General features: G+C 37.8%; 2 protein-coding genes, 1 long non-coding RNA gene and 1 pseudogene across 4 annotated transcripts; 2 read left to right on the top strand and 2 right to left on the bottom strand.

The window, feature by feature from the left end:
- The first annotated feature begins 25589 nt into the window (after nucleotides 1-25589).
- On the top strand, nucleotides 25590-26411 carry LOC140179714 (uncharacterized). Its single transcript, XR_011873524.1, has 2 exons — nucleotides 25590-25729; nucleotides 25991-26411. It is a non-coding gene; the product is annotated as an uncharacterized lncRNA (long non-coding RNA).
- A 2610-nt stretch (nucleotides 26412-29021) lies between these two features.
- Nucleotides 29022-32852, top strand: LOC112758541 (heterogeneous nuclear ribonucleoprotein Q). 2 transcript variants are annotated; one of them, XM_025807246.3, is made up of 10 exons: nucleotides 29022-29062; nucleotides 29211-29303; nucleotides 29652-30063; nucleotides 30157-30273; nucleotides 30586-30726; nucleotides 30805-30981; nucleotides 31548-31752; nucleotides 32013-32191; nucleotides 32296-32381; nucleotides 32463-32852. In XM_025807246.3, the coding sequence occupies exons 3-10, from the start codon at nucleotides 29677-29679 to the stop codon at nucleotides 32599-32601; spliced, it is 1431 nt and encodes a 476-aa protein (XP_025663031.1). In that variant the 5' UTR covers nucleotides 29022-29062; nucleotides 29211-29303; nucleotides 29652-29676; the 3' UTR covers nucleotides 32602-32852. The 2 variants fall into 2 exon arrangements, with proteins under 2 accessions (XP_025663031.1, XP_072076160.1); XM_072220059.1 differs by having other exon boundaries at nucleotides 29045-29071.
- A 568-nt stretch (nucleotides 32853-33420) lies between these two features.
- LOC112758540 (3-ketoacyl-CoA synthase 1) lies at nucleotides 33421-36885 on the bottom strand. The gene has a single exon (XM_025807245.3). The coding sequence runs from the start codon at nucleotides 36600-36602 to the stop codon at nucleotides 35037-35039; it is 1566 nt and encodes a 521-aa protein (XP_025663030.1). The 5' UTR covers nucleotides 36603-36885; the 3' UTR covers nucleotides 33421-35036.
- Nucleotides 36886-37246: 361 nt separating this feature from the next.
- On the bottom strand, nucleotides 37247-39074 carry LOC112756876 (kinesin-like protein KIN-12F; annotated as a pseudogene).
- Between the last annotated feature and the right edge of the window lie 33015 nt (nucleotides 39075-72089).

The following is a 72089-nucleotide window of genomic DNA, read 5'->3' as shown; positions in this document are numbered from 1 at the left end:
AGACACCCCTTATTTGCATATGATCCATACCTTTATCCTCGGTAAAACAGAATTTCAAAACCTGAGTATATGTCGGAAGAAACAATATAGAATTGTCACATCTTTAATTTGCAGATGACACTATTTTGTTTTGTCCACTAAAGACAGAGATAATTTTGAACTATAAGAGGCTCCTATGATGTTTTAAACTCATGTCTGGCTTGAGTATTAACTTTGACAAGTCAAATTTGATTTCGGTTAATTGTGAGCCAGAGTGGGTGACAAATATGTGTGAGTTACTAGAATGTACGGAAGTTGTTCTACCTGTGAAATACCTTGGAATTTCCTTAGGAGCAAATCCTTAGCTGGTGAAGACCTAAAAACTGATTATAGATAATGTGGAAGAGAAGCTCAGTCTTTGGAAAGCAATGGTACTTAACAAAGCCAGAAAGTTAGTTCTTATCAAGTCTATGCTTAATAGCTTGCCAGTCTACTATCTTAGCTTATATAAGATGCTAAAGGGGTTGCAGAGAAGTTGATTACATTGTAAAGGAGATTTTTATGCAGTAAAGAGGATGGAAAATAATGGTATGCCTCTTGTAAAATAGGAAGTGGTGTAGGCGCCAAAACTGCTAGGTGGATTAGGGGTGGGGGATGCGGTGATTAAGAATACAACGCTTCTGTTTAACTGGTAGTGGCATTTTTCAAAGGAGGATTGTCTATTGTGGAAGAAAATTGTATGTTCTTGTAATAATTTAAATCCCAATATATTGTTATCAAATCAGCTACTACCTTCAAGAGGTAGTTTGTGGAATGATATCTATTAGTTAAATTTGAAGGAGCAACAGGTGAAAGACAAGATGATTAGTGGGCTGTCTATGGAAATAGGCGATGGGAGAAGAACTCGATTTTGGAAAGATAATTGGTTACAAGGTGGGCCCTTGAAAGGAAATTTTTTGAGACTTTTCTCTGTTTCAAACCAACAAGGATCTGTTATAAGAGATTGTGAGTTTTGGGATGTGTTAAAGTAGATATAGAATTTCTATTGGAGGATAGAGTTGTTCCAATGGGAGTTGGCACTTGTCCACCAACTTCATGAAAGGTTAAGGCCAATTAAATTATCAACTAGTAGAGAGGACAGAGTGGTGTAAAAATTAAAAAAAAGTATTTTTCTCTACTAACTATTTTGTGTAGGTGTTATAGACAGAGACTATTTTGGAGGAAGTCACAAGTTATACCTTCACTAGTTCAATTTGGAGAGGCTTGATCCCGCCAAGAATTGAGAATTTTATATGGTTTATTTTAATGAGAATGGTGAATACCAAAAAGAGATTGAGTAAATTAGGAGTCATTTATCAAAATGATAATACTTGTATTCTGTGTAAAAATGATGTAGAATTTGTTCATCATTTGTTTCTTTGCTATGAGTTAACTTGGCAGGTGTGATGCGCATGGTTGACATACTTTGATAGAGCTTGGGTTATTCCAGCTACGATCAAAGAACTGTTTGAGAGTTGGACAAGAGTGTCTGACAGAAAAGATGAGCAGAAAAAGTGGCTAATTGGATTCTTTGCAGTAATTTGGAATATCTGGTTACGAGAATATTTAAGAATAAAGAGGGTAGCATTGAGGAAAATAAAATGAGGTCATTGTTGAACTATAAGGAGTGGTGTGGTGCTGATCCATTTGGTTGTTGATGGCAATGCCGGAGATGACAATGGATTGGTCGTATTTGTGTTCCTTTTACTTTTGTTGTATGTGTCTTTTTCTTTGAGTCGCTCCACTTTAGTGTGTTGAGCTTTCTTTGTTAAAAAAATAACATACACACATTCTATATAACAATCACTTAAACTACCAATTTTAAAAGGAAGAATACATGAAACGATAAAAGGAGACCAAAGTCAAAAAGATACCTAACTTAACATCAATAGCAAGATTCTATCAGCTTGAATATGTGCAATATATTAGGGAATAGATACAAATAAGCATTATCGCCTATAAAGATAGGATCGAAAAATAGAATGACACATTGAAAAAAGGAGAAAACTCTAATAACATAATATTATTTGAAATTTGAATTACTCACTGGCTTGAGTGTCAGAGTACTTTTTGAAGGTACCATTCGCGTTCTGTGTTCTGAAAAAGTCAACGTGTATTATTGACGCCGAGAAATCGACAGATCATCCAAACCTCAGCTATACATCGGAAGCATTCCTCAATAGCTAGAACAGTATATAAATACATTTAACTCATTTTCAATACATAATGAAATAAATTAAAGAAACAATCATATTAGATGTACACTAAAATCAATCATCAAAATCAATTACTAGTATAAAATATACGTTAGAATACAAAATATACATTGAATTGAGTTAAACAGTATATGTATTTATATATAAATACATGGTGGCTTATTTTAGTCACTAATTTGATTGTATACATAATATTTTTGTTAAGCAATATATGTATTTATACATAAATATATTGTAGCTGATTTGTTGTAGTATATACATAATATTTTTAAAAATTTAAATATTACATTTAGAATTTAAAGTTTATTAAATGTCATTTAATTTTTTTTACTTTTCCTTTTTCTTCTTCATTTGGACCCATATATGAATTTTTTAAAAAAAATTCTATAATACCTAAAGAATTGGTGTTTAATTTGTCTAAAAAGTGAAAGAGAAAAAATGTAGACCTTACTTTTTGTATTTATATTGAGTTATGCTACGTGTACACCAAATTCAGCTACCAGTATAAAATACATGTTGGAATACAAATACATATTGAAAATAAATTAAATCACACATGTATTTATACACAAATACATTGGTGGTTGCCAAGAAGCAATAGCTCAAATGGCATAGTCTCCCCATACTCAACTAAGAGGTTGCGGGTTCGAGTCTCCATATCTTCGGTAAAAAAAAAATACAGTGGTGGTTGATTTTAATGGCTGATTTTAGTGTACAAATAGCATTTTTTTATTTATATTATATAGTATAAAAATTAAACACAATAAAGATACCTTAAAAAATTGTATAAATAGGCCTTATGTATGTCTATAAACTAAATGAAAACGTAAAAGGTCTAATATAAGCACCACAATATGCTAAATGAAATAATGAATTATCCTAAGAATAGTCTAGGCAAAGACAAGGTATGCAAAGGCAAAGTCATTGATGCAGTCATGCATACAAACATGCGTTAATTATTTTTAATAAGATTATAAAATGAGTGAAATATTGTAATATTGAGATACACTGATGTAATACTAAAATATGACTACGTAATCAGGATTTAGTAGAAATCACAAGTGATGATTTGTGAAGTCAAATAAACAAAAGTTCGTATTTTACAATTTCATTGTGCAGAGGATATTATTATTGTAATGGTGAAAGAAAGGTGAAGTAAAGGAAAAAACTATTATTATTGTTATAATGATGAAGGTGAGGGGGAAGTTATTATTATTTTGTTTATGTGTGTGACGGCATCATTATTATTGTTATTATTATTATTATTGTTGTTGTTGTTGATTCGTCCGTTATACTTTATAAGTCACACCCTATCAATCGGTCGCTTAGTTGATTTTAGTGTAAGAGTTCCAAATACAAACGTGTATAACTTGGTTATCAATAAGAGATAATGGAAGACCTTTTTGGATAACAACTATAGCAAACTTACAAAGATTATGTCAAAGAAATAACTGAACACAAGGGCACGTTCGGAATCCTAGCTTCCTATTTAAGTAAGAACCTGAATAAAGAAAAGAGGTACGTGACTTATTTTGAGATTCGATTACTCAATATAGACTCTTTTTTACTTGAGTATTAGGGTGCCTGTGCAAGTACCCACCGCCACCTGGTCACCTAAAGTTGACGTATACCTCACCCTTCAAGAAGGTTTCAGACCTACTTTATCAGGACGAGCTATATGATCTCAGAAAACTTATTGTGCAAAAACATTGGCACACACCGTGGGCAGAAGTTTCTTCGAATTGTACTACCATCCTTCCTTTACATTTTTTGTGTCTTACTCTCTTTTGTGGATTTTGACTGATGGTGAAAGAGCAAAATCCTTCTTCTCCTCTGAATCAGGCCAAACTATTGTCTATAAATGAGTCATTGCGAGCCGAGATCCAGAGAGTGACTGTGCTTTTGAACCAAAAGAAGAACGGTAGAAGCGACGAAGAGGAACAAAAGAATCCCAATGACAAAGACAATCGTGATGATCATGCTTCGGAAGCTAATACCACGGTGAAAGTCACTTCAACAAAAGTGACAGAGACCTAATCCCTTCTCAGCTGAGATCATGAACTTTAAAATGTCCAAAAAACTTCACTCTTCCAATAACTTTAAAACTCTATGATGGACTGGGAGATCCCAATGTCCATATTTCCAAAATTTCACTTTATGATGTTATTGAATGGTGCTTCTAATCCAATATTTTGTCAATCTTTTCCTACATTTTCAGATGGTACTGCTTTGAATTGGTTCTCTTCTTTGCCAGCAAGTTCCATATCTAATTTTAATGAATTTGCTGATCGTTTCATCAACAATTCTGCTGCTTCCAAAATATATGTGCACGACACAAATTACTTGAGCACTATCAAGCAAAGACGACTCGAGAGTCTTAACGACTACATGACGAGGTTCGCTAAGGTAGTCATAGAAATACTGAACCTCACTCAAGATGTACACCTACACAATCTCAAAAGTGGATTGTGCCTTAGCAAATTTCAGAAAATGATAGCAAATTTCAGAATTCAGGAAGAAAGCGGTTGGTCAGATGGAGATAGAGGAGCTTCAACAAGCTCGAAAGTCAGAGAGACAAGCCTCAAACCGGGAGGAGGACAAATATAATAAACATTATGAACTTCACGACAATAAGAAGCCTTTCAAGCCAACATGTTTTGATATCTACACTCGATTTAACACCAAACAAGAAGATATTATCAAAGAAATCCTCCATGCAAAGATCATCAAACCTCCCCGGAAAGCTGGCACATACCAGGATTAGAAACATGCGGAAAAATCTAAGTATTACACATTTCATCAGAAGTTCGATCTTACTATGGACGACTGTGCAATGGCTAAAGACCTTTTGGAAAAAGTAGCTCAACAAGGACTATTGGACAAGTATATTGCATATCAAACGTATCTAGCGTATAATAATCACCCTTCATCTCTATGTTAAGTTTTCTATGTAGGGTAATGTCATAGAAACTGTGCACACTAACCAATATGAAGCAACGCAATATTATAATGCAAGTCTAAAGATGGTCCCATCCTGAACTCGCCCTTCACTAATCCCTTATCTCAATGCTATTTATAACTTAGAGAATATGCCATTATTATCCGAGCTTGACCCTCGTGCGGACATCCAAGAAAGATCGACCCCTATGAAAGCTTTAGAAAAGGTACCATTATATGATTATTCTAACAAATTTACATACATTGGCAATACTATGAGTGCAGGTTAGAAACAACAACTTGCGAACTTACTTTAGAGAAATGTGGATCTATTCTCCTGGATGCCTGCTAACATGCCAAGTATATACCTAAATGTTATCAACCACAAGCTAGAAATCAACCCCCTGACGTGGCCTATAGCCCACAAAAAAGAATCTAGAAACCGAGAAAAAGGTGGTAGCTCAGTAAGAAATGAGGAAATTACTGGACGCAAGGCTTGTGAGAGAGATCAGATTCACCATCTGGTTAGCAAATGTAGTTTTGGTGAAGAAAAATTCAGGAAAATGGTACATGTGCATCTATTTTATCGATCTCAACAAGGCATGCCCAAAGGATGCATATCATATGCCATGCATCGATAAACTGGTGACAACATATCAGGTTTTGTTACTTTAAGTTTATGGATGCCTATTCCGGTTATAACCAAATACTAATGTACCCTGATGACCAAGATAAAACATATTTTATAACTGAACAAGGTAATTTTTCCTATAAGGTTATGACTTTTGGTCTTAAGAATGCAGATGTCACATATCAACGCCTCATGGATAAGGTTTTTTAGCATCAATTAGGCAGAAACATAGAAGTGTACGTAGACAATATGGTCACCAAACCCTCACATGGAGGATCTCACTATGATGAATTACCTAAAATTCCATCAACTCTGCCAATATAACATGAGGTTAAATTCAGAGAAACATGCTTTTGGAGTGCAAAGCGAGAATTTTTTAGGATTCATGCTCACGTCCAAAGGTATTGAGGCAGATTTGGATAAATGCTAAGTTGTTCTAGCCATACAAAGCCAGGCAATTATGACTTTATTTTTAGAGTCATACAATAATCGTCCGAAGAGATAACCCGCTAAGACAAATTCTAACAAAACTAGAGGTCGCTCGCCGACTAATTAAATGGTCCATAGAACTTTCCGAATTTGACATCAGATATCAAACACGTCGTGCCTTGAAGTCACAAATTTTAGCTAACTTCATAGTTGAGTTTACATCCCTGACTAACGAGCCTGATATCCCTAGATGGACACTACATGTTGACGGTGCTTCCAATACTGAAGGTTCTCGAGCAGGTATCGTCTTGCAAAATGATGATGGACTAGTTGTGGAGCAATCACTGCAATTTTCCTTCTCAGCTAGTAATAACCAAGCTGAGTACGAGGTATTACTCGCTGAGTTAAGATTGGCCAAAAAACTCAACATTGACAATATCACATTACGTTGTGACTCACTACTAGAAGTCCAGAAAGTAATAGGTAACTATCAAATACGAGACAATCTCCTAGAACAATAATATCTCCAATTGGTTAAAATTTTTATTTCCTTTTTAGTCATTTTGAAATTACACAGATACCTCATGAACATGACAGCCGAGTTGATGGATTGTCTAAGTTGGTCACAACTAGGAAACATGATATGACACCAATTTTATCACAACTAACATTAGCTGAATCCAGTATAAATATTGTATCTGTAGTGGATATATCATAGGTACCAGACTAGAGAATACCATATATCATATGCTTGCGTACAGGTTCAATTCCACCAATGGGTCATAGATAACCGATCTTTTAAAATACATGCAAGTTTTTTCACCATAATAGGTGAAAAATTATATAGAAGATGATTTTCTCAATCGTTACTCCTATGCTTGATTCCGACTGAGGCTGAACAATTAATGGATGAAGTTCATTGATGAGCGGATGCGGATATTTTATACGCTTTTTGACATCATTTTCATATAGTTTTTAGTATGTTTTATTTAAGTTTTATTAAGTTTTATAGGTTTTAGTGCAAAATTTACATTTTTGGATTCTACTTTGAGTTTGTGTATTTTTATGCAATTTCAGGTCTTTTCTGGTTGAAATTGAGGAGTTGAAGCAAAAGTCTGATTCAGAGACAGAGAAAGTGCTGCAGATGATGTCCGGATCTGACCTCTTTGCACTCGAAAGAGCTTTTCTAGAGTTACAGAAGTTCAAATGGAGCGTTCTCAACGGCTATGAAAAGCTAACATCCAGGGATTTCCAGAAATATATAATCGTTCAAACTTTGCTTCAGAATTGAAGGCCTAAAACTAGCGTTCAACGTCAGCCTCTTGCCCTATTTTGGCGTCCAATGCCCAAGGGAGAAGAGACCAGTGTCCAACACCCAAAAAGGACCCTCAAGCAGGCGTTCAACACCCAAAGAGCTTCCTAGCATGTGGATCTCAATCAAGCTCAGCCCAAATACTCAGCAAGTGGGCCCTGGAAGTGAATTTTAGCACTAAAAGACTGTTTTACCCTTCTTATGTAATCCTTAGTCATTAGTCTAGTATTTATTTGAGAACTTTTACATCTTTTAAGGACCTCTTCAGCCATATTTCATTTTTCACATTGTAATTTCTATCAGTATGAGTTTCTAAACCTCCTAGGTTGAGGGGAGGAGCTCTGCTGAGTTTTATGGATTAATAAAAGTATTACTGTTCTATTTCAATCCGTGTTTGATTCTCTATTCTAAGATGTATCTTCATTCTTCATCAATATGAATGCGTTGAACCGGCACAAGGTTATCTCATTCTACATGGGTTCAAAGTGAGTCTTTCATCGGACAATGATGAACCACTAGCTTGATTATACATCTCTTAGACAGCTAATCCACGACTTCGTTGGAGACTTCTCGAAACACTAGTTCAGCCGAAGTATGGGGAGATTAGAGTCTTTGTGGTAGAGGCTAGAACCAAAGGCACAACATCCTTTGATCCGGAAGATTTGACATTGTCTGTGGTGTTTTGAGTAGGATTACCAAAGAGAATGAACTGTAGGAGCTTCACCCTCAATCAGAATGGATCCGCACTAACCCTGGGGTTCAAATCTGGAGGAGCATTGGCTACCTCTCAACCGGCGTTGATCACATACAGCCTGCCATAGAAGAAATCATTCACAGTTGATGAAGACAGTAAGACCGGAATTAATCCAGACGAGCAAAGCATCTCCAAGCCTTAACAATCTTCTTATCACTGGTTATAATCAAACATAGTAATTCCATCTTATTCCAATTTTATGCGTTTAAACAAATCCAACAACTCTTCTATCCACCTGACTAAGATCTATAAGATAACCATAGCTTACTTCAAATCACAATCGTAGTGGGATCGACCCTGACAGACTCAGGTATTACTTAGCTTGGATGACACAGTGCACTTGCTGGTTCAGTTGTGCGAAGTGTGGAAATTCGATCTACCATTCATCAAAGAGTCTGCAGGACACACATAGGTGGACAAAGCCTAGCAGCTAAATAATTGAGGGTTGGCTACTACTAGCCAACCATGAAACATGATTGCTTATTAAAAGTGAAGCACTGTGACAATTGTCAGAAACATTCACCGATCGTACATAACCCTGGCAAGGTATTGCACATTGTAAAGGTAAGTTGGCCTTTCCAAAGGTGGGGGTTCAATATCCTCAAACCATTCCCCACAACTCCTTGGCAGCTAAAATATCTCCTAGTAGCTATAGATTATTTCTCCAAATAGATACAGGCCTAACCATTGGCCAGAATAGCATAGAAAAAAGTGCAATATTTCATGTGAAAAAAATATTATATGTAGATATGGATTATCACAAGAAATAATAGTAGATAACGGTTGCCAATTCATAGACAAAAACTTTAAAGCCTTTTTACAGCAGTATTATATTGTGCAATATTATTTCTCTGTCGAACACCCACAAAACAAATAGGTTGGCAAAAGCCACTAATAAAGTTCTTTTGCAAGCCCTAAAGAAAAAACTTAATGAAGCCAAAGGAAGATGTGTCGAGATAATACTTGAGGTCTTGTGGAGTTATGTTACCACAACACATTCAACAACAAATGAAACTCCTTTCAGACTAGTGTATGGTGCTGAAGCAATGTTACCGGTAGAAGTGTCAAATACGTCCCTACAAACCAAACTATACAATAATACAACAAAATCTGTAGTTTGACTAGCAGAGCTCCATATGATCGAGGAAGATCGGGACACCGCATTGCTCCAATAAAGATCCATGCAATTATTCATGAAGAGGAAGTACAACAAGAAGGTTGTTCTTTGCTCTTTCAATGTCAATAATTTAGTGCTGAGGAAGATTAAGGACATGAGAAAGCCACATGGTCACAACAAATTAAGCGCGGATTAGGAAGGACCATTAAGCATCTCTAAAGTGATCAGCAAAGGCGCTTACATACTACAAAACCTAGAAGGGAAGGAGCTACCAAGTACATGGAACATATCTTCTCTCAAGATGTACTACAAGTAAGTTATAAGCTAGGACAATGTGATGTACTCTTTTTTCTACTACCAGGATTTTATCCCAACTTGAGTTTTTCCAGGAGAGGTTTTAACGAGGCAAAATCTATCATCAATATCTAACCTATTTGTTAATTCTAAAATAATTATTTTTTCCATATTGTTGTTAGTTATCTTTAGTTTGATATTTTGAATGGTTATAGTTCCGAAGTATAGCTCAATGCTAATCTTCATATACTTAGATGCTACAATAACGTGCACTAAGAGCAAAACCTATTACTTTGGCTCACTTAAGCAAACTGACATATAAGTCGGTACAATCAATAATCTACCGACCAAATTTTGCTTATATGATGGCAAATCACTACTCAAATCATACTCAAACAAACCTAACAAATTGGACACATGCCTTTGTTAGCAAATATTGTTCAATACAAATAGCAAATTTTTAATTTGATTCGACCTAAACAATCGATTTCAACCATAAGCAACATAATATCAAAATACCAAAACAAGTTCAACAACTGATCATAAAATATGTCAAACATAACATTACAAAGACCTCATGGCATAGCCATATTGTCATCACCACCCTCTTGGGCTTGGTCATCATCAACTAACTTTTCGTTGATAACTACATTACAAGGGTCCAATATAGCCAAAATCCTCGCTTAGTCCACATCCCTATCAAATCTCGCTGGAAACATCTCTAGCCCTTGTGATCCTTTATCACTCTCCAACACATTCTTCTTTATACCTAGCTCAGCGATTCTCATTTCAAGATCCATCTTATCATTTTCTAATTTCCTCTCTGTCTTTTCATCTGTAGCTAGTTTTTCCTTTAAACCCTTAATCTCTTCATCCTTACCAGTAAGCTTTTTAGCACATCTCGTAGCTTCTCTCTTTTTTCAGCATTCTCTCGCATAAGTTTTTCTATGCTCTCCCTGTCAAATCATTCCTTAGAGTACTTCAATTCCTAGGTTTGGCCTATTGAAATGAGCCGAGCTCCCATCATTTATTCCAGAAAATAACAATTATAGTTTAGCGAATCACTCTACTTGCAATAAGTACCACTTTAAAAATCAAAATTACTTCACTTTTTGCTTGAAGGTATTGGCTTATGCCAACATCACCAATACTCTCCACCAACTTCACATTAGTAGGACACTGGGCATGTTCATCGATCATTAACATGAATAGGAAGTATTCACTCCACATTGAGGTAAGATCCTCATTACCTTTGTAAAGTTAATTCTTTCGGATTCCTAGTAAAACCTTCCACTTCAGCAAGATCCACTTCACTCTCAGCAAATTTGGCCTCTATTAAGTCTACTACCTTTCTCTTACCCTATTTAATCTCCACTTTTCTCCTTTTAATCCTAATGAACTTTTTTCGACCTCCTAGTTGATAAACCCCAGCTCTTTGGCTTCAACTTTCGTATTAGACAGTGAAACCTCCTTTTTGGCATTCTTTCCCTTGAAGTGTGATCTTAACCCTGTAGTAGTGATCCTCGGGGATCTTTGATAAACCACAATTTTATAGTTTATTTTGTATTGAATTGAGTGGATTTTATCAATTATTTTCACTCTTATCATGTAAATTGCATGTTTTTAAGTTTCCTTCCTAATTTTATGCTATGATTGAAAACATGCTTTTTTGCCTTAAAATCGCTAATTTTTAATCCTCTCTTATTACCATTCGATGCCATGATATATGTGTTAAGTGTTTTCAGAATTTATAGGGTAGGAAGGAACACAAGAAATTGAAGTTTTGAGAAGCTGGTGTCCACGCTTATGCATGGCTGACGCGTACGCGTGACCAAGCCATAACTAAATGATGCGCACGCGTGGCTGTCACCTACACGTGGTCAGTGCAGTGTCCCAGTGACACGTACGCGTGACGAGCGTCACGTGCTGCAATTAACAGAATTCGCTGGGGGCGATTTCTGGGATGTTTTTGACCAGTTTCAGGCCTGACAATACAGATTAGAGGCTGGCGAGTGGAGCAGATTCAATTCAGACGATTCACTTTTCATTCATTCACACACTTTAGGTTTTAGATGTAGAATTCTAGAGAGAGAGGCTGTCTCCTCTTTCTAGATTTAGGGTTTCTTCTTTCAATTTCTCCTTAGACTTAGGTTTCAGTTTTATTTTAATTTAGCTTTCTTCTACTTTTATTTGTTCTAACACTTGAGTTATCTACTTCTCTTATTGATTCTTTTATTTTGTCCATTTAGTTTATGAACTCTTGTGTTACTTTCAATTCCTTTTTTAATGCAATTTTATGTTTTAATTCCCTTGGTTATTAATTCCATGGCAACAACCCTCTCCAATGTACTACGAGAAAGAGCCATTCCATGATGCATACCAAGACAATAATGGATATAGTGGACCTCCTTGTGACTACCAACAACTACCATCATATGCCTATGAACCCTCTCTTCAACATAGTTTTGAACTACCATACTCACAAGCCCTTTACAATCAAATACTTCTGTATGACCCTAACCTATATCCACTATACCAACCACCTTATGAGCCATATGAACCATACATAGAACCTCCCCAATTCCAACACAATTACTCCCAAGAACCACCACATCCATATACACCATCTCCATATCCTTATCAAGATGAACCACCTTCCTATTATGAGCTCTTTCTCCCAACCAATGAACCCTCCTATCCACCCCAATCCCCAATAGATGATTCTCTCGCTTCATTACTTCATGAGCAACGTGAAACTCAAAGGAAGACACTAGAATTCATGGCTACCTTGACTGAGGTAGTAAATAATTTAGTAACCCTATGCTTCGACACTAAAAGTACCCCCATGGCCACATGTGGAGAATCTAATGAGGAGCGTAGCATGAAGGAGAGACTAGAGACTCCAGTGGAAAATAAGGCATGTGACTTTGTACTAGAGCAAGTGGAAGAAGCCAAAATTATTGAAGAGGAAGAAGTGGTTGAAGACTTGGGAGATGCGAAACCTCCATGGGAATCGTAAGTCATAGAGCCTCCTTCCAAGAAGTTTGAATTTGATGTTGAGGAGGGTGTACAACCTCCAAAGCATGTCATGGTGGAAGACTTTGAGGAGGTTGATCAAGAGATGCATTCAATAATTGATGAATTTCTATTTACAATTGAATCCTTCCCCATTAGACTTAAAAAAGAGGTTAAGAAAGAAGGTGCACGACTTCCAAGGCATGTTTCCTATGAAGAATTGGACAGAATAGATCAAGAGGCAAGTTCCCTTGGTGGTGATGATCATGAATCAAGTCCTCCTAGTGATGAATTTGCATCCACAAATGAACTCCTTGAGTTTGAAGAACCTTCTCTGATTGAGTTAGAAAATGATGTGGAGATGGAAGTCCTTCAAAAAAGATGGACGGGAGTTGAATATGCTTTGTTAAGATCATTGGAGACTTCTCTACCTAGATTGCCATCTAATCCTTCATTTGAGTGGGTAAAACTTATCTCTCTTAGCTTTATTGTCCCACTTGAGTATGGTAAGCTTGAAATGGATGGCCAACTTAGGAGGCTTTGTGGAATGAAGCGTAAGAGAAGGATGTTTAGTGGTTAGAGTTGCAAATCAAGACTCATTAAGGTTGAGATTTCAAGAGCTAGATGCAAGGGTTAGACTAGTGATCATTTGGTTGGATCTAAGAGAAAAGTTTGGTATTTCAAAGAGAATTTGGATTGCTTGCCACCCCATTGGAACAATGATGATCAACTTAAAGACGGGTGTAGAAATCAGATTTGGGATCCGGGAATATATGAGGATCAATTTTGGGAGCCCTTAGCTTGTGTGGAACTTCATCAAGGCTTGGATCTATTAACGTTGAACTTTGGAGATTATTGCAAGTCCAAGCATTGGTGGAAGTTTCAAGATGAGTTCAAGCACAAGCCACCATGACAAGGAGCTCACTAAATGTCAAACTTAAGGACTTTAACTAAAAGTGCTAGGTGGGAGACACCTCCACCATGGTAAACTCTTCCCATTTTTCCTTTTAGTTTTTATTGGTAATAAGATGAATTTTCATTTTTAGTTAGGTTTATTTAGTTTAAGTTGTGATTTAGCTTGTTTAATAATATTTGGCATTACTTCGGTAGTTTTTCTAAAAAAAAAAATTTGCTGCTGCTGCTCTCTGGTACAAGAACCAGAGAGTTATGCTAAAACTATGCGGGTGGGGTGCTAGGCGCACAACCCAACCCACGCAAAAACCTCGCTGACGCGTACGCATCGTACCTAAATGCTGCCTCTGGTACAAAAACTAGAGAGTTGTGATGGAACTGTGCTGGTTTCGTGCGTCTAGCACAAATTTCCCCCACGCGTGCACGTCGTCCACGCATATGCATCATACCCTCTTCTCTCCTCTCACGCCCACGCATGATTGACGCATATGCGTCGAGGCCCCGTTTGCTCCACCGACGCTCACGCGTCAGCCACGCCTACGTGTGGATTCAAATATGATAACCCCTGACGCGAGTGCCCTAGCTCATTCGTGTAGCCTCCTTTACCCTCCCTCTAACGTCTCTTTCTCTTTTCCTCTTCCCCAAACTGAACTTCCATACCTACCACCCAGTCTCCAACATAGCCTCAGTTTCGGCGACCCCTAACCGCCGCCGGCCACCCCTCTCGTTTCCCTTTTCTTTCTCTCTCTCTCTCTCTCTCTCTCTCTCTCTCTCTCTCTCTCTCCCTCTTTGCCCATTCCATTCACCTTCTCCCATGCCACCAAGCACCACTGCGGCCTCCTATTGCCGCCGGTGACCTCCAACCACAACCACAACCACTCCCCTTCTTTTTCTTCTTCTACATTCAGTTCTTTTCCCCTTTCCTTCTTCTCAATTCATCACTACCGTAACCCCGGAGCTCAGCCCCTATCTTAGCTTCTGGTGCCGGTTCTGCCTCAGCCACCGCTGGGCTGACCTTGTGCTGCATTCCATTCCCTTCTATCTCCCTATCCAGAGTCTGTTTCTGTTTCCACCCTTCCCAGTTTCAGTTCTTTTACTGTTTCCACCTCTGTTCTTCAATTTTTTGTTGGCCAGTTTTACTTTTACTTTTAGCAATTAGTTTAATTTTTTGTTAATTCGTTAGTTAGAATTGCATGTTAGTTATTAGGTGGTTAGCGAATCTGGCTGGATAGTGGATATAGGTTTGCTTGATTATTATGCTGCTTGATCATGTTTTTATGCATGTTGCTGAGTTGTTTTGTTTGATGTTGTTTAATGCTATTTTCTTGTATATCTGTTATTGATGCTGCTGCCTGGTTTTCATTTGTTTACTGCTGGCTACTGCATGCCATTATGCTTGCTGCTGTTTGGTGCTATTTTGCTTGATAATGGCAGAATCATATGAGTTATAATTTCTGTTCTGGTTTACATTTGTCTTACACTTATATGATTTGAGTTTGCTGCTTGTTTGTATTCTGGGAACACTCAATTTACTGTCAGAATGCTGCCAATTTTTCTGAAATCTTTATGCTATTAATTTCCAATTCGTGATTTGAGTTTGGTATATTTTGACTTTGGGTTCATTGGTTATTACCAAACTCAATTCATGATTTGGTCGGCTAGCATCTCCGCTCTCTTTGCTTCCCGTATGTTTTATTACATAATTGAGGACATCAAGGAACTATCTGATGGATTTCTATGTCAAATAGAACCTTGATTGACTAAGTCATTTTGAACCTCTTTGGTGTTTTTAATTTTTCAAGTTAGGTCAAAAATTTTTCTTCTTCATTGGTCCTTTTCAATTCAAATTTTTTTCTTGACCATTGAAGTGACTTTCATAAATTTCCTATTTGACCTAATCTTGTTCATCTTTGTTTGAGGTTCTTTTGTAGTTGTAAATATTGGTGCGGTTTCACTTTTGTAACCGTTTGATAAAGTTTCAGTTTTCAATCAACTTTAGGTTACATTAAGTGCATGCTCAATATTTTTCACACCAATTTTTACAATTTTGTGAACTTTGTGTGCTTATGTTGCATTACATATTTCATCATCAATGACTTGTATTACAATTCATGAATGTGAGTATGATTGTTTCCTAAACTTTTGAACTTCTCTTGGTTAAGTTCAATACTTGTCATGCCGCTAATTTTTGACCTGCTTTTCTAACTTTTGATTTAATTAACTTTCTAACTTTTCTTCTTAGTTTTTCCCTTTTCTAGTTTAACTCTTTTGAATTCTTTTACGGCATGATAATTTTGGTTTCTTCACGAACAAGTATTCTAGGCATTATTGTATAAATTCTTGGATTGTGATTTCTGATTGATTTTTGACTTCCATTTTTCTTTCATTCCAAGAATTTACATCTTTATACTCACTTCATGATTTTGTTTCAATGCCCTTCTGTTTTCTGATTTCTATTTGTTTGATTATATGCGGTTTTCTTTTCTTTCCTCGGCTTTGTTTAATATTCTGTATCCTGTGAATTCTGTTTTTCATGATGTCTGAAAGAGGGAAAGGCAAAGCCAAGGCCACCTCCAGTAAGAGGAAAAGGTCGCAACCATTCACTGAGCCGGTGACCTTAGGCTTATCTGAGCAAAAGCTTAATGAGAAGGAGAAGGCTGACCAAGCTACGCCTTCTACCAACTCAGTTAAGTTTGCCAACCTATACTGTGAGCTTAGATTTTTGCACTTTGATAAGTGGAACCTCATTGTGGAGAAGAAACTAGCTGTACCCTCTGATCTGAAGTAGTATACTGAGCATCAGATTGAGGAGCGGGGTTGGGTCTTTTTGGACAGAGAGCTAGTGAAGGTGAATGAGTCTTGGGTCCGAGAGTTCTACTGAAATTTCTACAGAGCAACCCTTGACGCAGTTCACCTCCGAGACAAACAGGTTATGATCACAGAGGCAGATATTGAGGACATCGTCCACTTTTAGCCTAAGATCAATGATAAGGATGCCTTCCACAAGGCTGAGAAGGAGATGCACTACATGAGCTTTGATTGGGATGCACTGCATAGTATAGTTGCCCAGCCAGGTGCACCTTGGGAGATGGGTTCCTCTAAAGTGACTCCCAAGGGCATGAAGTTTGACTACCTGACGAAGGAGGCTAAGGTGTGGCAGCTGATTCTGTCCACATATGTCATGCCTAGCACTCACTTCACAGAGGTCTCGGTAGATATGCTAGTGTTGATCTGGTGTGTCCTAGAGGGGAAGGAGTTGTACCTTTCGTGACTCATCAGACAATTCATGTATCGGGCCCACATCAGGGGTAACCTGCCATTCCCTTGTTTGGTTACATAGCTAGCTCACCGGGCTGAGGTACCTTGGGAGTAGGGCGATGAGGCACCAGCAGTTCACGGTAAGGAGATGGTTACCCCTTAGGGTGACTGGTTTAGTGACCGCCCAGTAGCTCGGCGCCGAGACCGAGCGGCCATAGCAGCAGCTACTGAGCCGGCTACTTCTTCAGCTGCAGCAGGACCATCCGTACCATCTGCACCATCTCGATCAGCACCATCATCTACATCACAGCTGGTCTACCGTCTTGTGTAGCGCCTCTTTGAGCGCATGGATTGAATGGAGCGGCATTTGTTGCAACGTTATGAGCAGTCTGAGCGTCGCAACAAGCGACGTTATGCACACTTGAAGTTGATTGTGACTTCTGGCCGCACGGATATTCCCTCTGAGTCTGACACTCCATCCAACCAGTCTGAGGAGGAGGAGGATGCCCAGCAGGAGGATGCCCAGTAGGAAGAGACTCAACATGAGATCCCTACAGAGCCACAGGCACCTGCACAGCCACAGCCGACAGAGCCAGAGCCGTATCCACCCATAGGCAACGGCAGAGATGCAAGTGTTGACCCCTCTCACCCGACTTGACCTGAGAAGCATCGAGGACGATGTTGTCATTTAAGTGTGGGGAGGCCGCTGTCATCGACAGAGTTATATTTTGGTGAACCATTCCAGACACTTCTGCTTTTATTTTGTTTTACTTTTCAGTATTTGCATTTTTACTTTATTGCACTTTTGGATTCTTGTATATATTAGTTGTTTTGAATACCTTTTAGTTTTTTGCATTTTGCACTTTTGCTTGTATATACCTTAGATTTTTAGTTTGATTTGCACTTTTTAGTTTGATATATATATAGTATTTTAGTTTATTAGTTGTGATTGGAAAAATGCGCATAATTGAGCTTAGTTTATTCCGTTGCATATGAGAAATTGATTTGGTTGAAAATAGGATTAAACTAGGAATTTTTAACTTTTCACAATCACATCATATCATTTAGTATATATATAATAAATGTTGGTCAATTTGATAAAATTTTCAAGGAATGTTTCTTTTTCTTAAAAAGGGCATGAAGATTCAAATTGATTTGAGTTGTAACTTTTTGAAACTTGCATGATGTATATATATAGCTTGGAATATGGTTTTTGAGCTAAGAACATATAGCCCGTGAGTTTTTTAGCCTAATTATATGGTTACATTATTTAACCATGATTTTGATTCTTGTGTATTTTCTTCTCTATGATTGCAATCTTTGGTTTGTTCCATTCTATATGTACATTATTTAGTGTATATTCATGCAATTATGTGATTCATGCCATCATTTGATTATAGCTTACTTATTCCAAATAGCCTACCATTTTATTTGCCCTTGTTTGCCACTTTGAGCCTGTTTAATTCCCTTTTGTTCCTTATATTACTACATCACTAGCCTTAAACGGAAAAATAATTAATTGTCCTATTTGAATCTTTGGCTAGCTTAAGATAGTGAGTGTGTGTCAACTAAGTGTGGGAAAATGTGAGAACTTTGGTTGATGAGAATGTATTTTTTTATTGACAAATATTGAGAATTTGAGTGTGTACTCGTGTGAAATTATAGAAACCGTATGCATTGATGTCCTTTGTATATATTATGTTTTCATATATAAAAAAAAAAGAAAAAAAGAAGAAATAAATGAATAGGGGATAAAATTACTCCAATGTTAAGTTCAATAAAAAGATTAATGCATATGTGATGGAATTGGAATTGATACATGAGTGTATGTATATGTGTAAAAGTGATATCGTGGGTGGCTAGGCTTGATTTTAGAATTGTATAGAGAGTGTGCATGTGTTAGGTGAGAACTCAGGTTAGTCAAAGATTCAAATGATAGCTCACTTGGCCATACATATATCTTTACCCTTACTTTAGCCCCATTACAACCTTGAAAAGCCTTCATGATATTTGCATTTGTACACTAAATATTTGTTGATTGGTTAGATGAAGAACAAAGTTTTAGAAAGCATGATTAGAGGAGATTTAAGTGGATTAACCCTAAATACTTGAGCGATTAGAGTGCATATACACATCCGGTGAGGGTTCAATTGTTCAATTCCATATGTCCATCTTTGATCATTGCTTATCTTGCAAGTTGTGAACTCTTTTGAATAACTCAATTCAATTGTGAATGTGCTTTGATATGATTGATTTAGCCCTTGATTGTGCATATATAATTTCTTGGAACTTTGACTCACTTTGAACACACATATGCTTATATATATATATAGATAGATAGTAATTAGAATAACTAGACACATGTAGGTAGCTTGCATTTATATAGGTTGTATTTGAATAAATTCATTACCCCTTTTTGTCTTTCTTGAATTTAGCATGAGGACATGCTACTGTTTAAGTGCGGGGAGATTGATAAACTACAATTTTATGGTTTATTTTGTATTGAATTGAGTGGATTTTATCAATTATTCTTACACTTATTCATGTAAATTGCATGTTTTTAAGTTTCCTTCCTAATTTTGCTTCTTTGGCCTTAAAATCACTAATTTTTAATCCTCTCTTATTATCATTCGATGCCGTGATATGTGTGTTACATGTTTTCAGAGTTTATAGGGCAGGAATAGCTTAGAGGATGGAAAGGAAGCATGCAAAAATGGAAGGAACACAAAAATTAAAGTTTTGAGAAGCTGGTGTCCACGCGTACGCATAGCTGACGCGTACGCGTGACCAAGTCATAACTAAATGACGCGCACACATGGCTGACGCCTACGCGTGGTCAGTGCAGAGTCCCAGCGACGTGTACGCGTGGCTGACGCATACGCATAATGAGCGTCATGTGCTGCAATTAACAAAATTCGTTGGGGGCGATTTCTAGGCTGCTTTTGACCCAGTTTCAGGCTCGAAAATACAGGTTAGAGGCTGGGGAGTGGAGCAGATTCAATTCAGACGATTCACTTTTCATTTATTCACACACTTTAGGTTTTAGATGTAGAATTTTAGAGAGAGAGGCTCTCTAGATTTAGGGTTTCTTCTTTCAATTTCTCCTTAGGCTTAGGTTTCAATTTTATTTTAATTTAGCTTTCTTCTACTTTTATTTGTTCTAGCACTTGAGTTATCTACTTCTTTTATTGATTCTTTTATTTTGCCCATTTAGTTTATGAACTCTTGTGTTACTTTCAATTTCCTTTTTAATGCAATTTTATGTTTCATGTTTATGGCTTCTTTCTTTAATTGTTGGTTATTAATCTCTTGCAATTGTTAGTCTTAGGTTTTATTATTCCTTGTTAATTTTCTATGTTTTTATTTTTGCCTTCCAAGTATTTGATAAAATGCTTGGTTAGATTTTGAATTAGATTTTTGTGTTCTTGGCTTGGGTTGATGATTTGGAGACTCTTGAATTGTCAAAGTCTCTTGTTGATTGGTAATTGAAGATTGTCGGTTAGCTTGAAGTTCACTAAATCTAGTCTCTCACTATGAGTTGACTAGGACTTGTGAACTCAAGTTGATTGTATGCACTTGACTTTCCTTCATTGGTTAGAGGTTAACTAAGTGAAGGCAATTTACATTTACTATCACAATTGACGACGATAATGAGGATAAGAATTCCAATTCTCAACCCTTGCTAGGACCTTTCTTAGTTATTATTTTATTTTCTTCGCGCTATTTACATTTCTTGTTCCCTATTTCAAAACCCAAAAAGAAGTACATCATAACCAATAATTTACACACTTCCCTGCAATTCCTTGAGAGACGACCCGAGGTTTAAATACTTCGGTTAATTTTATTGGGTTTGCTTAAGTGACAAACAAATTAAACATTGACCAAGGATAATTTGTTGGCTTAGAACTATACTTACAACGAAGTTATTTTGAGAAATTCTTTACCGATAATTTTTCTCCGTCAATCTTTCACCTGCCACAATACAAAAACACATTAGTCATATACAAAAACAAGTTGTAATATCCTCGGCCAAATATATTATTCATTAAAAATTCAACAATAGCAACCTCTTGCTCAGCCAGAACAAAACAATATTCTCAGTAACAAACCCGTCTAAGTAAAACGGGTACTCATCTTTACATTATCTTACCTTACAAACATTTCTTTGAAACCTTTAAATGAAGATTTATGTAGACTAAAAATACCTCAGCTCGGAGTGCTACTTAAGTTGATCCACCTACTTTTGTTCACTCATTTAGCTTGGAATAACGCAAAGAACACCTCAAGAAAAAGCTCTTGCTCTAGAAACTCCATTAAAACTTCAAAACCAATGCCCAAGAGTTTGGAATTAGTTGAGTTGGAGCACACCTTAACTACGCTAATACCTCATACTCAAAACGGGTAAAAGAAAATCTCACCCTTAGTTCTACAAACACACATGACTACATATAAAAGTATTCAAATCCCTCTCTCTTATAACACACCCGATCTGAAGAACTACATGGAAGGAACTCCATATTCAAACTCTCACCTTCCTTGACCCAACTTGAAGTCCCTAATTGCTCTATACTCTATTTATCTTTAAAAAGAGATACCCGAGAAGGACACTCTTATCAACCCACGAGTATGGATTCACTATGTCTATAATAAACTCTATTTCCTCCTATAATTCACCTCCCTTCCCCTTCATCTTTCTTTTCACCATTTTTTGCAAAAATTCAAAAGCATCAAGTAGAAGAAAAATGTAGCAAAAACAAAAAATCATTAACCTCTGTTACTCATTATTTTTCCTTCTTTGAAAACTTGATATACACTTACGAAGAATACACTAAAGAGCAAAACTTCCAACTCTTTTTTTGCCAATAAAAGAAGATATCTCAATGAGTTCTCAAACCAATGCCCTAGATTGTGAGACTTTATGGTTACCAGATGACAATCATCGTCAATTAGTAAAGCCTATTACGTGAAATCCACTATGCCTATAAGTGCGTCAAGCATGATCTTGGTAACTGCAAAAAGTAATTGTTGTTTATTACTAAAATTCTCTCTCTTTCACATCACCCTGGACAAAAAATTTTCTTTTTATTTTTTTTATTTATTTACATACTATTTTCTAACAGTTAGTTGAATTTTTGCTTAATTATGTCAGATTGAGCTTAGGAAGCTAACCTCTATTCTAGCAAGCGCCGATTTATACAACAACATATAAGTTCAACCTATCTTATTGAAAAACAGTCAAGGTCAAGCTTGGGAGGATGTGATCCATCCATTATACTTTATAAGTCACACGCTATAAATCAGCCACTTAGTTGATTTCACTAGAAGAGTTCAAAATACAAACATATATGATTCGGTTAGCAAAAAGAGGTAATAGGCGACCTTTTTGAATAACAACTATAGCAAACTTACAAAGATCAAGTCAAACAAATAACTAAACACAAGGGCACGTTTGGAACCCTTGCTTCCTATTCTAGTAGGAACCTGGATAAAGAAAAGATGTACGTGACTTATTTTGAGATTCAATTACTCAATATAGACTCTTTCTTACTTGAGCGTCGAAGTACCTTTGCAGGTATCTACTGCCGCTTGGTCTCCCAAAGTATACGTATACTAATAAATCCATATTTTACTATAGTTTTTGGATTGAAAATAGTGAAATTTATCAATTTAACTTGTACTTATTCCTTCTAATTGCATGCATTTGTGAATTTTCTCTTGTTGAGCTTAATGGATGAAAACATGTTTTTTCAACTTCTAAGATTGTCAAATTAATTTCACTTTTATTCTATTTGTTGCCTTGAAATACTTATTCAAGTTATTTAGGGTCTAGGAAGCAAGAATAGTTTGGGAAGATGGAAGAAAAGCATGTGAAAGTGGAGATTTTGCGAAAAAATGAACGAGAAAGCAATTATGTGCAGTGCGCACACGCCACTAGTGCACACACACGCACTCGTCTGATTGTGTGCCTCATTTAAAATGGCACGTGACTCGTGATTTGGGGCCATTTGGCCCATTTTAGACCGCTTTGGAGCCAATATGAAGCAAGACTTAAAGGGGGTGCAGACACAACTTATCATACACTCATTTTTTTTAGGGCTTTTAGTTCTTGAATTCTAGATAGAGAAACTCCAACTTCTTTCTACAATTTAAGAATTTCTTATGAATATTTCTCTAGTAATAGATTTTAGTTTTGTTTAATTATAGTTTTTAGTTTGAAACAAGAAATTCTAAGAAACTTAGAGTAGCCAAACAAAAAAAATATAAACTAAAAATTATAATTAAACAAAACTAAAATCTAGAAGTAGAGAAAAGTTCATAAGAAGCTCTTGAAATCTAGAGAGAAGTTAGAAAAGAAAGAAAAAAAATGAGTATATGATAGGTTGTGTCTCCACCTCCTTCAAGTCTTGCTTCATATTGGCTCCAAAGTGGTATGAAATGAGCTAAAATGGCCCCAAATCACGAGTCACATACCATTTTAAATGAGGTACGCGATCAGATAGATGCGTGCGCACACACCCAAGCAGAAATTTCCAACCATGTGTGTGTGCACCGGTGGGTGCGTGGGGTACAGGTGGGTGCGTGCGCATCGCACAAAATTGTTTCATCTTTTGTTTCTTTGCGAAATCTCCCCTTCTGCATACTTTTTTTTCATCTTCCCAAACTATTCTTGCCTCCTAATCTCTAAATAAATTGAACAAACATTTCAAGACATCAAATGGAATAAAAGTGAAATTAATTTGACGGTTTTAGAGGTCGGAAAAACATGTTTTCATCCATTAAGCTCAACAAAGAAAAAATTTACAAAAGTATACACTTAGAAAAAATAAGTGTAAGTTAAATTGATAAATTTCACTCATTTCAATCCAAAATTTATAATAAAATATGAATTTATCATATACTTCGCTCCTTAAAAAAGTTTTAGACCTACTCTATAAGGATGAACTATATGATCTTAGAAGATTTATTGGGCCAAGAACAATTATTATTATTATTGTTGTTGTTATTGTTTATGGGTGTGATGGTATTGTTATTATTATTAAAAATTATTTTAATTGTTATTATTTTTATTATTATTATTTGCATATTTTAGATATTATTATTAGTAATTATTATAGAATATGATATATCTTATTTTAGAATAATATGATATATATTTTTGTTATCATACTAATATTTTTATTGTTCTTAATGTTAGGCAATAGGCATCACGAAGGGCTATTACTATTAGCACTTATAAATCGTGATCAACGCTTTTATAATATTTAAAATTTTCTATTTACAAATCGTTTAGTAACAATTTTTTATTTAATTTTCATCAAAATTAAAAAAAAAATCGCTAGTTACAGGTTTTAAATAACGTTATGAAATTGTTACTAATAATTTCTTCTGACCCTAAGTATCTTATATCAATATATTACACAAAATATTATAATATTAAATAAATCACTCTTAAAAGTACAATATAAAAAAAAAGTCTACAAACATGCATTAGTCAACATATAAAAAAAATTACTCAATAAAAAAAAAATTGAATATGTTCACACCCAAGAAAGAAATATTGCCTCATTTTGATATGAACCTTTCACTAGACTAATAGGATATTTTGATTCAATATTGTATCAAGAGATATAGAGATGAGAGATAATAAAAGAGAATTAGATAGAAATCTCTAAAACTAGAACCAAAGAAAAAAAATTAAAGTTTTTAATTACTTCATGTATATCCACACTATTACATTATATTCTTATAGTCCTATTAATAACATAATTCTCTAAGTGAGCCATAGGCTCAATATTAATTAACATTATCCTCCCTTTTAAAACAACTTGTCTTCAAGGTAGCAAATAAAAAAAATATATATAAATCCTAATTAAAATTGTAAACATAAATTATAATTAATAAAAAAAAATTATTCGTAAATAATATTTTCTATGCTACAGCTTAGAATAAAAAAAAAATTACCACTTGAATTCCATTGTTTTAAAAAAAAATAGGCCCATTAAAATATCAAAATAATTCTCTTTAGACATTGGCCTAATGGTTAACTAACCATGTAAAAATTGAAGTTAGGCTGAGCACACCAAATGAGAGGCCCAACCTGTGAGGAAGGGACAATACGTTCCCCTCCTTTTTCGTTCTTGAAGGTGAAGATAGGGCAGGAATAGCCACTGCAGCTCCAAGTAGTACTTCGCGGGTCATTGCAAGCTCACAAGGATGAATTGGTGATCCACGCCGCTTTCAGTCCTCCTTCGGTCGCTTGGTACCGCCGTCCTGCTCCCGTCCCTCCTTCTTTGTCTTCTTTCTCTGCTGTTCTCTATGGCGTTCGCTCAACCTCCTGCTGAAGCCGCCGCTCGCCACTGGCAGCCGTCGTTGTTTCGTCCTCCACCGCGATCCTATGAGAAGATAGCCACTATGAGTGGTAGTGGCTTGGCTACTAATAGAGGGATAAAACAGAATGAATCTCCACTGTACTGTTCATCTTCGTTGTTTTTCCTTCCATTGTAATTGACGTTGTTCTGCCTTTTGCCATCGTAATTGCCCGCCTTCCTATCGTGGAAGCATCAACCTCGGCGTTGTTCCTAGCTTTGCTACCGTCGCAGAATCGCCTTAAATCTCGGTCATACTCATCCCTCTCTGTCACAGAGGCACTGTCCTTAATTCTGATGGAAACTCTGTCATTCTGCTTCTCTCCCTCCTTTCTTTCATTGCGATCTGTCTTTAAATCTCCTCTGTTCTTTATCACAGATGCGGGCCACTGTCAATCTCCTTCAGTCCGCCATTACAGATGCAGGCCACTGTCGATCTCCTTTGGTCTGCATGGTATCGCTATCACCAGGTTTGTTTATAACTTTCTCATCGTTCTTGTTCGTAATTTTTGGAACTTCACTATCATCGCTTGCTTCTGAAAGTGCTCTATTTGTTGTGGTTGAAATCTCTAAAATTGAAGCTTCAAATCTACATCCTGCTGTTGTTGAATGACTGTGTAGTTGATATCTGAATTTGGACATTGCTTTTTCTAAATTTATTTCTCAATTTGAAATGTTGTTTGAGAAATTTTTGATAATATTGATTGAAAATCTGGTTGGTAACGATGCAGGAATGCTATCTCGAAGGTTGGCCAATCTGCCATCGGATTGTGCTGTCGTCAGAGCTGCAACCACGTCAGATCGCGGCCGACTAGTCTTCCAACAACCTCCCGAAAATGTTGTGCCTCCAATATTCTTTTAGTGCTCCACAGCTTCCAAGCTCAAAGGATCCACCAATAGCCTTTCTCACCATCGAACATTGGAAAATCATGCAAAGAAATGTGACTGAAATCCGAACTACCATGAAAGCAGTGATCATTACTGGCATAGTGTTTAATGAAATCGTCATTTGATACGATATTGTATCAAGAGATACAGAGAATGAGAGATAATAAGAGAGACTTAAGACTAGAGCAAAAAAAAAAATCAGAATTTCTAATTATATCATACTCCTATTTATAACATAATTCTCAAAGTGAGTTATAGGCCTAATACTAACCCTAATATATTCTTACTACTTATCCTTTTTCATATATTTTATGAATATAATTTTGAAAAAATGACATTTTCGAGATGTTCAAATTATATTTTTTATTTATAAAATATATATTTTTACTTTTATAAGAGTAAAATAACATATTATTAGTCAATTTGACTAAAATATTTATCGATAATAATTATTTGGTTAATTTAAATAATAATAAATTTATTCATTTTTATATTTATTACATAATATAGAATATTTTAATTTGTTACAAAAATATTTGATTTAAAACTTTTTATATATATATATATAGTTTTGATTAATAATAAAATATTAGTAATAAATAAAATTTATTATATTAGTAATAAATAAAATTATTACATTAATAATCAAGAAATATAACAAATTTTTAATTAAATATTTTTAATGAGATAAAATATTTTATATTATGTTATACAATATTAAAAATGAATAATATTTATCATAGTAATAAATGTATAATTATATTATTATTATTTGAATCAACCAAATAATTATTATTTATTTTTATATGTAATTATAAGGGTTAAGTACTGAAATCGTCCCTAAGGTCTGGGGTGAAAATCAAAATCGTCTCCGACCTTTTTTTGTTATTAAAATCATCCCCAACGTTACAAAACGTTATAAAATCGTCCTTTTGTCCATAAATAAAATTTTTTGGACAATTTTGTCCTTAAACAAAAATTAAAAAGTCTCTCCACCTTCACCACTACCCTATGCATTATCATCACCATCACCATCGCTACACCATAACCACCAACAATCCAGCAACACCAACAGCAACAATAAAAAATAAATCAACAAAAATTTCAAATTAAACAATTCAGCAATCATCAACTATAATTTCAGATCCAAAATTAGCAACAACATAAATTAAAAAATTTTAAAAAGAAGAACTCATATGTTCTTCAAAAAAAAAAAAAAAGAAGAAGAGAGAAAGAGAACAACGCGAAGAAACTGGGAACAAGAACTCAAAATTGCAATATCTCACATCACAAAATAGAAGCAACGGATTAATTTTGAGTTAACCAACATGATCTCACTAACGAAGCTATTATCCACTGCCACCAAAAATAACCTTGAGCTTCTTCACTTCAGAAAGATCAAGTAATGTAGTCTTGGTGATCAAATCAGAATTCAAGTTGCTACCAAACAACGCAACATCAAGAACAGACATCATCACCATTCATATATAACAGAAGCCTCATCATTCTCCTCTTCACCTTCCTCACCCCACCACCAGCCCCACCATCATCATCAACACCAGAACCCACCACCACCCCCACCTCAGAAAATCATAACTCAGAATAATCAACAAATTCACTTTGAACAATAATCAACAAATTCAGCAACAACAATATTCCAAATTTAAGCCAAATCACAAAAAATTAAATTATAGATATTCCATAACAAATTTCACTAAAAATTCATAAATTCTACAACAGTGGCAGATCACAGACGGCAGGACGGCGGTGCGGCGGTGCGACGGAGTGGCGGTATAGCGGTGCGGCAGTGCGGCTTCCCTTTCCTCCCCCTCCCCCACCCCCCTCAACGGCGGCCTTAGCGGTGGTGACGCTCCCCTCGGTGGCTCACTCCTTCTCTCGCGCTGTCTCTCTTCTCGGCTCAACTCTGATTCGCGACGGCACTCTCTCTCCCTCTTCCCTTTTGATGGCGACGATGACAAGCAAGGCAGCTGGGCATGTCGGCAGCGGCGCTGGACACGGCCTCCCTCTCTTCCCTTCTTAGCTCTCTGTCACTCTCTCCCTCAAGCCCTCACCGTTTCTTTCTTTCTTTCTTTTTGTTTCCTGAAGCCGTTTCTCTCTATATCCCTTTCTTTCCTTTCTTTTTTATTTATTTTATTTTATAATTATTTTAATGAGAGGGTAGTTTGATAATAAAAAAATTAAAATTGGTAAAAAAAATGATTTTAAAGCGTTTTTGAACATTGAGGATGATTTTAATAAAGAAAAAAGGTTGGGGACGATTTTGATTTTCGCCCCTTACCTTAGGAACGATTTTAGTACTTAACCCTAATTATAATGAATATTGATAAGTATTTTGGTCAAATAAACTAAAATACATGTTATTTTAATTTTTCAAAAAAGTGAATGCACATTTTATTAATAAAGAGAAGAAATTATCATTTAAAATCTGAAAATGTCATTTTCTCTATATTTTTAATTATTTGATAAAATAAAGACATAAATAGATTAAGTTTTACTTTTGAATTCTTAATGTCTTATTATTGTAGTACGGTTTAATTACTGTTTTTAACAAAAGATAAATTTCAATAAGACAAAAAAAAAGAAATTTTAATAAATGTTTAAAGAGTTTGTTTGAATGAACATTTATATTTAATTTTTTAAAATAAATATATTTTAAAAATTGATAAATATAATTTTTTAAAAGATATTATTTTTTTTAATATTTTTATTTTTAATTAAAAAATTTTATCACATTAAATATTAATTTTTTTCTGACAACTTAATAACAAAAATATTTACGAGCAAAGTTTCTGTGACCATTGCTAATTAGTACGATTTTAATAAATGTGCGGTGAAAAGCGAAAGAGAAGAGAAAAGTGAGAGTGAGAGTCGCTCATCTGGAAAGAAATGAGGAGGTAGTAAATGTAATATTATTCCTTGCTCCCTCCCTTCTTACCTTCCTTCCTTCCTTCCGTCCTTCCTCACTCTGGCGGATACATAGATAGTCACCACCGCTACACATTTCACGTAAAACTCACTGCCTCTGTGTTTCTATGTATCTAGGGTTACAAATTAGAACAACAACCAAAGAGACCAACTCACTCAGAAGCGAATCTGAAAACTCATCAATATCGTCATGTATTTTTATGGCTAATGGTATGCACTGCCATTACATGTCTCTCGTATTGATATTATTATGTCAATTTCCCCCTCCCTCCATTTTTTGTGGTATAAACAATTGAGTTTCCTCTGTTTCGGTAATGCCTTAGGGTTCCCATTCACTTGCCCAGTTTTTATTTATCAATGTAGCCTCAATCTCTTTTACTTGCAAGCAACATGCATCGCCACCTTAAACCCTACGCCTTTTCTTTGGGAAAAGTAATTATCTTAAATTACCCATGGCCTTAAAACTCTTCTAACTGCTCCTAATGTTTGTGCCTCAGCAATGCAGTCACCTACTGTTCCATACACTTTTTTTCTTTTTATGATTGTCTCAATCTGCAGGTGCGGCTATTCTGCTGTGAATGCAATGTCCGAGGGTGCGGAGGTCAATGAGCGTGTCGACATTGATGAGGAGAATTATATGGAAGAGATTGATGATGATGTTGAAGAACAGATAGATGACCATGGACAAGAAGCACCTGAACCTCCACATGAACACAAGGGGTCACCTGCTGAGGCTGCTGCTAAAGATCAGTTGCCTGAACAAGAACAAGAAAGAAGTGACACTGCTGCTGAAATTCTCCAAGATGGGCAGAAACCATCTTCTGTCAATGAAGATGAGGAGAAGGAAAAGCATGATGAACTTCTTGCCCTTCCTCCTCATGGTTCTGAAGTCTTCATTGGTGGGCTTCCTCGCGATGCGCATGAAGATGATTTGAAGGCACTGTGCGAGCCAATGGGTGACGTTCTAGAGGTTAGACAGAGGATTGCAAATGTTGTATTTGAAACTAATCGCTTTATAACTGACTGGGACCAGCAAAGAATTTAATTTCTCTTTACTTTTCAGGTGCGACTAATGAAAGACAAGGACACCGGCGAAAACAGGGGTTATGCTTTTGTGGCTTTTAAAACAAAGGAGGTAGCACAAAAGGCCATTGAAGACATACACAACAAGGAATTTAAGGTATTGATGCTTTCTCAAACTCTCAGACTTTGCCTATACTTTTTCTTGGTCTCCCTCCATATTATTCTACTATTTTTTTTTGCACAATGGGTGGTAAACCAACTCTTTTATCTAATGCATTCTTTCCCAATAGTCCAGTGTATTTACTCAATTCATCCAATGCAACATCGTCATCTTTGCAACATTGAGCCCCTTTTTCAATTTCTCAGGGAAAAACCTTGAGACCTTTGGTATTGGTGTAGTAATATTATTATAAGAAAATCTTCTTTTGTAGATTAGTTTTAACTAATTAAACATTCTTCATGTTCTCAGGGCAAAACCTTGAGGTGTTCACTGTCTGAAACAAAACACAGATTGTTCATTAGTAACATTCCAAAGACTTGGACGGAGGATGAGTTCAGGAAACATGTCGAGGCTGTTGGTCCGGGTGTTGAAAACATCGAGCTCATCAAGGTGCAATGCACTACAAGGTCACAGTAAACTGTTAAAAGCCCTATCTTGCTCTTACCACTCTATTTCTTTTTATTATAGGACCCCCAAAACCCCACTAGGAATCGTGGGTTTGCTTTTGTTTTGTATTACAATAATGCATGTGCTGACTATTCGCGGCAAAAGATGTCAATTGCAAGTTTTAAGCTGGGTGGTAATACCCCAAATGTCACATGGGCAGATCCAAAGATCTCACCTGATCATTCTTCATCTTCACAGGTAAGTGAACTTAGATGCGAAAAGTGATTTTAAATTGCTTTTTACCTATCATTACATCAAGTGATTAATTAGATACTTATGGTCGTAATTGTTTCTTCTCTTTTACTGCAATGTTTCTCTTTCTGTATAGCCTTTTTCTTCTCTCAGCAGAGCCACCCAAGAGTGTGGGTATATATGATTTTCTTTCTGCCTTTGATATGGAGCTCAGTAAATATGAAAACTCGCTCGTGTATGAGAAATTTATTGCAATTTAGGCGGCATGATTTCTTGAGCCACTTACAAGCTGTCAGTTTGAACAAATTGATTTTTCCGCTGAGCTCAAACGATAGATAATTTTGTAAATGTAATTTTATCCTACTACCTGAGCCAACCCTCAATGGTAGCTCTTGTTGGCCCAACCATGCCATAAAGATTATTAGTTTTGCTTAAGAAAGGGATTGCTGTTGATTGTTGTTGAATTTAAAAGTGTTATGGACGTGTAGATGTGATGTTCTTACCTATGTATTCTGTATAAGGAATAATTACTTTACTGATGGTTTGGTTTTGAACTTTTTTGGTGTTCACAGGTTAAAGCTCTATATGTTAAAAACATACCTGAGAATGTTACTACTGAACAACTAAAAGAACTATTCCGGCGACATGGAGAAGTGACAAAAGTGGTCATGCCACCTGGTAAAGCTGGAGGGAAACGTGATTTTGGTTTCATTCATTATGCAGAGCGGTCAAGTGTATTGAAAGCTGTCAAAGATACAGAAAAATATGAAATTAATGGTACATTTCCAATGAAATATGAATTAAAGATGTATTGTGTTTTGCTTCGTACTTACTTGATTCGTGGAATTCTATGCAAAACAATAACAATAGGTTGAAACTTTCCTTACATAAATGTTTAAGAAGTCTCATCTGTTAAAAATACTTCTCATTGGATGCTTTATTTTAAGATAAAACAGAATTCTGATCCAAATAATGGAGAGAACTTTGAGTGCATTCTGAATGTTTACCTGACTATGTTTAACGGACTTGAACTACAGGCCAAGTGCTTGAAGTTGTTCTTGCCAAGCCTCAAACTGATAGAAAAGCTGAAGTTAGTTATGCCTACAATCCTGTACTTCATCCAAGCCATCTTATACATCCCGGATATGGTAGTTTTTCTGGAAACCTTTACGGCTCTTTAGCTGCAGGATATGGTGTTGCTACAGGTTATCAACAGGTATTTAATTTCTTATAACATTATCTATTTCCGTGCTTTTTCGCTTTTTGTCATTAGCTCTAATACGTTTGCACAATGTGGGTTTCCTATGGACATTCAAACAGCCAATGATTTATGGGAGAGGTCCAATGCCGGCAGGAATGCAGATGGTTCCAATGGTATTACCAGACGGTCAAATCGGCTATGTCCTGTAAGTTGTTACAGCCTATTTACAATTTCTTTTTGAGTTATCTAATATGATACCTTAATTTCATATTGGGACATGCTGCAGTCAACAGCCTGGTGTACAGGCACCACCGGCCCGACCTCGCAGAACTGATCGGAACAATGGTCCAAGTGGTCAACCGGGCCGAGCAGGAGGTGGTGGCAGCGAAGAAAGCAACCGTAATAGAAGGTACCGACCCTATTAGTGGTAGAATGCAGATAGATGCAATGGTTTTTTTATTTTTTTTTTTGTTTTTTTTGTGTGTTTTTGGGGGGTGGGGGGAGATCAAAGAAAAGGTTTAGGGTTAGGACCAGAGAAATTATATTAACTATGAAAGCTATTGTTTATTGTTGGGTGAGCCACAGCCGAGTAACTGTTCATGTTTTCTGCTTGGTAATGCCTTGCATCTTTATTGATAATCAGCAAAAATGATGTCTGATTTGGTTTTACCTACAATAGCGTCATTCTTTTTACTCATTTTCCATTTTCTTCTCAATGGCTCTTATTAGCGATTTGTGGAGCAATTATCGATTGAGAACACCAAATGAATAATTTGTTGCTATATTTATAGCACTGGTTTCATGCGCTTGTGATTATTTACCTCACTCCAATTTATGTTTCTGTTTTTCCATATTATTTTTTGTCTAAAATGACTATATAGTAGTAGTCTATTATATGATTTAACCTACAGTGGTTGAGGTTACAGTGAACAAATTAGAGTAAGAAAATAATAATGAATATTGGGTGTATCCGAGTTGAACCTCCCTCATCTGCAAGAGTGCTTCCTTAGGATCTTACACAGTGTGATGTGAAGTGGTTAACATGTTTGGAATTCTGTGACCCACCATATCTTGCAACAGATTGCATAACATAATTGTGACCCCGCTGCATTAAGTGTTAATAAAATCCTTGTGCAGGGGTCGTTGACTCGTTGCTTTCTAAGCAGAAATAAGTTTTGGTTAGGTAAATCCTAGTTCAAAATCACTAGAGTATAATGGGAACACCGAACATGGCATGCATAAGATTTGAAAATGAAACCACTATAATAAATTAATAACATGTTTAACTCAACATAGAAATCCCTGACCGGACTCTGTGATAGTCCTGCAAAGCACGATTTCCTCGTTTCCTTGAAATCAGTATTACTAAAACACAAAGATATATAAAATGATATACTAATAAAATAATTAAATAATACTAGCTCTTGTTTCAAAACTGAAAGCAAAATCCATTTCAACTCCAATTTTAGCGATGGCAAAAGCACGAGTCGACAAGACACAAAGAAAGAAAAAATAAATAATTTAGCATTGAGGAGTGGCAGAAATTAAATGGTTTCAGAAAGCTCACGAAGACGTTTATCCAAGTCATCTAATTTGGCAGGCCAGTGAGGTTTTATGCAGAGTGGGCGAACACTGGTGCAGTCCGCAGCAGTTTGTGTTTGTTCCGTGGGAGGCTCCACAGAGGAAGAGGATGAGACCCTCTTCTTGTTCCTATTTTTACTCTTACTCTTACTGGCACTTGCTCTCTGCAGTGCCCGCAGTATATCTGATCCACTGATCTCCACGTCCTTCTTTGGCCCTTGTTTTGTTTGAGCTATTGCACGGCAGCGCTGCCGTGGCTGAGGGGCGGAGGAAGGAACACCAACACTGTAGCTTGGCGTGGCGTGTTTGGGGATTGCTGGAGCCGGAGCTAGCCAGAAACACCGCATCTTTGTTTCCCACTTTCCTCTTCTACACTCTTCCTCACATTTTCAATTTCTACTCTCTTTTTTTCTTTCAATTATTCTAGCTTGGTGGGCTTTTGTAGAATGGATTTTAATTTCTCCCCGTTTATTTGATTTTTTAGTCCAAATGATATCCACAGAGCAGTGCAATACAAAACGTCACGTGCCCTATGTCGTTTGTGGACTCGCTCTCTTAACTCTTTTGGGTCTCAATGAATGATTTGTCAATTTCTATCTTCATTCTTCACTGTCTTGTCTTGGCACTTGCCCATCGAAATTCTGTGGTCTACATTCGTTCCAATAATAATATCACTATTCCAATAGTATGTGTGACTTTTAAAATAAAATTATGATTTTTGTTTATTAATGAATAAAAATGTGTTATTGTATGGTAAAAATATGTGGTAATATAACAAAAAATGAATTATTAAATAATAAAAATTTGTATTATTAGGAAAAATATTTTTGAATAAATTTTCCTTGAATGACTACCTCCATTATCTCACATGCCATCATTTTATCACGACATATGAGACGATACTGTTCTATTTTTGTAGTGAAATTGATCGAAAATTCTGTTTCATACTGTAGTAGGAAAGATCAACTTATGAGGTAATATTAAACAAGTATTAGAATTGTGCACCGCCTTGAAATGTATACAGAGGACTCTGATTTTTTACTTTGTTTTAGGGTAAAAAATAAATTTTTCTTATGAATGTCTGTTTGAGCGTTTCCATGCATGGTATAGAATATTAATGCACGCGTTCCCGGTTTCTAGCAAAAGAAGAGACGAGGGAGGGAGCTAAATTAGGTAACGGTTTGGTAAATTAAGCTGAAGAGATGCAAATATGCAACGACGTTGGGCCCGCAGTAGAGAATTAAATTAAAATAAGCAATTAAAGAGAGGTAGAAGGTAACTATGGGGATGGGTGACGAGGATAGGTGTGAATGGAATCGTCCCAGGGGTTGCCACGCCAGTCATGGAGTACGGGGAGTCCACGGAGGGCCTTCCAGACTGCGCTGTTGCACTTGAAGCCGGAGCCGAATCCAATCTGCCAAACCCTGTCGCCTTTCTTGACCCTCCCCTTCGCCTCTGTGTATGCCAGCTCGTACCAGAGGGAACTACTCGAAGTGTTCCCGAAGCGGTGCAGCGTCATTCTGGAAGGTTCCATGTGCCACTCGCTCAGCCCCAGGTTCTTCTGCAACGCATCAAGAACCGCCCTCCCACCCGCGTGGATGCAGAAGTGCTCGAACGCCAGCTTGAAGTCCGGTATGTAAGGCTTCACCCTGTTCCTCCCCTTCATCACTTTCCTCCTCACCAACGACACGAAGAACATCAACTGCTCCGAAAGCGGCAGCACCAACGGCCCCAAAGTCGTTATGTTTGTTTTCAGTGCGTCTCCGGCCACCTCCATCAGCTCCCTCGCTAGGCACACTCCAATTTTCCCCGTCTCGTCTTCTCTCTGGTACACGCAGTTGTAGTTCTTGTCGTCCGCGCCCTTGTGCGTCCTCACCGTGTGAACCAGCTCGTACTTGGATCGCGCCCTGTCCCGCCGCTTGTTCGACAGAAGCACGGCGGCGCCGCCCATCCTGAAAATGCAGTTGCAGAGGAGCATGGACCGCTCGTTCCCGAAGTACCAGTTCAGAGTTATGTTCTCCGTGCTCACCACCACCGCGTAGGAGTTGGGGTTCGCTTTGAGGAGATCCTTGGCGAGGTCGATGGAGATTAATCCGGCGCTGCATCCCATGCCGCTCAGGTTGTAGCTCTTGATGTTGGTCCTGAGCTTGTAGTGGTTGACGATCATGGCGGAGAGAGAAGGGGTAGGGTTGAAGAGGCTGCAATTCACGATCAAGATGTCAATGTCTCTGGGATTCAACCCTGTTTTGGCGAACAGAGCGTCCAGTGCTCCGAACATAACGGCTTCTGCTTCGAGGCGCGCTTCTTCCATGGACAGGTTCGGAGGGCGGGAAGTGATCCCGCTCGGCAGGTAGGTCTCGTCGCCGAGGCCGGATTTGGTGGAGATCCGCCGCTGGAACTGGATGGCGTTTTCGTCGAACGCGCCGTTCTCCTCCGTCATCTTGAGGAACGATTCCACGGAGATTTTGCGTTCCTTGCTGGGCTTGTAGCAGGAGAAGTCGACGAGGTAGACAGGAGGTGGGCGCGTGGCGTAGTAGAGGCCGAAGAGGAAGAGGAGGGCCGCGGAGAAGGCGAGGCGCGTGAGCGCGTGGGTGTCGAGGCGGAGGTCGTGGAGGTTGAGGCCGATGAGTGAGAGGAGGAGTGGGAGGATGAGAGCAAAGATGAGGAGGGTGGCGGGGTTGCATGAGTAGCCGTACCCCAATTTGACGTATTTGAGCTTCACCGATTGTAGGAAATCCGGTAACCGGCGACGGATTCTGATGACGGCGGAGGAAGAGTCCCTGAAGTCCATCTCAGCCGTTAATCTCTCCTTATCCATGTCTATGCTATTACCAGCTGCAGCCATTCAGCTTACTGTATTGCTTTCTTTTTGTGTTTGTTTGTGTTTCTTCTTGTAAGATATATTTGCTTATGCTACCGCTGCAAGGTAGAGGGTATGTTTCTTCTCCTGAGGGTGCTACCTGCTCTGCTTCTGAATTTAGATTGTGGGTTTAGGTTGCTTTATATAGCAGACTAGCAGTCAAAGAGAGATTAATTCTTCGCTTCTTTTAATAATCTTATTTATTTCTTAACCTCTAATATAATACTCTTTCGAATTAAATACGAATTATTCTTCACATTCAAACAATTTTAACATCCAAATTTTGAGTTAAACTTTAAAGTGGTCCCTAAAATTGCACTCGAGCGTCATAATAGTCTCTAAACTTAAAAGTTACCCATATTCATCTCTGAACTTGCATTTCGGGACTCAGATTCGTCCTTCCGGCACATTCCGTCCATCTGGCGCTACCAAAAAGCTGAGTTGGCCTCCTTCGTGACACGTTGGTAAAGAAATTGCTAGTTGACGTGGCAGAGTAAACTTTTCTGATTCAATTTGGTCTCTCAATTCAAGTTAAAAACCCTATTCCCCAATTTTAAAGAACCATCTCCACAGTGCTCACACTCTTCTCTTCTCTTCTCTTCGGTTTTCTTCTCTTGTCTTCTCCAACTTCAAAACCAGACGGTTATGACCAGCGCAAGCATCGTAGTTGGGAGCTCGAACAACCCACGATGGACACCCCCATGCTTAATAGCTGCCTCTTGAAATAATCATATGAAACGATTCCAAAAGTCCTATGCTATGTTGTGTTCATATCCTTAAATTACTTATCCTATGCTATGTAGTGTTCATATTATTCTTACCTCAGCAATAGAGGCTGCATGCTCGGCTTCTCTGAGTCTAACAAGTAGTTCTCCAGCTGCATGAACAGCTTCTGCAGTGTCTCGAAGTTGAATCTTGAGACTCATATTCTCCTTTTTCAAGAATTTAGCTTCCCTTTCTCGCTCCACCCTCAATGCAGAAAGTTCAGCTGCAAGAGACTCGGCGAAGCGAGCATGACCCTTCTTTCTAGTCTTTGCTGTAGCCTTCTTCACCTTGGTTATGCCTTCCATTATAGTATTGTGCTTTGCAACCAAATCATTATATTTCTCTTGTAGCTCAACATAATGTTCTAGCATTCTAGTATGTCCAAGAACTTATCTTTTTAGCACATCATCTAATTCTTCGGTACACTTCTTCTCTAACCTCAGTTCCAACTCCACTCTCTCTGCTCGCTATTGGTTCTTCTCTAGATCAACTCCTAGCTCATCTGTAAGACAAATCCATTCACTTTCCATTTCAGTCCATCTTTCTCTTTCCTTCTCCAGCGCTTCACCACCACTACCTTGAGAAAATATGCCACATTTTCTCAGTTGAATAGATTTCAATGAAGATCTCAGTTTGTCGGTGGACCTTTTAACTGCTATGTCACTACCTAATTGCAGCTTGCTTCTTAGGCTATAGATTTCCTTAAGAAGTTCTTCTTTCTCATTAGCATCGAAAGAGCTGTCTCTTTGAGTTAATTCTTCCTGGACTTGAACTTCTTTGATTTCACATTTTTCTCCAAAATTTCTGGTAAATTGATGTCTGGGGAAGTGCTCCTTGGAAGCTACAAACAAGATGAACAAATGTAAATAAAAAAAGGTTCTTGAAATGGATTTATCCAACTTTATATTGTAAACTACAAGACTACACTAGTATACCTCGTCTTCACCTCCAAGCAAGTTATAGTCTTCTCCCTTTCCTGTCTCCTTGATGCTATCTTGACCATTCACAATAACGAAGTTTAATCCTTTTTCTCATCTCAATTTCTCAACCTGAAAATATTCCAATTATTAGTGATGTAAACTCAAAATGACATAAATAATTATTCGGTAAGGGTCAATTATCCAGATACCAATTGATTTAGTTCCTCAATCCTAGCTGCTTGCTCCTTGTAAACATTCTCTAGCTCCTTCTCCCTCATGGTGGCTTTTGCCATTTCATTTTCCAGATCCTTGAAGAAAGGAAATAAAGATAAGTGAGCTCAAAAGACTACTAATTGAAGAACATTATAAAAGTATTAAAGTCCAGACATACTTTTTGAACTTTGTCTACTTCAACTTTGTCAATATGTGCTTCCTTGGATTCTACATTGGATATTTTTCTACGGCAAGATTCACAAAGCAAATTTGTAGACCCTTCATCAATAGAAAACCTCTTACCCTTATCAATTTCTTGACAAGGGGTTAAACACTCAAAAGAGAATGAAGCTGAAGATTTGCTTAGTGCGGAATTTCGCTGGTGAGAGTCAATTATCTGTAGTCCCCTCTGAAGGCTTGCCCCTAAGGACTCCGTTGGGCCTAGTAAAACCTTGCTTGAATGTAGTAAGGATCGGATATGCTCATCCTCTTTAAATGATTGTCTTAATACATCGCTACTGGAGAGAATGAGGCAGCTATTAAGCATGGAAGTGTCCATCGTGGGTTGTTCGAGCTCCCAGCTACGTTGCTCGCACTGGTCATAACTGTCTGGCTTTGAAGTTGGAGAAGAAAAGAGAAGAAAATCGAAGAGAAGAGAAGAGTGTGAGCACTGTGGAGATGGTTCTTCAAAATTAGGAATTAGGGTTTTTAACTTGAATTGAGGGACCAAATTGAATAAAAAAAGTTTACTCTGCCATGTCAGCTAGCCGTTTCTTTGCCAACGTGTCACGAAGTAGGCCAACTCAGCTTTCCGGTAGCGCCATATGGACGGAATGTGCCAGAAGGACGAGTATGAGTCCCAGAGTGCAACTTTAGGGATGAATATGGGTAACTTTTAAGTTTAGGGACTACTATAAGGCTCGAGTGCAACTTCAGAGACCACTTTGAAGGCTTAACTCCCAAATTTATCCAAATAATTTAGAGTCACGCACTTCATTTTGTTGTTTTTTCCTCTCCCCATGCATCTTCTTTTAAATTGACGCATACGTTCTTCTTCTTCTTCTTCACTATTCTTCTTCTTCTTCACCTTTGAGAGTTACGTATTCTTCTTTTCCTCTTTTTTTTTTTAATTATTTTTCACTTTTGTTATTGTCGTCACCACCACCCCCTTCCTCCTCTTCCTCTTCTTTCTCCTCCTCTTTCTTCTTCTTTTCTCATTTTTTGTTCATGATTCAACTTTTGTTCGTGTGCTTGTTTCGAATTGAGTTTGTGTGTTGCAATCGTTAAATAATTTCGATTCATCCTGAATTTAAATAAGATGCACTTGGTCTGTACTTATTTTAAAACGAGTTTACATTTTGAATATAATTTTTGGTTCATTTCTAAATATAATTTCGTTTCATTTCTGAGTGAATTATTTTGTTATAATTCTTCTTGTTTCACTATCTTGACTCTTGAGAGGAATAAAACAAAGAAAAAGAGAAGAAAAATAAAAAAAAGAAGAAATAAGAAAAAAAATTCTTCAAAACTTCACATCATGTTCTTTTTCTTGTTTTGTTCATCTAATCAAACAAAGAAGAAGAAACACATAATGGTGCAAAATCATTTGATGGATTTGGATGTGTTTTTGTTCATAATTCAATTTTGTTTGTGTGTTTGTTTTTGAATTAAGTTTGTGTGTCGTATTCATTAAGTAATTTCGGTTTATTCTGGATTTAAATAAGGTGCATTTGTTCTATACTTGTTTTGAAACGAGTTTACATTATAAATTTAATTTTATGTTTATTCTGAATATAATTTTGATTCATTTCCGAGTGAATTATTTTGTTATGATTTTTCTTGTTTCACTATCTTGAGAATAATAAAACCAAGAAAAAGAGAAAAAAATCAAACAAAAAAAAGAAACAAGAAGAAAAAGTTCCTCAAAACTTCTCATCATGTTCTTTTCTTATTTTCATAGAATCAAATAAAGAAGAAGAAATACATAGTTTTGCAAAATCACTTAATGGATTTGGATGTGTTTTTGTTCATGATTCAAATTTGTTTTTCTGTTTGTTTTTGAATTAAGTTTGTATGTTACAATCATTAAGTAATTTTGATTTCTTCTGGATTTAAATAAAGTGCATTTAGTCTGTGCTTGTTTTGAAACGAGTTTATATTCTGAATTTAACTTTCGGTTCATTTTGAATATAATTTCGGTTCATTCTGAATATAATTTCGGTTCATTTCTGTTCTGCACAATTTAAAACTCTTCTTCCTCACCTTCTACTATTTCTTCATCAGGGAGACAAAGAGGAAAAGAAAGAAAAAAAATATAACAGTAACAACAACAAAAGAAAGAAGAAGGAACGCAAAAAAGAAGGAGGAAAAGGAGGAGGAGGAGGAGGAGGAACGTGAATAAGAAGGCGAAGAAGAAGACGCTTAATAAACCCATTTTTAGGGTTTATCTTGTGTTGAATTTAGGGGGTTTTGTCAACTTTTCTCCCATGTATCCAATGAAATAGCATGGTTTTGTAAATTCTCCTTTAATTGTGCTTAAGAGTGAAAACATGCTTTTTAGGACTTAAAAATAGCTAAATTTAATTCACCTTGATTCCATTAGATGCCTTGATATGTTTGTTAAGTGATTTCAGATTTAGGAGGCAAGGATTGGGTTGAGGGAATGAAGGAAAAGCATGTAGAAATGGAGAACTCATGAAGAAATGAAGGAATCGCAAAGCTGTCAAGCCCGACCTCTTTGCACTTAATCGATCATAACTTGAGTTACAGAGGTTCAAATGACGCGGTCCTAGTTGCGTTGGAAAGCTAACATCCGGGAATTCAAAATGATATAAAATTTGCCATAGTTTCATTGCATTTAGGGATGCGCACGCGCACTGTACGCGTACGCGCCGATGTTGCACATGACTCACTAAAGTGCAACTCGTGGCCAGCGATTTCTGGTGCATTTTGGGCCCAATCCAACTCATTTCTGATGCTATTTAACCCAAGGATTGAGGAGGAATGAGACATCTAGTCATTATTAGTTTAGTTTAGATTAGTTTTTGGAGGAAAAATTAGTTTTAGAGAGAGAAGCTCTCACTTCTCTCTAGGATTAGGATTAGGTTAGATCTAGATTATAATTTCTTAGATCTAGGTTAATTTCATGCTTTGATTTACTTTTCCTTTGCAATTTGTTCTTCTTTTACATCTCCTCTCTCTAGTTTAGCATTTAATTCTTGTAATTCTCTGCTTTTATGTTGATGCACCTTTGTTCTTCTATTTCTCTTTAATGCAATTTATGTTTTCATGTTCCTTTATTGTTCATTTGATTTGTTGTTGTTTAATTCCTTGCAATTGAGTAGTGTAGATTTACTTTCCTTACAATTTTACTATGCTTTTCTTTTATGCTTTTCTTTTATTCTTGAGTTACTAATGTCCAAGTAATTAATGATTGGGAGCCATTAACTCTAGGTCTCACTAATTGAATTGGTGGAGAGATAGGACTTATGGACTTAGATTGGTATAGCTCATTTGACTTTCCTTTACTATTAGTTAGGGGATGACTTAGTGGGATTGATCCTTGCCAATTCTCATGTTGTGGTTAGTGATAGGGATAGAGATCCTTGACCACCAAACTTTGCCAAGACCTTTGTAGCTATTAGTTTACTTCCTTGCCATTTACATTTCATGTCTCTTATCCCAAAAACCCCAAAACATACCTCATAACCAATAACAAGACACTTTATTGCAATTCCTAGGGAGAACGTCCCGAGATTCAATACTTCGGTTTATAAATTTAGGAGTTTGTACTTGTGACAAACAATCTTTTGTATGAAAGGATAATTGTTGGTTTAGAAACTATACTTGCAACGAGCTTTCATTAGTAAAATTCTAAACCGTCAAAAAATCCGATCATCAAAATGGCGCCGTTGCCGGGGAATTGCAATGGTGTTGTGTTATTGGTAATTGTATATATGTGAATATTATGAATAGCTTGATTTTTGGATTGCTTGTTAAGTTTTTGCTAATTTTAGGACTTTGTTTCATTATTTCTTGTTAGCTTTTGTTTCTATTTTCTCTTTCCATTATGAATTCTCACTTTGGCTATGAGTTTGGTTCTAACTATGTTGTAGGAAATGAGAGCTTCAATGAGGATGTGTATCAAGGATGGGACAATCAAAAGTGGGAGGAGCCATATGCATATGATCAATCTTCATGGCAACAACCTCCACCAATACACTATGAACAAGAGCCATTCTATGATGCATATCAATCCAATGGCTATGGTGAATCTCTTTGTAACTTTCAAGAACCACCACCATATGCCTATGAACTATATCCACAACATAACCCTCAACCATACTCACAAGCCCCTTTTTACCAACCACCTTCATATGACCCTAATCCATATCCACCATTCCAACAACCTTTTGAGCCATATGAACCACATATAGAGCCACCACCATTCCAACATCAATATTTTCAAGAACCATCCCCTCCATATTATTACCAAGATGAACCACCTCCAATGTATGAAAATTTTCAACCACAAGATGAACTCTACTTCCCACCACAACCTCCCATGGAAGAATACTCATGTCCATCGATCTAAGAGCCATATGATCCTACTTATGATATCCAAGAGGAGAGTCAAGGGATCGTCTCAAGAAAACATTGGATCAACTTCAAGCGACCATGGAGCGTGCTGTGCAACGAGTGGAAAGAGTGAAAATTATTGAACCACCACAACTCTACCAAGAAGAACCACCTTCCTACTATGACCCCTTCCCCCAAGATCATGAACTTTTCCATCCACCCCAACCTCCAATTGATGACATCCTTGATGTTCTTGTTCAAGGACAAGAGGAGATGAAAAGGGATGTGCAACAATTCACGGCCGCCTTGGACGAGGTGGTAAACCGGTTAGCATCCCAATGCTTGAACACTCAAGGAACTCCCATGGCTACATGTGGAGAACCTAATGAAGAGCATAACATGAAGGAGAGATTGGTGGAGAATGAGGGTGTTGCTTTATTTTGGAACAATTGGAGGAAGCTATAATTGTTGAAGACAAGGAAGAAGTGGTTGAAGACTTAGGAGATGCGGAGCCTCCATGGGAACATAGAATTGAAGAAAACCCCTCCAAGACGATTGAACTTGATGCTAAAGAAGAATGTGCACAACCCCAAGGCATATCCCTTATGAAGAATTGGATGGGATAGAGTAAGAATTGAGTTCCCTTGGCAATGAAGATCAAGCATCAAGTCTTAGAGGTGAAGAATCCTTTGAACATGAAGAACCTTCTCCCGATGGATTTGAAAGCGTTGTGGAGGTAAATCTCTCTCATCCTCCTATTTATGATTTGAGTAAGGGAAAAGGCTTAGATAGAATTTTTGAACAAAGGATTACATTTGAGAAAACTCGTGAAGAGGTGGAAGTCCTTAGAAAGAGAAGGATGGGAGTGGAATACGCTTTGTCAAGACCCTTAGAAGCCTCTTTGCCTAGGTTGCCATCCACTCATTCATTCGAGTGGGTAAAATTTATCTCTATTAGCTTTATTGTCCCACTTGAGTATGGTTTGCTTGAAACGGATGACCAACTTAGGGAACTTTGTGGGATGAAGCGTAAGTGGAAGAGGTTTTATGGTTGGCGTTGCAAATCAAGGCTCATTTTGGTTGATATATCAAAGGTGGAATATAAAGGTTGGAATAGAGCTTAACTAGATGGGTCTAGGAGGATTGTTGGTCACTTTCTTGAGAATTCACCTTACTTGCCACCCGGATGGACCAATGATGATCAATTCGAGGATGGGTGTGAAAACAAGATATGTGATCCGGGAATACATGAGGATCGCCTTTGGGAGCTCGTAGCTTGTGCGGAACTCCATAAAGTCTTGAAGATATTGAATTTGAAGAATGGAGCTTATTGGAGATTCAAGCATTGATGGATGTTCAAAGATAGCTTCAAGCGCAAGCCACCTTGATGAGGAACTCCCCATAAGTCTAACTTAAGGACAATAAACAAAAGTGCTAGGTGGGAGACACCCCACCATGGTAAACTCTTTTCATTTTTCTCTTTTGTAAATATTGGTAGAATAGTTTTGATTTTATGTTTAGTTTAGCTAGTTGAGTATATTTGGTAGTATAATATGTTAAATAAGGTTTTAGGGTGTTTTGGTAGCTGTTCGGAGGTATGGAAGGCTTGGTTTGGTGCAAGAACTTGGAAAAATTTTGAAAAACAGAGCACCAACCCACGTGTGCGCGCACTTGGCGCGTACGCGTGACCCAAGCATTTTTCACCATCCACGCGCACGCGTGGATGCAAAAATTCCACCCCCAGCCAAAAACCCAAGAGTTACGCTGCACTGCGCAAACATTGAGCCCCAGGCCCAACACCACCCACGCGTGCGCGCACCTGGCGCATACATGTCCATAAAGCTAAATGCGCAATGCACGCGTATGCACGCTGTGCGCGCGCGCGTCGATAGCGCCACCTGCCCTCCTGGTACATTTTCCAGAGAGTTGAGCCAACCCTGAGCTGACACTGTACCCTGCGCCTAACCTAACCCACGCGTGCGCGCACCTGGCGCGTACGCGTCCTTCTGCCAAACTGCGCATCGGCGCGTGAGCGTGCATGACGCGTCCGCGTCGATTTAAAAAAAATAATTTTTTTCTCATCTTCCATTTTCTTTTGTTTATTGCATTCGTATACTTCTATTCTTTACATTTTAATTTTGTTTTTATAGCTTGTTTTCATTTTATTTTCTAAGTTTCTCATTTTAATAATGGTGTTGCATATTCCTACTCAATTGTTGAGAAGTTCTTGCATTATTTTGGTTCCTCTTGACTTGTTTGATATTGTTGGATAATGAAACTTTTAAATCAATGCTCAATCTTTTATGACACTTGTGTCTTTGTGGATTGATATGACCTCATATTGTCTCTCATGACCCACTCTTTCTTGTTCGACCTTGATGCTCAATATGCTATTCATGCTTTGACTTTACTCTTGCATCAAGTTTAATGATATGCCTTTGCCTATATTGCTTTCTCATCTACATGTTGTAGCTACCATGTAGTAGAGAACCATACGCTTATTTGGCATTAGCCCCCGCCTATGTTCTATTTCCTTTGATATCTTCATCATAGGCTTAATTTTTCTTTCCTTTTCTTTCCATTTAGGTTGGCCACCAAAAAGGGAAAAAAGGAAAAGTTTCTAAATGGGGCAACAAACAAGTTCATATTCACAACCTTTTGAAGAAGCTAATCAGTTGTAGCAACCCATCCACATTGCTCTCCTTTGCATGCACCGAGGATGGTACAATCTTCAAGTGTGGGGAGGTCGTCTGACCGATCTCCATGGGTAACAATTTCCTTTTTCAACACCAGTGTTAGATTAGTTATTGCATTGCATGTTAGGTTGCATGCTAGTTAGAATTTGTACATATCTTGCCACTTCTTTTTATGATTAGGACTACTTGGTTAGGGTGATGATTCCTTTTTCAAGAAACTGTTTATAGGGCGCCCTACCAAATTGAAAGAAAAAATTTTTGGTTGAACTTGCTTGAAAGAATTTATTTTGGAACATGATTTTTGAGCTAAGAATACAAGCATGTGAGATTTGAGCCTAATTGTGTGGTTACATCTTATAACCACTTATTTTCCTTCTTGTGTGCATTATTCTCTTTCTATGATTGTGATCTTTGATTTGTTTGATTCTCTATTTCCATTATTTTGCGTATTCATGCACTTATATGATTGAGGTCATCATTTCAATTAGCTCACTTACCCAAATAGCCTTACCTCTTATCGTCCATTGTTAGTCAATTTGAGCCTACGACTAACTCACTTGTTCTTAATTTAGCACATTACAAGCCTTAAAGCGGAAAACAATAAATGTCATTTATTTGGATCTTTGATTAGCTTAGGCTAGTGAGTGTGAGTATCATTCAAGTGTGGGAAAACTCGGGACATTGGGTGAATAAAAGGTAGTTTTGTATTTTTGTTGTAAATATCGGGAATCGGGTACATGCTCATGTGTAATAAATGTAAAACCATATGCATTGATGCTTTTGTATATATTTTATTGCAAAGCAAAAAGGAAAGAAAGAAAAATGAGAAAAACAAAAGAAAAAGAAAAAGAAAAAAAAATAGAAAGAAAAGAAAAAGAAAAGAAAAGTAATAAAAAGGGGACAAAATGCCCCAAGTGAAGCTCAATAATAATCAATGCATATGTATTGTGATCAAGGAAAAAAATGCATGAGTATGTGAAAAAGTGAAGAATGGGTAGTTAGGTTTGTTTAGAATTGTATAGGTTGCTATATAGGTTAGGTGGGAAGTTTAAGGTAATCAAAGATTCAAATTTCAAGTCCACTTGACCAAATATGCATCCTACCTTGACCCTAACCCCATTACAACTTATGAAAAGTCCTCATGATAGTTGTATGCATGCATGAAATAAATGTTGATTGTTAGATGAAAAATAAATCTTGGAAAGCATGATTAGGAGAGAATTGAGAGAATCGACCTTACACACTTGAGCGACTAGAGTGCAAACACTTCCGGTGAGGGTTCGACGCTCAATTCCTTGATTCTCGGCTTTCATGAGCGTTCTTCTTGCAAGTCTACTTGAACTTTATTTTTATACTTGAATTGGTAGGATTCATGAGTCGTCATATGACCTTAGCCCTACCCGTTTATACATGCTCTTGGAGGATTGATTTATTTTAACCAAGTAGGTAGAATCATTTTGTATTTAGTTGCATCCATATAGATAGATGCATTTAGGTTATTTGCATTGAATAAATGTCCATACCCCTTCTCTTATCCTTCTTGGTTTAGCATGAGGACATGCTATGGTTTAAGTGTGGGGAGGTTGATAAACCCCATTTTTAGGGTTTATCTTGTGTTGAATTTAGGGGGTTTTGTCAACTTTTCTCCCATGTATCCAATGAAATAGCATGGTTTTGTAAATTCTCCTTTAATTGTGCTTAAGAGTGAAAACATACTTTTTAGGACTTAAAATAGCTAAATTTAATTCACCTTGATTCCATTAGATGCCTTGATATGTTTGTTAAGTGATTTTAGATTTAAGAAGCCAGGATTGGGTTGAGGGAATGAAGGAAAAGCATGTAGAAATGGAGAACTCATGAAGAAATGAAGGATCGCAAAGCTGTCAAGCCCGACCTCTTTGCACTTAATCGAACATAACTTGAGCTACAGAGGTTCAAATGATGCAGTTCCAGTTGCGTTGAAAATCTAACATCCGGGGCTTCAAAATGATATAAAATTTTCCATAGTTGCATCGCGTTTAGAGATGCGCATGCACACTGTACGTGTACGCGCCGATGTTGCACGTGACTCACTAAAGTGCAACTCGTGGCCAGCGATTTCTGGTGCATTTTGGGCCCAATCCAACTCATTTTTTATGCTGTTTAACCCAAGGATTGAAGATGAATGAGACATCTAGTCATTATTAGTTTAGTTTAGATTAGTTTTTGGAGGAAAAGTTAGTTTTAGAGAGAGAAGCTCTCACTTCTCTCTAGGATTAGGATTATGTTAGATCTAGATTAGAACTTCTTAGATCTAGGTTAGTTTCATGCTTTGATTTACTTTTTCTTTGCAATTTCTTCTTCCTCTACATCTCCTATCTCTAGTTTAGCATTTAATTCTTGTAATTCTCTACTTTTATGTTGATGCACTTTTGTTCTTCTATTTCTCTTTAATGCAATTTATATTTTCATGTTCCTTTATTGTTCATTTGATTTGTTGTTGTTTAATTCCTTGAAATTGAGTAGTGTAGATTTACTTTCCTTGCAATTTTACTATGCTTTCCTTTTATGCCTTCCAAGTGTTTGATGAAATGCTTGGAAGGATGTTAGAGTAGAATTTTATGCTCTTGGCTTGGGAAGGTAACTTAGGAACTCTTGAGTTACTAATGTCCAAGTAATTGATGATTGGGAGCCATTAACTCTAGGTCTCACTAATTGAATTGGTGGAGAGCTAGGACTTATGGACTTGGATTGTTATAGTTCACTTGACTTTCCTTTACTATTAGTTAGGGGATGACTTAGTGGGATTGATCCTTGTCAATTCTCATGTTGTGGTTAGTGATAGGGATAGAGATCCTTGACCACCAAACTTTGCCAAGACCTTTGTAGCTATTAGTTTACTTCCTTGCCATTTACATTTCATGTCTCTTATCCCAAAAACCCCAAAACATACCTCATATATAACCAATAACAAGACACTTTATTGCAATTCCTAGGGAGAACGACCCGAGGTTCAATACTTCGGTTTATAAATTTAGTGGTTTGTACTTGTGACAAACAATCTTTTGTATGAAAGGATAATTGTTAGTTTAGAAACTATACTTGCAACGAGCTTTCATTAGTAAAATTCTAAACCGTCAAAAAATCCGATTATCAACGCTCCATACGTAAACGAGTGTGAGAAGAAGAAGAAGAAGATGCGCGTGTAATCATGTTCTTTTAATGAGAGTGATTTTTGTTAGTGTTAGACCTACTTAGATAAACTTAGATAAAAAATATTTAAATGATTAAATAGTTAGTTCTTCGATTTCAAAAAAATGTGTACGATGTGCATTTTTAGCATGGGCTAGGACAATTTAATTCTTATTAGAGGAATGTTTCTACTTTTGTAAAAGTTTTTAGTTGATATTTCAAATTTATTATTAAAAAATTAATTTTAAAATATAAAATATATATTAAAAATAAATTAAATAATATATATTTTTATACAAATAAATAATAATTTATTAGTGATTAATTTTTAATATATACATAATATTTTTGTTAAAGTATTTATGTTCTTGTATTTCGTTTGATTTTAAAATTAAACATAGAAATTTTTAAAAAATAATTTTTATATCAAAATTAAACTTAAATATAATTATTCCAACTTTTTAAAGGTAACAGTCTTTAAAAAATTAAGAAAATAAACAACTTTTGAAAATATCTAGAAACAATACCAAACTCATATTTAATTAATGGCACTTTAATGTATGGACAAAAATACATTTGTTTATAATTGCCCTCTAATTTTAAATCGCTATTTATTTAGACAAATTAATGTTTCAGAAATTTATTAAATCTGAATGTAAATAATTAATTTAGGTACGATTTATATCTAGATATACTTAATTTTTAATGTATTAATATGATACGAATTTGTATCAAAAACTAGAGAGAATTAGAGATAATGAGAGAATAGAAGAGAAATTTCTAGAATTAAGACCAAAGAAAGAAAATAGAATTTTCAATTATATCATACGTATCTCACATTATTACATTATATTCCTCTTTATAGTATAATTTTCTAATTAGCCTAGTCCAATACTAATCCTATCATAATATATGTAAATGACATTATAAAAAAGAGATGAGATAAAGATGAAACTACAACCGAGAGTAAGGACTGTAAGGCACATTAGACTAATTGACTAAGCTTTTAGAGTAGTAGACTATCGACCACGGCGGAGATGCGGACATTTTTGTTATTTAAGGAGAAAAAAGTCTAAACAATCATTAATAATTACTCCGAAATATAATGAAGTTTTCAATAATTTTTTTTTGTTGCGGCTCTTATCTATTTTTATGACATTGATCAATTATTATTATTATTATTATTATTATTATTATTATTATTATTTGAGTTAACAGAACAAATTTATCTGATACATTAAACTATTAGTTTATTTATTATGTACTAATTAAAATTGATAATTTTCTTTATTAGATGTCTTGTTGTCTTTTAAAAATAATTATCATGATATTTAAGATTTTTCTCTATTTTTCATTACCTTTTTTATATTTATTGACTAAATTTATTGTGCAAAATTAAAAAATATTAATAATTCTTTTCTATTTATAGAAATTAAATAGATGATATATTTTTTAGTTTTTTTTACTATTACTTAAAAAAGTTGTTAAAATATTATATTATTAAGACTATATTAACTCTTAGGTGTATTCAATTTAAATTAACCATTATAATTCATATAAAATCATTATTATTATTATTATTATTATTATTATTATTATTATTATTATTATTATTATTAAAAATACATATTCTATTTTATAATAGATAATAAAAAAATTGGCACAATATTTTATCTAAAATAGATATAACAAATGAGAATATATTTATGTCAACTAACCAAGTAGATATAACATCAAAGATCCAAAGTTTAATATTTTGAGATTATTAATAACAAATAGATAAAATTAATAACAATGATGATTAACAACGATCATTCTTATTAATATGTATATCCTCTATTCAATTTATATAAGCAAAATAAAAAAATAAAAAATTATGAATATTTTTTAATTCTTATACAGTAGATTTAGCTAATATATATAAAAAAGATAACAAAAAATAGAAAAAAAAATCTTAAATCGTTTTTGATAATTATCCAAAAAACAAGTTTTTAATAAAAAAATTTGTCAATCTTAGTTGGCACTTAACAGATAAATTTATCAACATACCACGTAAGTTTGTTCCATTAACTCAAGAGAAAGATCATTCACGGAGAGAATAACCAGTTTTACAGAGCTAAAGATCAATAGTTGAAAAGGATTTTTTGTTTGAATAAAGTATCATTTTTATCCCCAACATTTGGGGTAAGTTTTAAAGTTGTCCCTAACATTTGAATCGTCCTATTTAAGTCCTTAACGTTTCAAAATTGACTCAACATTGTCCTGTTGTAACACCCTACCATACAGAGTCTTATGCTTAAGTCATAATTCAGAGATGGCAAGGTATTACGACCTCTAAAACAAAAATTTAGTACGTATAGTAGTATGAATAATTGATTATAACTAGGAGCCTTTGTAGAAAAAGGGGTAAACAAAAACCGTAACTCGAAAGCGCAACACTCCGATCGATAACGTAACGAGCAAAGGATAAGCTAGCGCAAGATCATATATATACAAAGAGTGTCAAAAACGGGAATATCAAGACTCAAAATCCGGCTGCGAAGATAACCGGTCCGAGCATAGCAATATATACATATAATAAAATAAGGAAAACCCCAAAGGAAACCCAAAGGGACACAAATACAGAAATCTATTCTCCAAAATCCCCTCTAGAAGGAGTCATCACAGTTTGTATTATTTAATGGAGATAAAAGTATCTAAACAAAATATATAAACCAAGACGGAGTCCCAAGAACAAAGGATCTTCGCTAATCCAGAAGTCTCCAGCATGCCTTAACGAGAAGCCTCGCGTCCTGCATCTGAAAACCACAAAATCCGCATGGGTGAGAACCAGAGGTCCCCAGCACGGTAACAGCTTCCACATATATAATACATAATAATAGAGGAAAGCCGAAGGCAATCCTAGAACTTCCTCCAGATAATATCAAAGCTTATAAACAAGCTAAACCGTAAGTAGCAACTGACTAAAGATTCTTCAGTCTAACTAATACTTTCCTTTCCAATTCCTTCAGACCTCCCAACCACCAGCAGGAGTATAATATAGCAAACACAGTTATATCAGACAAGAGATTTACAAATAGGAACAGATAAGGCATTTAGACAATTAGCAAGTAATATGCAGTCAAATAGGCAATCTCAAACAATTCATGTAGTATGCTTATGATGCATGCCTGTCCCTAGTGGCTGATGATATCATCTGTCGGTTATAGAGCCAACCCGACAAGTCCTGGTAGCTAACCATTGGACTGTCCCTCTGTCGCGCATCCCCAACTCGAGTTATACTCATCATAAACTTGTTCATAATCATGATCCATATCCATCACCTTCACTGGTGAATATTTACGGGGGCGAGCTCATCCGGGCCTTTCACAGTGCCCGGCCACACTTACGACATAGGGTCAAAAGAGCTTCGAGTCTCAACCTGGAGCACGTGGTGGCTAGCCACTGCTTCCTCCCAGGGAAACCCTCATCTCTGATGGTGGAAGTGCAAACATTCACAATTCATTCAACAGCATATATGCATTTATACTTAGCCATAATCATGGCTCTGCCATAACACGACAATAATCTAGCCATCTGGCTCACGGTTAAATCCATAACCAGCCAATTCATTAACAATCACGGCCCTTCGGCCCATGGCATAACAAGCACTTCCACCGCATCTCACATAATCATCTTTGATCCTCAATGATCATCCATTTTCCCTTGCTTCACTCGCAAGTTACCACATTCACTAGCCCTTTTTCTCATGCTAGGCATATCATAATGATTCAAGACATAAGTGGTGAGATCGGAGGCTTAGAAGTATGAAATTTGGTTTTTAAAACTCAAAAATCAACTTTGGGATGAAAACAGGGCCACGTGTACGCGCACTCCACGCGCACGCGCGGATGGCCAAAAACTCATCGACGCGCAAGCGTCATACGCGCGGGTTGAAAAATATCCAAACGGCGCGCAAGCGTCAGCCACGCGTACGCGTGGGTGCTCTTGTGCCCAGGCACAAAACTGGCACAATTCTGGCACAACTCTCTGGAAAATAGCTGGGCATATGGCGCAGCGCATCGACGCTCCCGCGCACACCACGCGCACTCGTGGATGGTGCTTCCTGGAAGAATGGCGTGCACGCGCCAAGTGCGCCTACGCGCGGAGGGTTATTCTGCTAAAATTTTTCTAAGTTAAAAGCTGCAGAATTCACAGATTCAACCCCCAATCTTCCGACGGTCATAACTCTCTCATTTTAAATCATTTTTTACCCGTTCTTCGAACGGCATGGACATCCCGGATCCAATTTCATTTCTAAATAAATTTGGCACAAATCAGAGATCCGTAGTCCAGGTTATGTCCCGTCAAAGTATGCCCAAAAACCATGTTTTCATACAAAACCACAAAGTGCCATTTTCAAAACAAGCCACTTTCAACTCTTTTCAAAATCAATCAAAACATGCCAATTTCAACCCTTTTCTTTGAAATCATTCAAAATGTACCAAAATCAACAACAAGCCATCCTCAACTCACACATTGACACTTTACCAAAATTTCCAAAACCACATCCAACCATTTTAACACTTCTCAATCAAATGGCTAAAGGACAAACACAATATCATGTCATACATCCTTCCTCATCCCAATTTCCAATAATACCATTTCCAATCAACCATCATTATACATGATCAATATCATACTCACCATCAACATGGTACCACCCATCAATTCAACCTCAATCATCCATCAAGCATATATCACAACATGCATTTCTCATATATCACGCAATCAAGGCATCAATATTCATAATCACATATATGAACACATCATATATCTCAACCATTCAACAACACCAACAATTCAATGCCTATCTTAGGGCCTCTAGCCTAAGTATTTCCTACCACATTACATATTAGATACGGGAAACCGAAACCATACCTTAGCCGATTTCCCACGCTCAACCGGAGCACTTCCAAACCACTTGTCCACAAGCTCTCAAGGTCTCAACACCTCCAAGAATAGATTTTATCACACAAAACCCTCTCCCAAGCTTTCCAAAATCACCAATCAAGCTCCAATATTCACATATACACAACCTAAGCCACAATCATCATATCCATACACAACATCTCAATACCCAAACATCATAGAACAACAAATTACACTAGGGTTGATAATCTTACCACACCCAAGGTCCAAGGAGACAAGATTAACCTTCTCCTTCAAGAGAGTTGGGTCCTATAACATCAAAGAGCCCAAAATCTCAACATTTTTGCTCATGAAACTCGAAATCAAGGCTGGAAATTCGAAGAGAAAAACGTGGCTTACCTCAAGATTGATTGTATGGGTTTTGTAGAGCTCTCCGCGGTGAACGCGTGGCCGCAAACGGTGCGGCAATCGGAGCTCTATATCAAAAGTTATGGTGGTTTAAAGATCAAGTGAGAGATAGAACTTGAGAGAGTGTTCTTCCCCCCTCCATACCAATTTCAGCGTGTTTGAGTGTGTCAAGTGAGGAGAGAGAGTGCTGAAAACTAGGGTTTTGGTTTAGTTTAGTTGGGCCAAGGGCCCACTTTAGGTCCGGTTGGCCCGGTTTGGCCCGTTCGGTCCAATCTTGGTCCGATTTCTATAAAATTGGTACCGAAATTCTCGTCTCAAATTCCTCTATCACATTTAGCCATAAAAATATCATTTTTGGCTTTCTAGAATAAATTCTCATATATGGGTTAATTAGCCGTTAATTAACCGGGTCTTACACCTGTTGTTAGGAATCTGTTAACGGAATTGACGGCGGGACAAAATTGAGACGATTTTGAAACGTTAGGGACTTAAATAGGACGAACACGTTGGGGACAAAAACGATACATAGAAATAAATTTTAATTTTATTTTTCAATAATATTAAATTTTTAAGGTACATAGTTATTCAATTATTTTTCAATCACATCTAAGTAAATTACACTTAATCACATTAATTTTATTCTAAATAAATTTATTTTTTTTATAATTTTACTCTTAAAAATTTTTACTCATCATAAAATGTTTGTAGAACGACTAGTACATAAACTTGTGGAGAAAAAAATGATACATATACAATAAAGTAATGTAATTCTAGTCATTTTACAAACATTTCATGATGAGTAAAAATCTTTAAGAAAATTTATTTAGAATCAAAGTAATGTGATTAAGTATATTTTATTTAAATATGATTAAAAAATAATTGAATAACTATGTATTGTAAAAGATTGATATTAGTAAAGGATAAAATTAAAATTTATTTCTATGTATCATTTTTGTCCCCAATGTTTTCGTCATATTTAAGTTTCTAACGTTTCAAAATCGTCTCAATTTTGTCCCGTCGTCAATTTCGTTAACAGATTCTTAATGGCAGGACAATATTGAGTCAATTTTGAAACGTTAGGTACTTAAATAGAACGATTCAAACGTTAGGGACAACTTTGAGACTTACCCCAAATGTTAAGGATAAAAACAATACTTTACTTTTTTTTTTCATGGAGGACCTCATGGCCCTTCCAAAAAATTATCGGGAGTTAGAATCGGTATTCATTCTTATTTAAATTAAAAATTTATTATTTACTTATATAAATTGTATACAAATTTACCATTTTGAAAATTCAGTTCCATTTTTGCATGCTTAAAATGCAAAAAAAATAATTATATAGTTTTTATAGGGCATGATTATGAAAACAAGGAAAAATATTTTATTTTATTATCGTTGCTACAAACATCGAAAACGAAGCCGAAACTCATTGTTGCTCTTTATGACTGTGAAAATCAAGAAGAGATGAACCTATTTGCACCGTTGCTGAGTGTGAAAACTAGAAAGAAAACGCCTATCATTTGTGGTTTCCTTGCCTGCAAAAAATGGGAGGGTTGCACTTGCACTTATAAATAATATATTACTTGCAAGTGTTTACAAGATTAATTAATTTGTAAAGTTTTTAGAGAGAAAAGTGAGTTTGTGGGTAAAGAATTATGTTAGAGAGATAATTGACGTTGATAGAGACAAGTGGAAGAAAATGTTGCACTGTAATGATATTAATCGACCGAATAAAGATAGACATATTGCAGAACATCTAAATGAGCAGGTTAGCATTGCATAATTTTTTCTAATTTTTTCAGTTATCAAAATAAAATATTTAAGATTTATTTTTATTTAAATGAGTAGAAATATAAACTTGTAGAATATTATGCAAGTATTAACTTTTAGTTGTTAAGATTATACTTATTAAAATTTAAAATTTATTTACTCAGATTAGCAGATAGAAAAATAAATTAATAGATATATCTCTATATATTTTTTTTTATTTTTTATTTATTTGCTTAGATTTATTTATCATAGATTTAAACTTAAAAATTTTAATACGACTGCGTATATATTATCATTAATTTTTTTAGATTATACATATTATTAAATTATGGATTATTTATTTGCTTAGATTTATATAATTTATTTAATTTTTAACAGAGTCGTAGAGTCCTATTTCCTGAGAAGAATAAGGATTTAGTTAAGGGACCACCAGACATACTCCTCCCTTTCTTAAAAGAGGCAAGTATTTTGGATGTTGCACGTATCACATACTTCACATTTGATAACTCGTTGTTATTTACTCTGTGGAGATGTAACATCACACTTTTCATATGTTGTGGGAAGGGGAGTGCACAATCACTGTTCTAGATGTTGCATATCATCTTGTCTTAAGTATGGATGAAGAGACAGTTGAAAGGTGCGTACAAAATTTTTAGAGATGGTATGGCCGCAATCTATGAGAGTTGGTGGCTGATGCACTTGGGGCCATGCCTCCACGGTGGCAACAGGTTCAGGAGAGTCAAGCACATTTTGAGCCGTACAACGTCGAGATGACATGGCTGAAGAATCAATTGAGAAACATACCACTGGATGCACTACTAACTTTTTTAGACAGTATGCACGACGTTATATCCTTAGGTTTATTAGTGGTATGCTGATGACTAGCAAGTCTAGTGCCACCATGCATATTAGGTGGATCCCTTTACTCTTTGATTTGGAGAGTTGTCAGTCATACTCATGGGGATCAATGGTGCTTGCATGGACTTACCACTCTTTGTGTATGGCTATCAATTGTGAGGTGGGTGACTTAGCTGGTTGTATCCCCTTTCTACTATCTTGGATATATCATAGATTCTCACACTGGTGTCATCCAAATAGAGACACATCATTTTTCCTAGCTACGAGGTATGGATTTGATTTTAAGTTGTTTGGTATATCATAAATTTTCATGTTTTTACATCATTGTTAAAATTTTTTTATGGGTTTTGTTTCCTCGGGTTGGGTGGATTGCCACAACACCACACAGACGAGATGGGATAGAGATTGCTACAATGGAAGCAGTAGTTGGACTTTGTCCCATTTGACAGGGTTTATAATTTGTCATTTATTTTTAATTTAACATTTATTACTCTTTGATACATTATTGTCTTTTCAATTATACACTTGTCATTGCAATTTCGGTGGTCTGTTTACGATTCATCACAGTTGCAAGGTCATTCACAGCCTTGGATTAGGAGTGAGGGTGAGAGGCTCAGTTGGATGGAAGTGATGCCTATTATCTGCTTTCAGTACGTAGAGTTTCATCATGCCAATCGAGTGTTACGTCAGTTTAGAGGATAATAGTATATACCAAAGCCACTAGTAAACATCAACGATCTGTTGCGTGTGAATGTGAGACTTGAGGATAGGTGGTGGCCAACGAGGCTTGCAGACTAGTATGGTGCTTGGAAAGCATGATTTGAAATTGAGTGTCAGGCGATGTCATCCCAACAACGGATATTCGACCATCATTTAGGTACTTCACTTGGTAGGTCATGCTTATCGTAGTAGGTTCTTGTCCCGACATGATGCAGTGTTGATACATGTTCTTTCTGAGGGTTACCTAGATCATGGACTGCCTTGTGTGCCTCGGATCCTTCTGGAAGATTATCTTGATCGTAGGCACAAGTAGATATAGGCATGCATTGGTGTGAGACGTAGATAGGGTAGGGTGTCGCTTGATGTACAACAAGAGGAAGTTGCTGAATACTATCGACAGGATAAGCCAGTCGAGGGAAGGACAGACTGTGCAGGCACCTCACATTCGTCTCAGCATCAGAGACACCCTGTGTTTTAGTTTGGTTCATCTTCAGCGGCAGCTCAGCATCATGATGACATAGGCATCGATATGAATGAGATATTTGATGTTGCTCGCATTTTCGATGAGGAGCTTCGACGACTAGCGACTAAGTATCACCAGGGACAGGAGTCATGGTCAACTCAACAGATTTTCACACAGTCTTTGATCCTATCATTCACGTTGGAGTGGACTCCACTAGCGTTGTTCCTATCACCACCAGGAGGCACATGTGTAGGATTCGTCTCATTCTTCGACTTCCAGACACCTCGATCGATTGATGCAAACTTATTTGGCCTTTTCATTCCATAGTCATAGCAAGATCTCCTGCAACTAGTTCTACCACAGCACGATCTCCAGCAATAGCTTAGGCACAAGGCACAGCCACCTGGATGTTTGACCCACAGAGTGCAGGTCAAGGCAGAGGTCGTGGTAGAGGGCATGGCAGGTAGTAGTTATCCATAGGACTTAGGGTTGGTTTATTATCGACACTGATGTAGTGGTCTTTATTGGTTATAGTTTTACGTTGGACTTGTTTTATAGCAACATTAATGTAAACTTGTTTTGCTTTATTTAACTTTAGACCAGTCGTTTAATATTTGACTTGTTTTATGCTAGCATTAATGTAGACTTTGCTTTTGTAACTCTATGTCATTGTTGTCTTTCCCTTATTGTAAACTCAGTAATATAACTCATAAAACTTGATAATATAACACTTAAAGCAAAAAGCAAGTACAACTAGTACAAACAATGACAAATAACGTCAATGTAGTACAAACAAGGACAAACTAGTACAAAGATGCTTGAAATTTCACTATTGACATCTAACTACTCAAACCTGACACTAAAGTAAGACACTGCCGTCTTGTATGCCTAACTTTCTTGCACAAACCATACCGATGCTTTGATACCGGCTCAAACTCATCCATTTCGTTGCGGATCTATGTTGACATTGGCCTTTCCTTCAATGATTGCCTTATGAGTGTGTTGGGCCTAATGTGCAGTCCATTCCATTCACCCCAAAGGTGCTCATCTGGCAAAGGTGGAAACTCCATCTCTTAGACCTTAAACACATACTCTATAGTATAAATTGGATTCACATATCTAATTCAATCAATCCTCATAGCTGCACACGCCGCTAATGCATGACGACATGGATAATGTAAAGCTTGAAATAATCCACAATCACAACTGCGATCCTCCAGATAAACCCAGTATGAGCGAGGAGTCCATCCATCGCATGACTCAATCCCCTCCATAGCAAATATGGCACGACTACGGTTGCATTCATTTATCATCATCTTAATTGTCTCCATGTTCTTTTGTATAGCACTCATCAAAGATTGTCAAAACCTGTTACTAACGTTGAGTTGTGCATGTGCTTCTCTTCCATTTTTCACAAATAAGTTTTGTAATCATAGGTACGTAGATCAGACAATAGCTGCAATAGGTAGGTTTTGCACCCCTTTCAAAACAGTATGACGCATTCAGATATATTAATTGTCATGTGCTCATACCGTCTGCCCGAATCACAGTGTTGCAACCACACTTTCTACTTGAAGGTGTTTGCACACTTTTAAAAAAAAAAGGAAAAACCAAGATTCTATTGTCTCTAACTCAACCAATGCAAATTTGATAGGAAGGATCTTTGAGTTTCCATCTTGTGCAATGATCATTAATAGAACCTCTCTGTATTTTTCCTAAAGATGAGTTCTATCAATAGATACAAGAGGTTTTCAATGTTTGAATACTTCAATGCAAGGAGAAAATGTCTAGAACACTTTATTGAATTGCATCAAGTCAAAGTCCTGAAGATTACCTTTATAATATGGAACAAGTTAGAGATCGTGCATCGTACCTGTCAAACAATGCTCTATCACGCTCAACAACCTCGAAAGTTGGTTGTATGAATCTTTTCAGTCTCTAAATCTGAGCAACTGCTTTTTGTTTTGTCATCCAAACCTTTCTGTACAATACCTTGAACTTGTAACTTTCCTCTACAGCGCCCTAAAGTACCCTTATCGGAATAGATGAATTACATTCTATCATGGAAAGATTACCTTGCAGATAAGGTTGATATCCATTTGTGCATGATCTTGAGATATAGTTGTTTCCAAACATGTATCTTGTTCCTCGTACTTGCGAACCTCCTGGTATCTAAGGTTCTATCGATAAGCGACCTAAATGTTCCATCTACAACTAGCTGCATAATGCTAGCAACGACAGTGGTACTTCATCCAATTAGACTTAATACCTCGATACTTGATGCTTCTCCAAATGCTGCAATTTTTTATGGCTAAATGCACGAACTCTCTATTATAGAATCTACGTCCAAGTTGCAACTCCACACACTTGTCTATATTGTATTCATCAGGGCTCCCAGGGCCAAAAGGCAACGAATCAACCTTCACAGCATCAAGGTCCAATGAAAAATAGTGACTTAGAACTTGTGAACAAATGGGAAGAGGAGGTAGTAGTGGTGGTGATACGTGCTTCAAATATTCATAATATTAAGAGTTTAGCTATTATTTAAAAGTTATTTGTTTATATTTTTAGAATGTTCAATTTAATTTAATGTATTTTGGTTCTATTTATTTAGTTACTAAATTACTCTTTATATTTGTAGGATTATGATTTTCTTTGTTTTAACCTAATAAGAGGTGATAACTACCTCCTAAACTATTGTAGTTATGATATTGAGTGATTTAAAGGCTTGAAAAATTCCTTTTTGGTTTTGTGATGAAACCATAGTGCAGACAATTGAGGTTGAGTGAGTTTCTCTCTTGTTAAATTAGGGTATTAGGTAGAAGGTTGATTGAGTCCCTTCGATTCAATTCCCAAACTATGGTGTGGACAAGTTAAGTTGAGCAGTCCCTTTCTTATTGTATCAAAAAATTGGATAAAAAATAAACTGATTTTTTTATTCAATTTTTAATTTATCCCTTTTATTTTCTATTTCAATTTCAATTTCAATATATTTTTTTATTCAGTTTGAATTATTGTCTTTTTGTTTATCTTTTTTCTTTATCAAGTGGCAAGATAAATCGTGATTGTGTAAATCGAGAATCTTGTGTTTCTAGAACAGATTCTATCTCGTCATCACTATTGTTCTCAGAACCAATTTGAACCCAATCCTCGTCCGTCTTTGAATCTTCTAAAAACCCAGCATTTGCTGGTACAAATGATACTTCCCTCGAACCACCAATGTTGGTTCCTCAACTATGGCTCGGTCCTGCTGTAGAACTCAACATACCTGAATACGAAGACGAAAAATTTTTGCTAGTGTTCACGACTTCAATATAAAGCTCCATCACTAGTTGCGCTACAATCTTCTCATGCACATCGAACATAACACGACATGCTCGTCATCTTTAAGCCAAAACACTTTATAACGCACGCTTTGACTTCATCGACAAATAGAAATTGATATTATATTTTTCTTATGTGTTTTCTCCCTAATAAATTTATGTTCACCAGAATTAAACTTTTTAGTTCAATCAGCGACTGCAACTGTCATGTTTGTATTGTAATTCGATCATTGTATTCAAAAGATGCACCATTATCGTTACATCTAATTATTGTATTCAGATAAATGACAACATTAATACATTCATAGTAACCTTTTTCTGATAAATTTAAGAGAAAAAAATGAAAAATACAAAATAAAAAATTAGAGATGTATGTTAAATTTGCTATGTTGCTCAGGTATTTATAAGCAAGTTTTGTGAATGCTAATATTCCATTTTCACAGGCATCAAATCCAAAAATTGAAGCCCATTTTCGCTTGCTACAGTGTAAAAATGCTTAACTGTTTTCGTTGATATTTATTGGGAAAATTTTATAATTTATATTTTTACAATCATGCAATGCAAAAATAAAACTAATAGTAATTTTTTTTAAATATAAAAAAGTCAAAAATGCTATTTATATACTAAAACCAGTCACTAAAATTAGCCACTAATATATTTGTGTATAAATATATGTGTATTTAATTTATTTTCAAAATATATTTGTATTTCAATATGTATTTTATACTCGTGGCTAATTTTAGTAGCTGATTTTGGTATACACTAGCATAACTCAAAATAAAAAATACTATTTGTTACGATGGGTAACCGGAGATTATTGGGCTGGACTCACTGGGTTGGCCCAATCGTCTATGGAGGGAAGCCTTCGGGCGGATTCGCGTCTTCAGGGCCTCCGTCCGACTTGTGAATACGAGTGAATGGGGGTGGTACCTGCAAAGACACTCAGATGCCTAAGTCAGCAAGGGCGTGAGCAGGTCTAGAGAGTATTGGGACTTAGAGATACCTGAGGGGTGTCAGTGTATTTATAGCGGTGAGCCAATAACCACCATTGAAGTAGTTTCACCTTTTAAGGTGGATAACTGTCCCTTTATCTTAGGGAAGTTGGGATATGGCTCCTGGAAGTGGGTTGAGAGATTTTAGGGGCAGTTACTCATTTGAGTGAGTGTTTATCCGCCAGCTAATCTTCGTCCTCGACTTCTTTAGAGCAAGTCGTGTTAAGGACCGACTTCGTGGGGTGAAGGTCGGTGTAGGATGAGGCTCAATCCTTTGGATTGGGCCTTTCCTTTGAACCTGGGCCTAATCATTGGGCCAGGGTATGAACAGTGCCCCTACTCGAGCCCAATTTCTTTCAAGACTTGGGTTCGAGTATTCTACTCGGGGTTGTAGCCGACTTGTGAGGGAACCGACGTGATTATTCGGAACCGACATGACTTTCGTGACTTTTGATTTTCACAGTTACGTCTAATCAAACGTCGCGTCCGTTAGGGGTTCACGTAGGGATTAATTGCCTTGGTAACGGTGCACTCATTAATGACCACTTTCCGTTTTTACCATTATGCCCCTAACGTGTCTATAAATACTTTCCCTCTCTTTCGTTGTTTCGTTTCTGCGTTCTTTTCAAATTTTCTTCTTATCTGTTCGTGGGGCATTCTTCGTTTGAAGGCTTTCATCTTCCTCTACCTTGTTTCCAGACAAAGGTTAGTCTTTTCTCCTCTTCTTTTTTATGAAATGCTTCTGCTTTGCATGCTTTTATTTTTTTAGAGAGAGGAGTTGACTCTGTAGGCTTCTGTTTGATTCCATGCCCCGTAGAGACCCTGTTCTTGATCTTTTTCTTTTTTTTCCTTTGTAGGTCTCACTAATCCCTTTTTAAGAAAAGAAATGTCTTCCATAGAAACTCTTGCTCAGTGGGTCGATGTCACGGTCTTAGGAGAGGAACCTTTGGTCGATACCGAATTTATCACCAGCCTTCGCACTCACCACAGAATCTGTACTTCTGAGGAGGATGAGCCGAAGTATGAATTGGTGGTCCCGGGTCCGGAAGACCGGGTTTGTTTCGGGAGGGCTCCTGAAGTAGCCCCTCATTTCTTTTATATGTATGAGAGTATGATTACCCGTCTGGGCGTTTTTCTCCCTTTTTCTGATTTTCAGGTTGCCGTTCTACGCCACTGCCGAGTTGCTCCTACCCAGCTTCACCCCAACTCTTGGGGTTTTCTGAAAATCTACCAGTTCATTAGTCATGCTTTAGACTTTCCGACGTCCCTGAGGATTTCTTTTTTCTCTTTCACATGACCAAGTCCTTCAGTGGGCAAAATAATAAGCAACAATGGGTGTCTTTCCGAGCTATACAAGGTCGGAGAGTCTTCACCCTTTTTGATGAATCCTTCCATGACTTCAAAAATTATTTTTTTAAAGTTCAAGCTGTAGAGGGTCACCACCCCTTCTTCTTAGACGAGAGTTCTTCCCCTCGCTTTCCTCTGTACTGGCTAGAGGCCTCCCCCTGTAAGAAATATGGTTTGGATGATCTGGATGAGGTGGAGGCAGCCATTGTGGGGTTCCTCCGAGAAGTGTGGGGGAGGGCCTCATATCTGGATACCAAAAAATTTCTCCAAGGGTCGCCGACCTTTGTCCAGACACAACTAGGTAGCCTTTATTTATCCACTTTGTTTCTGACTTGTTTTTACCGAATTGTTTTGCTAACTCTTTGGCTACTGATTGTTTTTTACAGAGATGGCGAAGAAGAATTCCAGGGAGTCTCACTAGAGAGTCCAGGAGGCCAAGGCAAGGTCTCGTGCCAGGGTTGGTGGCGCCAGGGTAACTAACGCTCCTCTTCCTTCTCCTCCCCCCCTTCCTCACAATTTGGGGACCCCGAACCGACCTATTGTCATTTCTTCTTCAACCTCTTCTCAGCCGTCCCCTCCTCCCCGATCCTCCCTTGAGCCAGAAAAGAAGAAGCGCAAGACCTTGGAGTCTAGCTCTTCTTTTGAAGGTAAGGCTAAGGTGGATGCACCTTAATTTGTCCAGAAATACATCTATCCCCATACCTGCATAGGTATGGATGATGTTTCTATTCGGAACCATCTCACTATTCTGGCTCAGGAGAGTATCAGGGCGGCGGGGGTATACACAAAGTTCCTTGATATATTTGAGAAGACTCCTCTTAGCTCTCTGGGTTCAACCTCGAGGGTTGAAGAGTTACAGGGGAGGCTTCTCATGTATCAGGAGTATGAGAGGGCGCTGAAGGAGGAGGTCGCCAGATTGAAGGAGGAAAGGGATGGCCTTTAGGAGAGTGAGCGGAAGTTGCAAGCTCGGTGCAACATGGAGGAGGGCCTGAGGCTGAAGGCGCAGGAGAGTTATGCGAGCTTGTTTGAAGACCTCGTGGTGGTGAAGAAAGATTTGCTGAAAGCTCAGAGTGACTATACCAAGTTGGAGGACTCTATTGCTGACGGGGCCGAGGAAGCATGGAGGATCTTTAAGGAACAGGTCAGTGTCCTTGCTCCTGACCTGGATCTCTCACCTTTGGATTCGGACAAGGTCGTCATTGACGGGGCTATAGTCTCTCCTCCCTCTCCCCAATATGTCACTGAGTCAGATTTGAAGACTCGGGGGCAGAGGATAATGGAGTCTCCTCCCCGACCAAAGGATGCCCCGAGTTCCTCGAAAGCTCCCGGAACCTCCTCTCCGTCTCCTATGGATACTTCTCTCCCTGGTCCTGATGGCGCTCCGACTACTCTCCCTGACTCTGGTGGTGATCCTCTTTGAAAAAATGATTGTGGCTATATGGGGGCCCGGCCTGTGGGTCCCCTCTTTTTTAAACTCTTTATTTTCTTTGTAGTGGTGGTAACTTTGTTGACATTTTCCTTGGCCTTTTAAGGCCGTAAACAAAAATACTTAGAAATACCCTTTTTTGGATAAGGGTTTAAGTTAACAAAAAATACCCTTTTTGGATAAGGTTTTAAGTTACCTTTTTGCGTGTATGCTTTTCTGACTTTGGTTTTTGAAAAATCCCTTTGATCTTTTTGAAAACCTTTTCTTGGCTGTTTGTCCTTTTTGAGCCTTTTAACTTTAAGGACTTAGGACAGCCTTTAGGTTTTTCGGTCTCTTTTTGGTATTCCTTATACTCAATTTTTTGATTTATTGAGTTCCTCTGACTTAGGTTATTTTTGCGATGCATTTTCTTTGCTGCTCGGCTTTTCACTTCGACTTATGAGTCGGAATTTTTCTGAGTTTTTCACGATAAACTTTTATAACCTCTTTACACCGACTTATACCTCGTCGTTTTATCCTAACGACCATCTAGGTCGGTTCATGAGATTTTCACGCTTTGTCGAGCTTAAGTCAGCGCGTTTCATAGAAAGAAAAACAAACGAGAAGGAATTTATAAGAGATATTGTAAAAGATCTTTATTTATTTTGGAAAGGTACTTTCGCTGCTACTAAGGGTTTTTGATAGTCCATTCTCCCTTAGTCTCTACTGTGATGCCTCGTTAAAAACCCTTCTTCAGAAAAAACCCTTTTATTTTTGGGAAAAAATCGTGAAGTTGGGAAAAGAGTACATCAGGGAGTAGAGTTCGCATTTAACTATAGTACCTTTTCATGTTACAAGCATGCCACGACCTTGGTAACTCGGTGTCGTTTAGGTCGGTCACCTTATAATACCCTTTTCCTAAGACCTCGCTAACTTTGTATGGTCCTTTCCAATTAGCAGCGAGCTTTCCTTCCCCCGATTTGTTGACTCCAATGTCATTTCTGATCAAGACCAAATCGTTTGGGGTGAAACTCCTTCGAATGACTTTTTTGTACCTGGTAGTCATCCTTTGTTTCAATGCTGCTTCTCTTATCTGGGCTTGCTCTCGGACTTCGGAGAGCAATTCAAGCTCCTCTTTGTGCCCCTGTACATTTCTGACCTCATTATGGAGGATCACCCTTGGGCTTTGTTCGTTGATTTCTACTGGTATCATGGCTTCTACACCATAGACAAGTCGGAAGGGTGTTTCTCCTGTGGCGGATTGTGGCGTCGTCCGGTAGGCCCATAGCACTTGCGGGAGCTCATCAGCCCAAGCTCCTTTTGCATCTTGTAGTCTTTTCTTTAGTCCCGCCAGTATGATTTTGTTAGCTACCTCCGCTTGTCCATTTGCTTGTGGATGCTCCACCGAGGTGAACTGATATTTTATTTTCATACTGGCTACTAGGCTTCTGAAGGTAGAGTCGGTGAAATGTGTTCCATTATCTGTGGTAATGGAATGAGGTATCTCATACCTTGTGATGATATTTTTGTAGAGGAACCTCCGACTTCTCTGGGCAGTGATAGGGGCCAATGGTTCTACTTCTATCCACTTTGTGAAGTAGTCTATTCCCACAATTAAGTATTTGACTTGTCTTGGGGCCTGGGGAAAAGGTCCTAACAGATCCATCCCCCATTTTGCAAAGGGCCATGGAGAAGTTATACTGATTAGCTCCTCGGGGGGAGCCACATGGAAATTTGCGTGCATCTGGCATGGTTGGCACCTTTTCACAAATTATGTGGCATCCTTCTGCAAAGTCGGCCAATAGAACCCAGCTCGGATTACTTTTCTTGCTAGCGACCTGGCTCCGAAGTGGTTTCCGCAGATCCCATTATGAACCTCTTCTAGTACTTCAGTTGTCCTTGAGGTCGGTACGCACTTTAGCAATGGTGTTGATATTCCTCTTTTATAGAGGGTATTTTTCACCAAAGTGTAGTATTGTGCTTCCCTCCGGATTTTCTTGGCCTCTTTTTCCTTTTTGGGGAGGATGTCGAATTTTAGGTATTCGACCAAGGGGTTCATCCATCCGAGGTTTAACCCGGTTACTTCAAGGACTTCCTGCTTGTCCTCTGTTTTCATCACAAAGGGTTCTTGGAGAGTTTTCTAGATCAAGCTTCTATTATTCCCCCTGGTTTGGTACTGGCTAACTTGGAGAGGGCATCTGCTCTGCTATTCAGGTCCCGAATTATGTGTCTGATCTCGGTTTCTGCAAAGCGTCCGAGATGCTCCAGAGTTTTTTCCAAGTATCTTTTCATATTCGGGTCTTTAGCCTGATACTCTCCATTTATTTGGGAGGTCACTACTTGGGAATCGCTAAATATCAGCACCTGGGTTGCACGACCTCTTCTGCCAGCTTTAATCCTACAACCAGGGCTTCATATTCTGCCTGATTGTTGGAAGCTGGAAATTCAAATTTGAGGGAGACTTCTATCTGTGTTCCCCCTTCATTGGCTAGTATTATGCCTGCACCGCTTCCTGTTTTGTTTGAGGATCCATCTACATATAGTTCCCATGTAGTCGGCTTTTCCTCTTGATCTCCTGCATATTCCGCTATAAAGTCGGTGAGGCATTGGGCTTTTACCGCTGTCCGAGTTTCGTACTTTAAGTCGAACTCGGAGAGCTCTATCGCCCACTGAACCATTCTCCCTGCAACATCCGTCTTTTGGAGGATTTGCTTCATGGGTTGGTTCGTTCGGACTCTTATTGTGTGGGCTTGGAAGTAGGGTCGTAACCTCCGCGATGCTATTACTAAGGAGTACACAAACTTCTCTAGTTTGTGGTACCTTAGTTCGGGACCCTGTAGAACTTTGCTGATGAAGTATACTGGATGCTGTCCAACCTCATCCTCTCGTATTAGGGCCGATGCGACAGCTTTGTCCGCTACAGACAAATATAGGACAAGCTCTTCCCCTACTAGAGGTCGGGTGAGGATTGGAGGTTGGCTCAAGAACTTTTTGAACTCTTGGAACGCCTCTTCGCATTCTGGAGTCCACTCGAACTGGCATCCTTTTCTCAGCAGAGAGAACAGTGGAAGGGACCTTAATGCTGACCTTGCCAAGAACCTGGAAAGGGCTGCGAGTCGGCCATTTAGTTGTTGGATTTCTCTTAAGCAAGTCGGGCTTTTCATTTCTAGGATAGCTTTGCACTTGTCAGGATTTGCCTCGATCCCTCTTTGGGTTAGCATAAATCCTAGGAATTTTTCAGCCTCCACCGCGAATGTGCATTTTGCGAGATTTAGCCTCATCCCATGCGCCCTTATGGTGTTGAAAACTTGCGTGAGGTCCGTAAAAAGATCGGCCTCTTCCCGGGTTTTTACCAGCATGTCATCTACGTAGACCTCCATTAAGTGCCCGAGGTGGGGAGCGAACACCTTGTTCATCAGCCTTTGGTACGTGGCCCCTGCGTTTTTTAATCCAAAAGGCATGACCACGTAACAATAATTTGCTCTAGATGTGATGAACGATGTCTTTTCCTGGTCTGGCTTGTACATCGGGATCTGGTTATATCCCGAGTAGGCATCTATAAACGACAAGTATTGATACCCTGAGCTGGAGTCCACTAGAGTATCAATGCTTGGGAGCGGATATGGGTCCTTGGGACATGCCTTATTCAGGTCGGTATAGTCGACGCACATCCTCCACTTGCCGTTTTGTTTCTTGACTAGCACTACATTTGCTAGCCATGTTGGATACTTAACTTCTCTGATGAAGCCGGCCTCTAGGAGTGCTTGTACCTGCTCTTCCACCGCTTGAGCTCGTTCTGGGCCGAGCTTACGCCTTCGCTGCTGTACAGGTTGAGACCCTGGGTGAACAGAGAGCCTGTGGGACATGAGCTCGGGGTCTATCCCTGGCATGTCGGAAGCTTTCCAGGCGAAGAGGTCGGAATTTTCTTTTAGGAGCTTTGTCAACTTTTGTTTTAAGCTTTCTTCCAGGTTGGCTCCTATGTTGGTATTTTTTCCTTCCTCTTCACCGACCTGTATTTCTTCGGTTTTTCCTTCTGTTTGTGGGCGCAGCTCTTCTTTGGTTCTTGTGCCACCGAGCTCTATGGTGTGGACTTCCTTGCCTTTCCCTCTCAGGTTCAGGCTTTCATTGTAGTATTTTCTTGCCAGCTTCTGATCTCCTCGCACCGTTGCTACCCCCGCAAATGTCGGGAATTTCATGCAAAGGTGAGGGGTAGATACCACCGCTCCGAGTCGATTTAGGGTAGCTCTACCAATCAAGGCATTATATGCTGACCCCACGTTGAGGACTATGAAGTCTATGCTCAGAGTTTTGGACTTTTCCCCCCTTCCGAAGGTCGTGTGGAGGGGTAGAAATCTCAGTGGTTTTGTTGGCGTGTCGCCTAATCCATATAAGGTGTCGGGGTAGGCTCTTAACTCCTTTTCATCCAGCCCTAGCTTGTCGAACGCGGGCTTGAAAAGGATATCTGCCGAACTCCCTTGGTCTACTAGAGTTCTGTGGAGGTGGGCGTTGGCTAGGATCATGGTTATCACCATTGGATCATCATGTCCAGGGATTATTCCTTGCCCATCCTCCTTTGTGAATGAGATTGTGGGAAGGTCGGGTGATTCACTCCCAACCTGGTAAACTCGCTTGAGGTGTCTCTTGCGAGAGGACTTGGTGAGTCCTCCACCCGCGAATCCTCCCGAGATCATATGTATATGTCTCTCGGGAGTTTGTGGTGGTGGGTCTCTCCTGTCCCCGTCCTCTCGCTTTCTCTTCCCGTAATTGTCCGACCTTTCCATGAGATATCTATCAAGCCGACCCTCTCTGGCCAACTTTTCTATCACATTTTTAAGGTCGTAGCAATCATTTGTTGAATGACCATAGATCTTATGGTACTCATAGTAATCGCCGCGACTTCCTCCCTTTTTATTTTTAATAGGCCTGGGAGGTGGCAGCCTTTCAGTGTTGCAGATCTCTCTGTATACATCCACCATGAAAACCTTTAGAGGAGTATAAGAGTGATATTTCCTTGGCCTGTCGAGACCGAGTTCTTCTTTCTTCTTGGGCTCTCTTTCCTTCTCTTTTGCAGAGTGGGAATGCCCAGGTCGCCAACTCGGCTCTCGTAGTCTGGCATTTTTCTCCATGTTGATGTACTTTTCTGCTCTTTCCTGTACATCGCTCAGGGAAGTGGGGTGCCTTTTTGATATGGACTGTGAGAAGGGACCTTCTCTAAGTCCATTCACTAACCCCATGATGACAGCTTCGGTGGGCAGGTCTTGAATCTCTAAACACGCTTTATTGAACCTTTCCATATAGTCCCGCAAAGGTTCTCCGACCTCCTGCTTTATTCCCAGGAGGCTCGGCGCATGTTTTACTTTATCCTTTTGGATGGAGAACCTCATTAAGAATTTTCTCGAGAGGTCCTCAAAGCTGGTGACCGACCTTGGTGGGAGGCTGTCGAACCACTTCATCGCCGCTTTTGACAAGGTAGTCGGAAAGGCTTTGCAGCGAGTTGCATCAGAAGCATCAGCCAGATACATCCGACTTTTGAAATTGCTTAAGTGATGCTTCGGATCTGTGGTTCCGTCATAGAGGTTCATATCAGGGCTTTTGAAGTTTCTTGGAACTTTTGCCCTCATGATGTCCTCACTAAACGGATCTTCTCCTCCCAGGGGCGACTCTTCTCGGTCGCCACGGGAGTTCCGACTTTTCAGGGAAGATTCTAGTTTTAAGAGTTTTTCCTCTAACTCTTTTCGTCGCTCTATCTCTTCCCTGAGATTTCGCTCCGCCTCTCGTTGTCGTTCTCACTCCTGTTCCAACTGTTCCAAACGACCTTGGTGGCCATGGACCAACCCCATTAGCTCGGTTGCGTGGGGTGGCCCTTCCTTTCCTGACTCTCTTCCATCCGAGGAGTTTACCTTTGGATTTTTAAACCCAGAGGTGCCTTCTCGATGTTGATCGCTGGCCTCCTGGTGAGGAGTTGGGTTCGCGTCATTGTGTCCGGTGTCCAGGTTTTCCTGCTCGGAATCGGACGCTGTATGACCATCTTCCGGTGATTTGTCCGCCATTACTGGTTGATCTCTCGGGTCCCCGGCAACGGCGCCAATGTTACGATGGGTAACCGGAGATTATTGGGCTGGACTCGTTGGGTTGGCCTAATCGTCTATGGAGGGAAGCCTTCGGGCGGATTCGCGTCTTCAGGGCCTCCGTCCGACTTGTGAATACGAGTGAATGGGGGTGGTACCTGCAAAGACACTCTGATGCCTAAGTCAGCAAGGGCGTGAGCAGGTCTAGAGAGTATTGGGACTTAGAGATACCTGAGGGGTGTCAGTGTATTTATAGCAGTGAGCCAATAACCACCGTTGAAGTAGTTTCACCTTTTAAGGTGGATAACCGTCCCTTTATCTTAGGGAAGTTGGGATATGGCTCCTGGAAGTGGGTTAAGAGATTTTAGGGGCAGTTACTCATTTGAGTGAGTGTTTATCCGCCAGCTAATCTTCGTCCCCGACTTCTTTAGAGCAAGTCGTGTTAAGGACTGACTTCGTGGGGTGAAGGTCGGTGTAGGATGAGGCTCAATCCTTTGGATTGGGCCTTTCCTTTAAACCTGGGCCTAATCATTGAGTTAGGGTATGAACACTATTTATACATCAAAATAAATCAACTACTAAAATCAGCCACCAATTTATTTGTGTATACCCCCGGAGTTGCGTTTGTAGCAACTGATAATAATATCCGAAAGCGGGAAACAAGCAAGGCCTTCATGCATTCACGCTGTATAATAAATAAGGATGGATTTGACCATATGGTGCTGAATGAGGAATTGAAGATGTTCCGTTCGAGTAATCCGAGGAGTAAGCTAGGCCTTGGGAGCTTGTTTGGTCCGGGCGAGCTTACACGTCCGCTGGGATCAGCGTGGCAAGGGTCCTCGAATGTCTCTGAAACACGGTGGTG

This window comes from Arachis hypogaea, chromosome 16 (assembly GCF_003086295.3).
Source record: "Arachis hypogaea cultivar Tifrunner chromosome 16, arahy.Tifrunner.gnm2.J5K5, whole genome shotgun sequence".
NCBI lineage: Eukaryota > Viridiplantae > Streptophyta > Magnoliopsida > Fabales > Fabaceae > Arachis > Arachis hypogaea.
Note: the sequence above shows the minus strand (reverse complement) of the source record. Positions and strands in the feature narration are given on the sequence as shown.

Bases quoted from the DNA above. Each gene is read 5' to 3' on its own strand.
- LOC112758541 (XM_025807246.3), top strand. From the start codon at position 29,677: ATGTCCGAGGGTGCGGAGGTCAATGAGCGTGTCGACATTGATGAGGAG. The intron at 30,274-30,585 runs GTATTGATGCTT...TCATGTTCTCAG, and splicing joins TACACAACAAGGAATTTAAG to GGCAAAACCTTGAGGTGTTC. The intron at 32,382-32,462 runs GTAAGTTGTTAC...GACATGCTGCAG, and splicing joins GGTCAAATCGGCTATGTCCT to TCAACAGCCTGGTGTACAGG.
- LOC112758540 (XM_025807245.3), bottom strand. From the start codon at position 36,602: ATGGCTGCAGCTGGTAATAGCATAGACATGGATAAGGAGAGATTAACG.